This window comes from Balaenoptera borealis (assembly GCF_965194805.1).
Source record: "Balaenoptera borealis genome assembly, chromosome: 13".
Lineage (NCBI taxonomy): Eukaryota > Metazoa > Chordata > Mammalia > Artiodactyla > Balaenopteridae > Balaenoptera > Balaenoptera borealis.
In genome coordinates this window covers 61878119-61950207 of record NC_138870.1, presented here as the reverse complement: position 1 = coordinate 61950207, position 72089 = coordinate 61878119, and positions in this window count along the sequence as shown.

Sequence of the window (72089 nt, the reverse complement as noted above, 5' to 3'; positions counted from 1 at the left end):
CAACCTTCCAGGTTATATTTCTACAAAGTCAGTAGCTTCTTTTCATGTTGGAGTTTTCTGAGGGGTAACTGATAGATTCAGGGGAACGTTGCATTAGCTAGCAAGGTGTAAAATAGGGTCTATCAGAGGCCAAGTCAAAACAAAATGTCATAGATAACGGCTTCAATGGATACACCTTTAATTCTTTATTGAGATTAGAAAGTCCAGCATTTACATCTTTAAACCATGGTTCAAGTGATCGCAATCGTTGCTTCTCCAGTGGGCTTCACTTCAACCCTCTAGAATGTGTAAGTCATGAAATGGTATGGATTAGACAGTGAGATCCTCATTAACAGGGTGTAATTGAACGTGAATTAATTACAATAATCATCTCTTCTCCTCAGGTTTTAAAAACAAATATTTAATTCCTAAGCAATAGTCATTTAGCAATCAGTAATTCACTTAGCCAATTTACTATGATACGGCTATTTTAAGGTAGGCTTTAAAGAGTTGGAAATTCCCTTGCCAAAAATTTTATTAGCCCAAAATTATGGTTGTAGGTTCATATGTACTAATTTCAATGTCTTAGATAATGATCTGGAATTTCAGTGGTTTGAAATGCTGTTAAACTGGTGATAGTTGAATTATGTTGATTTACTCATTTCTGATACCTAGTCTTAAAAAAAAAAAAACTTTCTAATCTTTTATCTCCTTCCATGGGCATTCAAGTTTCTGAAAAAAGAAAACCATTAGACTATTAGACAGGCCAATCTCCATATCAAACAGAGGGATTCACTTTCCCCAAAACAGATCCAGATGAGCTAATACCTGTGGGCTCCCATCACAGGGAGGTCTTGGATAGAGAAAGTGTCTCATGGAATTATTAAGGAATAACATATGAGGAAAGAAGTCAGAATATTTAATAAAAAGCAGGTACTTCTTTGTGGATTGAATTAAGTGAGTGGACCCTGTTATGGCTTGAATCACAATCCTCAAAAGATATGTTGTTTTAACCCCTAATACCTCAGGATGTGATGTTATTTGGAAATAGGGTCATTGCAGATGTAATTAGTTAAGATGAGGTTATACTGAGCTAGGGTGGCTCCTTAATTCAACATGACTGGTGTATGAAGAGGGAAGATGATGTGAAGACAGACGCACTGGAAGAATGCCCTGTGAATGTGGAGGCAGAAATTGAGTGATGCACCTACAAGCCAAAAAACACTGGGGCAACCAGAAGCTGGAGAGGCAAGGAAAGATCTCTGATGGCCTTAGAGGGAGCATAGGCCTATCAACAGCTTAATTTTGGACTTCTGGCCTCCCGAAGTGTGTGATAATAAATTTCCATGGTTTTAAATCACCCAGTTAGTACTGCTTTATTACAACAGCCCTAGGAAACTAATACAGGCCCTGCGTAGATTCTATTTCAGAGATACTTCTTTGCCCCAGTATGGTGTTGGAGTCATTAGTACTTTTAGTTTTTATCCATGGAATTGTTTGCCTCAGGCATTCTATCTACTTCTCCAGCAGAAGTCTTCCTTTAATGAGCCAGTGGGGTGCAGCATTGTTCACTGCCCTGACTTCTGAATTTCCACCTATACTACCCCTGTATACGTAAAATGTTTTCACTGTCAATCATGCCATATCCTGATCCTTATTTCTTCTTTCTCTTATGCTTCATGGGCATCCCAGTCATGCAACCTCATCACACTAACCTTACTATAGACTCAGACATTTCATGTTCCTCCTGCAACAGAACAGCGCGCTTTTCTTCACAGCTTAAAAAATGTGTTCTTACACACAATTTACCAGAAAATAAACTCAATCAAAATTGATGATTAGTAGACCTTCGACTCATTCCTCACATCCCAAGTTGCACATGTCCTTAGCATATAAGAAACTCAATTTAAATTCAAAATAAGCATTAATTAGTCCTGCTATAGTCACCTAGAAAATAGAATAAAACCATTTAGGTTTTAGTAGTGCCCACTTCAAGATCTCATAAAGAACCTCTTTTGGATCCTATTAGATTAGTAGCCTCATGATGTAAGTGAATGGTATTCTAATCTCTCACGAGGCCTTTAAAATTAATTGAATATATTTATGATCCTAATCATGCTGCCTTCCATTACAAGCAAAACATGACTTCTTCATTCAAGAAAATGTCAGATAGATGAGGGCAAATAAAAACGTAATTAAATACAAAGCAGAATGCAATGATAACTCAGGAACAAGGAAAACATAAAGCAACAGGCTCTTGGGTAACAGAGGGAGAAGGTACACATGAAAATGGATCCTGGCCTTGGAGGAAAGATCAGATTTTGACAAAGACAGGTACATATAATTTTACATACAGAGCAGAGCATGAGCGAAGTCATAGAAACATGGAATAGAAATAATAATGTAAATTGCTAAATTTCTTTCATCCTTTCCAAAACAGAATTCTATGTTAAATAAGTGATTGTCTAATTTAATATTCATGAAAGTCCTATAAGTAGGTCTGTTACTTTCTCTATAAACATGAGGCAACTGAAGCCAAATAATTTGCTGAATTTTATGTGAACACATTTTTGGAGTACAGAAAGAGGACTGGTTTGACTAGATTTCTGATTGTGGAAGAAAGAAACAAAAGAAGCAAAAATAAAATACTGTAAAAAAGGTAGGGTGTAAGTCTTGTTATGAAGACAAAGATTTAACCTGATAAGTAATTGAACAAGTAATTGAATTGAATTCAATTAAAACCATTGAATGGGGCTTCCCTGGTGGTGCAGTGGTTGAGAATCCGCCTGCCAATGCAGGGGACACGGGTTCGAGCCCTGGTCTGGGAAGATCCCACATGCCGCGGAGCAACTAGGCCCGTGAGCCACAACTACTGAGCCTGCGCGTCTGGAGCCTGTGCTCCGCAACAAGAGAGGCCGCGATAGTGAGAGGCCCGCGCACCGCGATGAAGAATGGCCCCCACTTGCCACAACTAGAGAAAGCCCTCGCACAGAAACGAAGACCCAACACAGCCATAAATAAATAAATAATTAAAAAACAAAAAACAAAAAACCATTGAATGTTTTGTACATGGCTATGACAAGATTCAAGTTCTGCTTGGAAAATATTAATCTGGTATCTGCAGTTTAGGTTAAAGAAAGTAAAAATTTGAGATTAGATGATCAGTTAGAACACTGTATATTCTTTTTTTCTTTTTCCACTGTCACTGCCTTAGGACAGACCCTTATCTTTATCTCTGTGGACTACAGAAATAATCTCAGAACTAGTTTCTGTAGCTCCAGGTTCCTTTCTTCAACGTATAATCCTCATTGTCACCCATGAACTTTGTCAAACATGCATACCATTATTTAACTCTTGTGTTTTAATTTTTTTTAATGGCTTCTCATTACATTCAGAAAAAAAGAGATTATCCTTAGTATGACTTTAAGGCTCTTTATAATTTAAATAGTTTTACAGCCCTTCTCCTCACCTGTCTCCAATCTTTACCCTCCACACCATCTATTTAAGCACACCAAATGACTGTTTCCACATTTAGAACTTCCTGAGTCACAACACTTATGTGCTCCATAAATCTATAATGTTCTCTCCCAAATTCTTTATCTGATAAAAGTTATCCATTCCTAGAGACCACCTTAGTTTCATTGTAGCCCGAGTTCAGGGAGACATTCCATTCTCTAAGCTTTCATTTAGCATGTATAACTTCCACTATTATGACATTTGTCACATTTTATTTGAGTCATATGTTTATATGCCTGTCTTCCACAGTTGGTAAAAACCCAGAAACAAGGCACCCACTCTATGCTGATAATTAAATTTTGGAAAAATTTCCCTATCAATAAAAATGCTCTGCTCAGCTTGTATTATATGTTAGCCAGGAACAAAGGAAGCAAAACTTCCACTCCCCTGTGCGTTTCCAAGAGAGGATGACACTTCAGGTCATGTATACTGATCAGCCAGATACTCATTGATAGTCCATTTAGGCAAAGTCCACATAGCATCAAAGCAATTAGTCACCGATTTAAAGAAAATAATTGAGAATAATGACGTTTTTATTATAGAATTAATTCAACCATGATGACATTCATAGTATAAAATCCTTCTGATTTCTTTAACAATATTTAGGGCAGATCCTGCAGGAACTTAGTTCAAGAAGGGATGAAGGTAATTTGCTAAGAAGAAAGCAAGAGTAACAATTAATTTTACTTACAGAGTGCTCTTGTAGAATGAAGGTGCATGTTGGAGTTTTATTAAACAAACATTTCTTTGAAGTTGGCATCCTGAGGTGCCACACTGAAATTCTTCCTTATTTTTAAACAGATGGAGAAACCATGCCACACACACACACACACACCTCAGTTATTTAAAATTATATAAACTATATTAAAATTTAAGAATCATGAAAGAGATGCTACCAAATGATAACAAAACCCAGGATTTGTTTATTAAATGATGGATTTGACAATTGAGGTTATTATATATGCACAAAATTATCTAAGACATTTATTCTAAGCTTATTTGTTATAGATGGACAATTGATTTTTATCAGGTTCAGCCTGATAATACTTTTAAATAAGAAAGCTCCTGTAATTTTTATTAAAAATGGTAGTATTCACAGCTTCTACTCACCAAATACACAATTTTTTAAGAAAAATATATATTGGTCACAGTATACAATGAATAATACATATTTTAGCAAATTTCCAGCGTTTGGGCATATTAAGAAAAAAACTACCACAGGATGGTGAAAGTGGAATGGAAGATATCCTTTACTTAAGCTATAACCATTCCTAGCCTATAAATAGGAACAGCTCTTTTTTTTTTTTTTCCTTTTTGTGGTAGTGTTCTACTTCTACACACCTCTCCATCCTCACCTCATTCCCATGGTTCTTCATATCTCATCCTCTGTGAAACCAATGGTTAGGAAAAGATATACATTTTGTGGCACCTGAAGCTTAAACAGCTGTGGGGCAAAGGAAGGGGGAGGCTTTTTGAGAAAAGAATACAAGATTTCCAGCAGGTATTAAAATGCATATTTACTTAGAGTGCATAGTTGAAGCACATAAAATTTTTAAAGGTTTTAAAAATCTTACAAATAAAAGAATCATCACAAAATCCAGAAGGTAACCTAACACCTGTGTCTTATTTTCATATTACAACTCAAGGTGTGTCTATACATTGGGCAGTAAGGACCCTTGGAAGCTATGCCTACACCAAAATGACTGGCAATAACAACATATGCAGAAGTGATTTTAAATCTCATAAACATACAAACAGCATAAACTCTTACTCTAATTCCCATTAGTCAAATAACAATGGCAATAGCCCCCTCCAATGCCACCTGGCATGAGAAAAACTGTCACAGAGGAGAAATCATAGTCAAGAGAGACAGTGGTCATAACTAGTTATATTCAAAGTATATCAATTTCATAATTTTTTAAAAATATATGACTACATGAATATGTTGTGGTATTTCCCAGGTTCTTAGAAGGAGCCTGTGCCAGTGAGGATCCCTGAATTACAAGGTTTTTTAGCTCAAGGAAAATACATCTCTACCTCTTGTCTAGCCATTCCAAAATTGTTGTCATTCCATAAACATGTCATGTGTTTCCTTCCATGGTGTCTATGCTTTTGCTTCTCTTTCTGCTTTCAATTTGTATCTTATTCAAAACTTTTAGACTTTAAGACTGAGTTCAACTAATTCATCCTGTACAAATTTTAGGAATTATTCTTGTTTTAGAAATGATTCTGATGGTATCATCACGTGTCTCTGTTTCCTTACTCTACTACTCCATTTGTATATAGTTTTCATGGTTCCTGGAACATAACATCTACTCAGTGAAAGTTCAGTTTATGTATTGTTGAGCATTAAGCAAAGCACAGAGAAAAAGGAATTGAAAAATAATTGAACTGCTTACAAAGGGTCCTATTCAACATCTGAATAGCATTGTTACCAGTGCCTCTCTGAATTTTGATAGGAATAATTTAGTGTTCTGTTAAATTTTAGAAAACATAATGTTTTCTTTAAAAATAAGAGTATGCAAATATTCTATTAAGATGTAAAGAATATATATTTTCTAGTGAGGATTTTTACAGGAAAATGTTTTTCAGATTGGCAAGTTGAATTGTCTTAAATCTAATTTACAATGCAGCTTACAACCTACTAACATAATGAATCCAATGTTATATTTTAAATAGTTCTCTGATGTTTTTCCTAATCAAGTTGAGAGACTCTCTGCAATTTTATAAAAGTGATTTGGCAATTGGAGAAAATACTTAATCAAAACTGTTTCCAAAATATGTAAGTTCATTAAAGCTGTAAAAATGACTATTTCTACATAAAGACATGCAAAAGAAAGAATTGTGTTTCTTACAAGTCTTTGTCACTTACTTTTTTCTGGTTATAACTTAAATTTCCCTTTTACTAACTAAACTGAGACAAAAAGTGAAGCTATTTAAACTTCTTCAAATTATAAATGACTTTTCAGTATATAATTTTACTAATGGCTAGAATTTATTGATTACTAAATATAAAATGGTGAAGAAATATTATTCATATTTCTCAGAACAATCTTATCTTGATTATCTCCATTTCAAAGATCTGAAACTGAGATTTAGAAATATTAGATAATTTGCTCAATTTACACAAATCATACGTAGAATAACAAGGATTTTAAAAATCCAAGTTTTATATTTGTATTTATTAAAATTTACAGCCCGCTTCAAACTGACTTCCCATATATGTATTTTGTGTGTTTTGTGTGTGTGTGTGTGTGTGTGTGTGTGTATGTATTATATGTGTGGGCATAGATAAAAAAAATATTGATATATGAGAAACATTATAATTAATATATGAGAAGCAGTTACTAAAAAGAGTAAATACTTGCTTTTTCCTCAGGTTCAAAGGCCAGGAACATGCAAGAATCAAGAGCAAATGTATTTCCATGTAAGTTTATTCATGAGAATGTATTTCTTAATCTCATTGTATCCTTGTAATTATAATTGGTTAGAAGAAGTCAGGACCATTAGACTCCAGACAAACAGATTTGCCTAAGTTAGGTTGGCCTACTTTTTACTTAGAACAAGAAACTTTAACCACTTAGATTCTCAAATTTTTTTATTGTATGATAGATAACAATACCTTTTTACAATATAGTTTTTAAACTAATAACATAACGCATAAAACATCAAGATGATCGCCTGGAATAATTCAGACTAACTTCAAACTGGATGAAAGTTGACTGGTTCTTCACATATCAAAAATAAGATGCTAATTCTCTCTAATAAAATGAAAGACTTTATCTGTTTATACTTAGATTGCATTTTCCCTAACTAGGCAAAATCAATTACTGGTTTCAAGAAACACTATAAAAATATGATTTATGAATATAGTCTACAGAGATATTCTTGATAGTAAATTTATTTCTTATTTTACTCTATGCCATAAAAAAGAATATCTAAGAGCTGAGATTCCACTAACTTCAAAGGAAGTGCATTACATTAGCTCAGCAATGTGCCGGACAAGATAAGCAGTGACCCCTTTGATTCTATAAATAGAGACCTACAGGCAGCCACACATCTGAAATTCATCCATCTATCTTTTAAAAAATGTCATAGATGGAGATTCAAGAGTGTTGATATAAAAGATGTAAATATTAATGTCATGAAAAAATATCAATATGTTTAAATATGCCCTCAAGTGAACAAAATTAAGAAGTTTAAATAAATAAGTTCAAATAACCTTCTCTATTATACGTGAATTGCAGATGTCATGGAATTGTTGGTATCATAAAGAAAGTACTATTGCTGATAAAATCTTATGTGGATGAACTGAAATTATTAAGGTTTCTTTTCAAAAGCCATATGCATAGAACTCTTTGACTTGGTTGACTTTTTGCATATTTGAAAAATGTATAATGAGGAATCATAAGCCTGATCTGATCATTACTGTAGGACAAGGGTGAGTCCTTTTGAAAAAACTATCCAACTCACTCCTAAGGAATATTGGAAGAATACTAATGTTGAGGTTAATAGTGGTTTATTTTTTCCTCCTTAATTACAATTCTGAAGGAATATGAGAAAAATAGATAGAGAGATAGAGATTATATTTATATCATTTATACACACATATATATAGTAAGTTTCAATTTAATGATTATGCTTTCATCTTGATTTTCTTCTACATTTTTTATGTTAAAATGCTTTTCTTTTTTGCAACTATTTTTAAACAGCCTATACTTGTTGAGTGAGTATTTGTGTGTCTCTTAACATTCTTACTTGGTTCAAGAAAACATTTGCAAACTTATGCTCTATATTTAAAAATATATGAATCTATGAAATATAACAGTTTGGCACATGTAGTAGATTCTCTGGCACAACACTTAAATCCCCCATTCAGAACCCAGGCACTAATTCCTCCAGCTACCAGGTATGTTGACTACTGACAGCTCACAGCTGAGTCCCTCTCCAGAAACTGATCTGAAGGGAGCTGCCTCGCCCAACACCATGTTCCCTCCCTGAGCATAGCTTGCACCCAATGACTGATCTGTATTGGGCTACAAATGCCTGGCTCCCTTTTCATGACTGAGAACAATTCTGAAGGTCCATCCCTGCTCCACAGTCCCTCACAGGATCAGCCAAGGACTCTGTGAAAACTATGTCTTGCAAATTCATCACAATTTACCATTTCTCTCCACCAGTGCAGCTTCTCACATGATTATAGGTACTGCCCCAGAGAAAACTCCCCATGAATTGACCTGCACGCAAATCTCATTCTCAAGAGATTTGTGTTTCTGGGGCAAACTAACTTCAGATATAAGCACTATTTTGGAGGTTACTCCAATCATGGCGTTAATGTCAATCAATATTTTCTCCAGACAATGTCAAGAAATATTCAATTATAAAGGCAAGAGTTATACTCTTGATAAATAATATTTTATGAGCATTTGTACCTTAACCACTACTGAGGTGATAATGAGTGTGAACTTGCAAATAAGGTCATAATAAATAATGAGATAACATTTATCAGCTACTTCCTGTATGCCACATGATTATACATTATCTTTATTCGTTGCTCATTACAAACATGTAGTGATGAGAAAACATAGCTCTGGGTTAAGTTATTTGCTCAACATAATTTAACAGGACCAACATTCAAGCCAAGATCTGTCTTATCCTGAAATCTTCTCATACTGTGAATTTTCTACCCTAAGGGCTGCAAAACTGAGACCAAGTCAGTGGGGACCTATTGATAACACTTTTAGAGTGTGTGAGAAAAAATAATGGATAAGAAAAATGGATACAGCTGTACTGGAGGAGTGGTATCTATGAGGAAAGCCTTTCTAAAGAGTTCTAGAAGAAAATTTTACATCATTAGAGTGATCCACATCAGAGGAAGGCAGTGCAGATCATGATAGCTCCCAACATAGAACCATTGTTAATTTTAGGGGTTAGCTATGAGTTAAAGTAAATCATGAACAATTTTCATAATTAACATTAATTAATGCTATTTGTCTGTAATTGATTTAATATCATCTTAGTTATTTTATTGTTAAAGAGTTTCCAGCAGGAAAAGAACCACATTGTTTAATAGAAAATGTTTCCCAGATTTGGGGGATGGTGTCTGAAAGAAAAGAATAGTGATATTCTCCTAACCCAGACATACCACAAATATTTTTAAAGTGTCCTTAATGACTGTCAACCTTGATATGAGTCATGTGTGTGTGTTTTACAATTTAGGTGTCACTTTGGCATCCTCAAAAAGTGAGAATTTGCTTATCTGTGGCATTATTATATTTAAAACAGTAGTAAGAAAAAATAAATAACTTTTTCTTATGTAATTAATCAAAACTCAACTTCTCCGTAAGCTGTTTTTGGAAGGGATTTCATGTAAACAGAATGAGGGAAATGCTCAACAGGGTTGTAGGGGAAGGTATCCTTTGAGGTTTCTCTGCACTTGTGTTAACTAATCAAGCATGAACAAAATGTCCTACTATTATGTTGTTTGTTATAAAAGTGCCTCAGATTTAATTTTGCTGAAAGTACTTTAAAAGAAATCCGTGTTACAAGCATGAACACTTATAACACCAGTTAAACATGAGTGTCTATAATAGTCAAAATTGAAATGCACAAAAATATAAATCCCAGACACTGAGAAAATATTTTTATAAATGATATCTTACTTTTATAAAATTATAGCAAAATCTGTAAGATTTTTAGTCTGTCTTTGAAATATAGGCCATACTTGCTCTAGGACACATTCAAGTACAAACTTGAGGATGAAGGTATTTGCAGAGTGTGAAGTCTGTAGTGAATTTATCAAAGTGCAATTCTGTATGTTAATGAGCTAAATTTATGCTTTGGAGGCTTTCCCAAAGTGACTAAATGAGGAATAGTTCAACAAGAAAATTAGTTCATAGAAAAGTGAAAAAAAAAAAAACAACTGATCCAAAAGGAAGGTACCTTGGAATAGCACTTGGTCATTTTTTAAATTACATTCATGATATACTAAAGTATGAGGCTCTATAAATTTGCAGGTGTTTCAGAGGGAGGATATAGTTTCATTAGGTTGTGGTATAGAAAGGTTTTAGATACCTGGGAGAAGGGGGAGTCTGAGAAATAATTTTATAGAATGAATGTATCTTTAGATAATGGAGTAGACTTTTTGTATAGGTGAGGGAATCATTTACAGTTAGATTGTAAAGGACCTGATACTCCCAGCAGGATCAGAGGGAATCTTTAACACAAGAGGAAGAGTTCCAGACAAGTGGACAGTAGCTGTGATATCTAGCATCAGATAAATGAGTGAGAGAGACTTAGCTAGCAAAGAACTAGGAATGAAGGAAAGTAGGCAGAGACTTTTCAGAAAACTACTGACAAGTGTAATTTAGGATGAGAGATTAGATGCAGCTCTTATATTTATTCATTCATCCACACATTTAATCATTCAACAAATATTTATTGGGTATCTCCTATTTGTCAGGCACTATTATGAAGTGGGGCACAAAGAAAATTCTCTACCTCGATGGAGATTACATTTTAGTGGGAGATGCAGACAATAAAAGTGAATATATAATTTCATATACATACAAATTGTAATAGATGCTAAAAAGTAAAGTTTGGAAAGTACATAACAAGTATCCTGGGGGAAAAAGCATTTTTAGATTGGATGGCCAGAGAGGGTCTCACAGAGAAGGTACCATTTGAGCAAAAGTCCTGAAGGAGTTGGGATAGAGAATCATACAAATATCTATGGTAGCAGCATACCAAACTTCATTAGGTGGGGCACACCTGGACAGTGTGACCATAAAGGAATGAGCAAAGCGTAGAAGAGTAGATGTGGTTGAGGATACAGGTAGATTTATTTAGGTTCTTACAGGTCACGATGGAGATTTTGAATTTTAATCATCCTAGAAAATTAAGTAAAATACCAATGAATTTTGCAATTCGGTACAAGCAGGACTAGATCCTATGCATCTAGTCTTTTAGGCATCTATGTCTTAAAATTATTTTCTATGAAGAGACTCCTATTATGCCCTAGGCATAATCAACATTCTGTCAGCTACAAATATCCACTGCCTGTCACTCAATAAATATCCAAGTAACAGGATACAGAAAGTCTTTAACTCCTTAACATGGAGTCTTCATTCTCCTGTAATTCATTGCTAGACTTTCAAGAGATACAGTATTAGTTGTTTATCTAGATTTTGACAGCAGCTCTGCCTCTGTGTGCCAACTATGTGATCTTTGGTAAGTGCCTCAGATCCTCCATCTGTAAAGAAACTAATAATACATGTATAGTTTTGAGGATTAAAATGATGAGTATGGGAAGCAACTTCATTTCTTTCACATATAAATTTCAATTAATGTTATCATTCACATATTATCATTATTAAAGCATTAAAGAATCGAAATGTCAGAAATGTACATATATGCAAATAATATGTACCACCTTTTAATTACCTCTCCTGCTGCCAGCACATTTTCTTGATATCCTGACATGTTTCTGAAAAATAAAAACAAACTTCGGCTGACAGTGAACTTTTGTTGCACTTGAAAACAGACTTGCCTGTATCTGTTAAAGATATATTTCTTGCAAGCTCCTCTTCCACGTATTTATTAATTCAGATAGACTTCCTCTGGTTTTTGGCCTGCATGTATCTTCATGTAAACAGAGCTACAGATGGTTATGACAAGTTCTTGTTTGTGCATATCAGAGGGCATGCTGTGTGGCAAATTGCACTCTTGTTTTTCTCAAGTAGATTCAGGGAATTTTCTTTCTGTTTCATTTTTCCCCATGATAGGGCATCATATGGCCCATAGTGAACAAATGTAAATCTAAAGGAGCTTGGACACAAAATAAGGTGCTAATAAAATAACATTTCTATTGTTCAGGCTTTAATAAGGCTTGTAATTGGTTTTGGTTGCCAAACATGTGGGTCAGTGAGAATAACACTGAAAGTAGATTAGATGCAATTCAGGCAGCTATATTAAAAACTCAGTGTGGTGAATTTGCTGTTATTGCAGAAGCAGAAGTAAGGATGGTATGTCACTGACATCAATGTGCTCTCATTTGATCTAAAAACCTTAATGTGTGTTGAGAGCCAAAACTGAGGAACTACTCACAAGTTTATAAAATTAACATAATTTTATTGTATAAATGAGATAGTAGAGAAAAATTTATTCTCAACCCTGTGTTTATGATACTATAGTTACTAAATTAACTATACTAATAGCAAAATTGAAAAATAGGTAAACTCAGAAGTCTCCACAGAGTCATAAAAGGGCTAAGTTCTAGTGTTGGGTCACCAGGTAGATACTAACTAAAAGGGCTTGACTTTGGTTTTCACTACCAAAGAAAGGTTTAAAAATTTCAGTGACAGAAACTCCTTCCCTTTACTTGTCCCCTTTCCAATGCTAATAATATTCAAGTAAATTATGACGAAGAGGACTTAAATTAGATTGGACCCAGAAAGTATTGTAGTCAACTTCATGGAAAAACAGAATGAACATTTTATTCCCAGGAGACCATGCAGAGTGCATGTAATAGGGTATCTGAATTGAAGGTGATCTCCTTTTGTGATTCCAGTTGATTTCCATAATGTGCTTTAAATAAAACTTCTAATTAAAGCTCAATAAATTTCATATACATATCAATTCTTAGAAAATTATCAATTAAATAGCTACTCACATTTCACAGCAGTGCAAGGTACCAAACTGATTACTATTTTTTTTTTCTCCTCTCTTTTAAAGACTAGAGATTGAGAAAGCAAAGCTAAGAGAAATTGACAGCAAAGATGAAAATTAGAATTGAGAATGTCTAACTTTAATTCTGTATTCAGTCTACTAACCTGCAGTGCTATTCACTAGAGAAATTGAACAAAAGCCCATAATACATCCCATAAAATTACATATATATGTAAACCATCATATCTTCCAAAAAACTTGAATAATTTTTATACATTTATCTTAATCTTTTTCTTCCACAATAAGAGCTCCACCCCTATCAAGTTTCAGGTTTATAAATTTAGCTGTTCTTGAGTAATGTGAGTGCCAATAGATGCTGGAGGCATTTCTGGCATTTTTATCAGAATGAGAAATTTAACTTTTTCATTCTCATGTAAGTACAAGAAAAAAAAAAAAAAAAAAAAAACTACTAAATTGATTTTGGCTAAACTTCCCAAATTATTCGCCTTTAGGTTGAGAAGAAAAGAAAAAAAATCAGCTCAGAAAGTTTTTTGGATGACGTTATAAGCTATTGTGATAGATATTCAAGCTCTAAATCACTTTCAACTTTAAATTCAATGTTCACAATCGCAGAGGTTGATATCTTAGAATATACTTTTTGTTGATCTCAGAAATGATAAAAAGAAAAAATTAGCTAATCCCAGTAAAAGCAACAGAAAATAGGAGCGAACATGAAGCTTTTACAAAATATAATATACAATGTATAACCTATTTTTGAAAAAGATCATGGAATTGGGGGGGAAGTATACAGTTTTGGAATGAAGTATTTTTTTCTAGTAGGAATATATGGTAAATAATTAGCTTGCTAGTCAATTTTCATTCAGTAACTCAAAAATCTCATATATGAGTCACTGATTGAAAATGCTGGAAAAGACACAAAAAAAATCTCTAAAGTATAGATCATTTACTCTGGTAGGAGTTTTGCTGAGCAGGGGATGTTAGAGAAAATGAATTAAAAATGTAACAACCATTGTTTTAAAAATTAAATAACTATAAAGTTCACAGATCTATGAATAATAAAATTGAAAAGGACTTCAAAGACACTCAAGTTAGGTGTGTCTTAATACAATATTTTTGACATTTTTTCCAATATGTGATTATATATTCTTTTTCATGGATTAGAAAACTAAAGCATTATAAAGCTAAAAGAAATTAACACTAAATATGGAATCATTCATAGGGCAGAACCATCTTGAACATAGCAAAAGTTTAGTACAATAGTTCCAGTTCTCTTATTAAATGCCAGTAGTATCCCACAAGTCATGGAGAAGACAATAAACAACAAAACAAACAAAATGCTCTCCCCATGTCCAGATGACCCTATGCAACATACCTCTCCCAAGCTGAAAACTATTGAAGCTGGTCCAAATGCCTCCTACCACAGATGAGAAAACTGAAGTCCAGAAAACTAGACTTTTCTAAGCTATTTTAATCTCCCAGACAAAGATTTTATTATACTGTTTTGTTTAGCTACTACAGAGGTTAACTATACTTTAGATATTTTTTTTTAAGCTGTGAGTTATCAGGATTAAGGTTAATCACCCTTCATTCTATTTTTTTTTTCAAATTTGCCAGAGTATAAGAAATAAATAATAAACTATAAATAGTGACAAATTAAGTGAACCAAGAAAGATAATTTACTATTATTATTATATTAAGATTTTGTGTCTTAAGCAAAACAGAAAAAAATTAAATTGTTACTTGAATATGCTTTCTCTAAGGTGCAAAGCATCATACAATTATTAGATATGATAAAAAATAGAGACTGACTTAACTATTTATTAAAACCAATTGGCATGATTTTGAATCATCAGTGGGTTTCAAGTCACATGTGAGAATAAAGTCATGTGTGAATTAAAGACAGTTTAGAAAAATCTAGTATTGGTCTATACACAGAATCAGAGTATTTTAATTATCTTTCTTTTCCATGTCTCATTCCCTGGATTCCAGACTCAAGACTTCCAAATGTGAGAACACTTGACCCTGACCAGCAGACTCAAACCCATTGAATTTTCAGGACCTAGATTTTGGTGTCAGGGCCAAAGATTAAAATTCAAAATGTTTCATTGGATTCTCAACATATTATCATTATCCTTTTGCTTATTTCTCCAGTTTGGTTATTTCAGGGATCAAAATATGATTTTTTTTCCTTTTTCTTGATACCTAATCCCCACATATTGTCCTTTTCATTTCCCCTCCACATATACTTACATAAAGATAGCCTAAATTCCCTGAAGCTAGTAGATAGGACCCTGCCTACTAAGAGAACTCCCTCCCCATGTCATCTGCTTGACTCATAGATTTCTGAATATTACATTTTTCTCCTTCTCCTTGGATCTAAGCAATTGTCAAGATATACACCTTATTCCATGTTAAATCACTCAGTTTCTTCCTCAGAAGATCATCTGTTGTTTGTTGCCATAATGTTCAGATGTCACTTTCTGCTGCCTTCAGCTAGCAATCCCTGACTTTCCCCTAGTAGCAATAGCCGAATCCATTTTCTCTAGTATCAGTTTAATCCCTTCTGAGCCTATTGTTATTCTATTGTGACAAGCTTGCCTCTCCAAGTGTGTATTTCTTTGTGTATTCTCCTTAGAGCTCATTGACCCTCTTGAATATGTGACAATGTTTTTAATCAAATTTAGGATGTATCCATGCCTTGTTTCTTCAAATATTATATCTGCTCTTTCTCATCTTCTTGTTATGTCACTCCCATTATGTATATATTGGTATGCTTGTTGATGTTCCACAGGTCTCTGAGGCTCTATTCAATCTTCATTCTTTTTACTTCCTATCCCTGAGACTGAATAATCTCAATTAACATACCTTCAAATTCACTGATTTTTTTCTTTCACCTGCTCAAATCCACTGTTGAAACACTCTAGTGAATTTTTCATTTAATTTATTGAACTTTTCAACTGCAGAGTTTCTATTTGGTTCTTTTTCCTTTTAAATAATTTCTACTTCTGTATTGACATTTTCTATTTGGTGAGACATCATTCTCATACTTTCCTTGAAGTTTTTATACATGGTTTCCTTTAGTTCTTTGAAAATATTATAATAGTTAATCTAAAATATTTATCTAATAAATACAATATCTTGGCTTCTTCAGGGACAGTTTCTATGGATTGCTTTTTTTCCTGCATATGCATATACTGTGCATATTTATACTTTCCTGTTTCTTTCTGATCTCATAATTTTTTTGGAAAAAAATGTATTTTATAATATTATGTGGCATCTCTGGAAGTCAGAACCCATCCCTGCTACCCAGAGATTGTTGTTATTGCTGTTTATTTCTGTTATTTTTGTTGTTCCTATTTGTTTATCAAATGACCTTACTGAACTATGTTAAGTCTGTATTCTTTGCAATGTGCAGCCATTGAAGTTGCATAGTTACCTTAGTGGTCAGCTAAAGAGTGGATAAATATTTTATTAGATGCCTTAAACCAATAAGTCTTCTGTTCTCTCTATATGTGAATTGGGGCATGCCTTCAATGATGTGGCAGTTAGTTTACAAATCTGTTTAAAAGCCTTCATTTCACACTTGTGTGGATTCTCAAGATTAGCTGGAGATGAGGAAGTAATGCTTTTTTGGGTGTTTCCTAAGCATGTGTACAGCTCTGAACATGTGGGCAGCTTTATAGATTCCAGGAATATGGTACAACATTTCTAAGTCCCCTACCGATAGCTCATTCTCAGATTTTCTTTTTAAGGTTTTTTGGCCAGATTCTTATTTGCCCCAATTGCTGTCACTGTCACAGGCAACTGCAGTGTTGTACAGTTGCTACTGATTATTGTCAACAAACACGTTGCGGGTAGAATTTTTCTCACTGAGTGATCTCTGAGTCAGGTCAAATGAAGACTTGCTCTGTGAATGGAGATTTCCAGGGAAATTCTAGACAGGTTATATAGAGTGACAATTCTCTGGTAATGAGACATTTGTGGAGCTTCAAATCCATTCTGCCACCTGCAGTGGTCATTAAGCTACTGGTTTTATAGCTACTATGATTACCAGGAGAATAAGAATAAGGTAGGTTAAAATGTGATAAAGCTCATTGTTACTGAGATACAGCTGTTTGTACTGTTTTGAATAAATACTCTTTGGATTTTTGCAAGCCTTTGGTTAACTTCCAGAATTAGAAAAAAGTTTATATTTACATTTTTTTTTTTTACCAGTGTTCTTTTTGTATTTCTGGGGGAACATATTTGGGGATGTCATTATTCCACCATTCCTGGAGTTTTTCTCCCAGACATATTTTAATCTGAAATATAAATGAACTGAACTCTTCTTTAAGAAAAGCAAATGTACATATATGTCTTAAAATTAAACACCAGTTGTCTTACAAGAGACATATGTAAAATATAATTAAATACAAAGTTTAAAACAAAAGCAAGGACATAGATTGATTCTTTTCAAATTAAAACATGACTGAATAACACTATTTATATCAAAGAAATTAAATTGTTAGAGTTAAAACAATATACCTAACAAACAGAATCACTTTATTGTAACATAATGTGTATCCATAAATATATCTGTTAAATAACATAATAAAATTTATGAAAACAAAGTACTTTTAGAAAGTTTGACAAAAACACTATAATAGGAGAGAGAAAAATACATGCCCATGTATACAAAACAGCTAAATATATGAAAGAGTTTAAATCTTGCCTCTCACTTGCATTCTCTAAAAAAAGAATTTTGGACCTGGGGATTGATGAGTAAAATATTTAAAAATTGTCACAACAAATAATTTCAATGTTAAGTAAAATATTAAAAGCATGTAAAAATATGAAAAGGTATTCAAATTTATTTAATGCAGGTGGCAGCTCTTGACCCAAAACTTGAAAAATATGGACCACAAAAAAGAATATTTATAAACATAGACACCAAGAACTGAAATAGAATACAAAGAAATACAATAAAACAGTGAAATTAAAAGTGATGACTATGAGTGGTTTACTATGGAATGTGTTAGTGCCCACAAGTCAGGAATAAATTATATATGAAAAAAATACACAAACTACTTAATGTATTCTGAAAAAGCATTTGAAAACACACTTGTATCTAATTAGTTATTTTTTTAATTAAAAAAATTGTTTTATTTTAATTAAAATTTTGATCATGGTAAAATACAAATAATATAAAATTTACCATCTTAATCATTTTTTTGCTTTTGAATTTTATTTATTTTTTTATACAGCAGGTTCTTATTAGTCATCCATTTTATACATATTAGTATATACATGTCAATCCCAATCTCCCAATTCATCACAGCGCCACCACCACCACCACCACCCCCACCGCTTTCCCCCCTTGGTGTCCATATGTTTGTTCTCTACATCTGTGTCTCAATTTCAACCCTGCAAACTGGTTCATCTGTACCATTTTTCTAGGTTCTACATATATGCGTTAATATATGATATTTGTTTTTCTCTTTCTGACTTACTTCACTCTGTATGACAGTCTCTAGATTCATCCATGTCTCTAGTTATTTAAAGTCAAGAATATAGTGCTGTTTGATTAATACAAATATATATCCACTTCCTTTGACAGTGTAATTTCAATTATCAGAGTTGATATATAAAATTCAGGGATATTTAGGCAGGTTATAGATATAATTATAATAATTTAAAACTATAATGTATAATTACAATAATATATAGTTTTTATAATTTATAATAATTTATAATTATAAATACCTCCATATAATGATATGCAGTTAGACATTTATGCTAGATTTAAGTATGTTTATACACAGATTTACTTAAAAATGAAAATGCTAAGTAATGGCTTAAAAAACAAGATACAAAATTCTATGATTGGTGTGATTTTAATCTTGGAAGAAAATAGTGTTTGGAAAAAGAATTTCTAAGCATAAGTTATAATTGAATGAATAATAGTGCTGTTCACTATATTCTGATTTTTTTCCGTATTTTTCAAAAAAATCTCTCTTCATTTCACTATAATTAGAAAATAAAAGTACTTTTAAAAGACTGGATAGCAAAAACTGTGTCCAGTATTCTAGATTCAGTTGTCTTGAAACTTGTTTTTACCTAAGTAAAAGTAATTTCTTTATATTGGTATGTATATTAGATACAAATTAGAGGAACAGAGGAACAGATTTGCCTTCACTCTCTTGGTCTTTTTTCTTTTTATATGTGCAACCTTTTAGATACATAAGCACACTCATGATGGTTTTCTACCATTAAAATATCTATTTTCAGAACATCTCTGACTGTTTTCGGTTACAGATTTTGGTTCACCCTATGAGCAGAAGTGTCTCTTGGAACAGCTGGGCACAGATGCCTTTTGCATCTGGCCTCTGAAAAAGTAATCCACTGAGCTTAGATTTCAAAAGCAGCTTGCATGTTTATCAAAGTTTTAAAACTAGAAGATTTCTCAAAGAAGAAACAGTTTTTTAAATTCTACATGGCAATTTTAAAGTTATTTACCCATGTTAAATAACTCCAGAGATCACTTAAACCATCATAAAATATTTTCTAATATTTAATATCTCTTACTGTCAAGGAATCAATCTTCCTATTGAACTTAAATCATTCATGTAGTAGTTAGGATGGATTCATAGTGTTTTATCCTCCATAGTGAGGATACTCTGTGTAAGAACCTTTTAAATGCAGAAATTTGGTAAGGTATTGCACTAAAACACAGGAGGGTCATGGAGATACTTTGCTTTTATTTTAGCCAATGAACACCATAATTATATTGTAAAATTGTCCCTACTCCAAAAAATAACATTGAATAATGAGGTCATTGAGAGAAAGACCAACCTGGATGTGAAAACATGTATACTTAGAATTACTTTTAAAATGTACATTATTGGGGAACCTTCAAGGTGGCGGAGGAGTAAGACGTGGAGATCACCTTCCTCCCCACAAATACATCAAAAATACATTAACATGTGGAACAACTCCTACAGAACACCTACTGAATGCTGGCAGAAGACCTCGAACTTCCCAAAAGGCAAGAAAATCCCCACGTACCTGGGTAGGGAAAAAGAAAAAACAGAGACAAAAGAATAGGGATGGGACCTGCACCTCTGGGAGGGAGCTGTGAAGGAGGAAAAGTTTCCACACACTAGGAAGCCCCTTCACTGGTGGGGCCAGGGGGTGGGCTAGGGGGAAGCTTTGGAGCCACAGAGGAGAGCACAGCAACAGGAGTTCAGAGGGCAAAGTGGAGAGATTCCTGCACAGGGGATCCGTGCCGACCAGCACTCACCAGCCTGAGAGGCTTGTCTGCTCACCCGCTGGGGTGGGTGGGGGCTGGGAGCTGAGGCTCAGGCTTCAGAGGTCAGATCCCAGGGAGAGGACAGGGGTTGGCTGTGTGAACACAGCCTGAATGGGGCTAGTGCACCACACCTAGCCGGGAGGGAGTCCGTGAAAAACTCTGGACCTGCCTAAGAGGCAAGAGACCATTGTTTTGGGGCACGCAAGGAGAGGGGATTCCTTCCCTGTCTGTCCTCTGAAGGCAGAGCACTGCCTAAATGACCTCCAGAGATGGGTGTGAGCCACAGCTATCTGCTTGGACCCCAAAGACGGGAATGAAATGCTAAGGCTGATGCTGCAGCCAACAAGAATCTTCTGTGCAAGCACAGGTCACTATCCACACCCCCCGGGAGCCTGTGCAGCCCACCACTGCCAGAGTCCCGTGATCCATTGACAACTTCCCTGGGAGAACACATGGCGTGCCTCAGGCTGTTGAAATGTCACACTGGACTCTGCCACTGCAGGCTTGTCCTGCATTCCAATTGTAACTACCATACCCCTCCCTCCCCCTGGCCTGAATAGGCCAGAGCCACCTAATCAGCCACTGCTTTAACCCTGTCCTGTATGGGCAGGAACAGATGCCTGAGGGTGACCTACACACAGAGGTGGGGCCAAAACCAAAGCTGAACCCCAGGAGCTGTGCGAACAAAGAAGAGAAAGGGAAATTTCTCCCAGCAGCCTCAGGGGCAGCGGATTAAATCTCCACAATCAACTTGATGTACCCTGCATCTGCGGAATACCTGAATAGACAACGAGTCATCCCAAACGTGAGGCAATGAACTTTGGGAGCAACTGTGGACTTGGGGTTTGCTGTCTGTGACTGATTTGGTTTTGATTTTTATGTTTATCTTAGTGTAGTTTTTAGTGCTTGCTATCATTGGTGGATTTGTTTATTGGTTTGGGTGCTCTCTTCTTTTCTTTTATTATTATTATTAATTTTTTAATTTTAATAATTATTTGTTTTATTTTTATTTCTTTTTTCTTTTTTTTTTTCTCCCTTTTCTTCTGAGCTGTGTGGCTGACAGAGTTTTGGTGCTCCAGCCTGGTGTCAGGCCTGAAGCTCTGAGGTGGGAGAGGCGAGTTCGGGACATTGGACCACCAGAGACCTCCCAGCCCCACATAATATCAATAGGTGAGAGCTCCCCCAGAGATCTCTCTTTCAACAATAAGACCTAGCTCCACCCAACGGCCAGCAGACTCCAGCGCTGGACGCCGCATGCCAAACAACTAGCAAGACAGGAACACAACCCCACCCATTAGCACAGAGGCTGCCTAAAATCATACTACATTCACAGACACCCCAAAACACACCACCGGAGACAGCCCTTCTCACCAGAAAGACAAGATCCAGCCCCACCCACCAGAACACAGGCACCAGTCCCCTCCGCCAGGAAGCCTACACAAGCCACTGAACCAACCTCACCCACTGGGGGCAGACACCAAAAACAATGGGAACTACGAACCTGCAGCCTGTGAAAAGGAGACCACAAACACAGTAAGTTAAACAAAATGAGAAGACAGAGAAATATGCAGCAGATGAAGGAGCAAGGTAAAAACCCACCAGACCAAACAAATGAAGAGAAAATAGGCAGTCTGCCTGAAATGATGTAAAGAGGATCCAAAATCTTGGAAATAGAATGGAGAAAATACAAGAAACGTTTTACAAGGACCTGGAAGAACTAAAGAGCAAACAAACAATGATGAACAACACAATAAATGAAATTAAAAATTCTCTAGAAGGAATCAATAGCAGAATAACTGAGGCAAAAGAACAGATAAGCGACCTGGAAAATAAAACAGTGGAAATAACTATCACAGAGCAGAATAAAGAAAAAAGAATGAAAAAAATTGAGGACAGTCTCAGAGACTTCTGGGACAACATTAAACACAAAAACGTTCGAATTATAGGGGTCCTAGAAGAAGAGAAAAAGAAAAGGTCTTCCCTAACAGACTTCATTTGAAACTATTTCACATACCTCTGAACTACTCTTCCAAATATTACCTGAACAGTTTGCTCAGAGATTAATCCTATACTTTGTCTTTTCTCATCTAATTTTTGTCATGATTTTAAAAATTTAATTGTTTTTTAGTTTTCTACATTATTTACTTTCATCCAAACTGTACTATAATCTTGAAATAATAATTACATGTTGATATTTTGAATTCCCACAATACCTTGTGTGTAGTAAAACCCTTTCAAAATACTATTTATTCAATTAGTAGAAACGTAGATATTCTATAAATTTTTAAAACTATAAATATTTCCATATATAAGAAACCACAAAGGTTACCTTCTGTATAATCTGGACTTGATTTTTGCTGTTGAATATTAAGATCGCCAGTTTATGCATCAATACAATGGAAAAAAATAACACCAAACTATTGACAGTAGATTATCACTACCATCTTCTTATGCTAAACATGATACTGTCAAATCTTTCTAGTTACTGGATGGGTTAATATTTTTTTCCAGTGACAGCTGATGATGCCATTCTCTGTTAGGATTGCAAACTGGAAAGGAGAATGATCCTTTACATTTTTTAACTTATAAATATCAACCACTTCTCTAAACACAGTGCACACCATTCTTAATACTTAAAAGCATAAGTATTCCTCCACAAACTAAAGAATTCTTGGAATAAATATATTTTTTCCTTGAAATTACATAATTTTTTTAGTCTAGAGTCACTTTCTTTCATTTATGCATGCAGTAGTTATAGAGTCTGTCCTAGAATATTTTTGCAATTTTAAAATACGTCAAAACTAGTGATAATCTGACTTCGAAAGATAAAGCCTAATAAAATGATCCACGCCCTTTATAACGCTAGCGTTATGAGTCCTTTAACTTTTTTCACAGTGTAAAACTTACTCTCTAAGATTTTCATTATCTTTATGATTCAATAATGACACCTCTCTAACTTTTCTACATTTCACTTTGGAAAGCATAGATTATAACACTATTCTGGGAAGGATCTGATGGCTATTGAGAGAATTTGATCCATAAAATAGCATTGCTGCTAATGATTGTAGGAAAAAAACAAAAAAACAAAACTTGTGTTTGTGTTCATGTTTTTGAATTGGCAAATTTAATAAATAATGCTAATGTGAACTCTGGCTCTCTTGAACCACAGTGTCATGACAGTATCTGAAGTTACATAAGTAAGCAAATGGCCTAAAGAGACATTTGGAAAGTATTAATATAGTAGCTAACTAAATGTACGTGGCTTAAGGGGCACAAATACATATTCAGAATAAGTAAAATGTCAACTCTCAGAGAGTATATTAATCAACCATTAAAAAGTCTACTAGGAAACTAAAAATTTTTGAATACCTAACTGAATGTCCTGAATTCCTAATTTTGTACAGGGGTAAACGTATTTATACATAAAGAGAAAAGACTGTTGCACTCAAACCTCAGAAAATAGGTTGGTATTTATGCTTTAAGTACATCATTATGCTAATAAAAAATAAATAGCTAACAGAATAAAATAGCTACAATAAGCTATTAAATTCACACATTGTCTATAAATATAGTCGATAGTTACACCTGATTATGAAAGTAATTATCTACATGAAACAAAATTAACAAAGTTTTGTAATTTTATAGATAATTTCAAAGTCTATATTCACCTAAGTCATCCAATATGTTCAATGTATTCTATATTTTATATAAATAGATAAAATTAAAATATAAACGTGAAAATTTAACACAATGCCAAAACAAGGAAACAAAGTCATAACTCTGTAGATCTTCACTGATAGAAAACAACATTTTCATTGACCTTTTGTTGCTTTCAAGTCAATAATCCATCTGTTACCAAAAGTCTTAAGATTGTACTGAAACACAAGATCCTTCTAGGTCCCACCATAGTAGACAAAGCTGTCAACATCTGAAGCAGCAATTTCTTTTGTTGTCATTCTACGAAGTTGTATCTATTCCTAAGTCTCAAATATTTGCCTCATTAACATTATATGATAATAGTGGCATTACTTACGTACAGATTATCTGCTACAATTCAGACAGTAGGCACACAGGAGTATGTTGTGGGTCACCTATTCTTGTTTGAGAGAAGAAAGATATGACAACAAAAAGTGTCTTTAGTCATTACAACTTCATGTTTCTGAAACTTTAGATCGCAACTCACAACATTTGAAAAAATAATGAGTACTGGACAGAGTTATAAATATATCATGATAGCCTTCAAAAGTCTACATCTCTGCCCCTTTTTCTCCACTTGTTAACACTGAGATCCTAAACATCCTCCTTTTTCATCAATCCAGATCTCATATCCTGCTCTTCATCTAAGTGTATCTATTTCATGCTTAATCCTAAGTACATGCTTCTTTTCCTTAATTCTTCTCTTGCTCTCTATTGGCCTAAAACCATTTTAAAATGATATCATTAATAAAGTATCCAAGAGGAGCTGATCTTACATTGTTTCTACTATTATAACATCATTAACTTACTTATGAAACCATTCTCTACCATATCCCACCTTCATCGCTATAGACTTTGAATTCTCAACATGTGATCAGCATACATCTTTCTCAGATAACCCTCATTTTTGAAAATGACTAACCTGATACCCAGAGAAATAAAATCACTTTCCAAAAGTTACATCAGAAATTATGGTCCCAGATTAGTTTGTGTGGCCTCCCCAATCCTAATCCTGCTTTTTCCACTACTAAATTGGCTTTGTCTTGGTCTGTGCTTTTCTCACGATTCATTCTTTAAAATGATAGCTTAAGATAATAAGCATGACTTCTGGGGTAATTTCTCTTACGGTTCAATTATCAGAATTGATTATTGTGAGAATGTGGAGAATTGCTGAAGGAACATGATGGAGTATGTACAGAAAATTAGAGTTAAAGGTAAAAGTTAGTAGTTTTATGTAAAACATAATACTTGCAAGACAGAGTTATCACTGTTCCAGAGGCTGCTTAGTTGGAATAAAATAGTTTGTATATTCTGTGGAGCAGTTTGAGCTTTACTTCTCCACCCTATAACTTGTCTGTACTAGCCTTATCATTATACCTTTTGATGTCTACCTTGTGATTGTTTCAGGTATGACTTTTTTCCTCTAGATCAGCTACCTGATATTTTTAATTTGCTTAGAGAAAAACAAAATAATTTTTATATTACTTTTTATTAAAACATTTATTGATTGATTGTTTTAAAATTCCACATGGCTCAACTCATTTATAAGAATTGGAGAAAAGGAAAACAAACTATAGACTTCCCAGGTCTCTCTTTAGCCATGAAAAAAATTAATAAAGAATTTCCTGTGTCTTCTGACAAAGTCTTGGATAAAACATCTGGAATTTAATGAAATGGTATTGAACTGCAATGCTGAAACAGTTACCTCAGTTTTGAAAGAATTCAAAGGAACAAGGTCCAGAGCCACTATGCAGTGTTTTTCTATACTAAATATTCCAAAACTTGGCAAAATATATTTTCTACAGATGCCTTTCACCTTCTTTATATTAGAATACATAACTGGATATATGGCATCTCTGAAACAATATTAAGACAAATTTAGTCACATCATTGATCCACATGGATAAAGGAGATATTGTCAGAGATACTACACAAAATAGATGATAGATAGATACAAAGAGGACATAAAAAGGAAAAATAGTAATTATTTTCTAGCATAATGTTTTAAAGAAAACATGAATTAGAATCTCTTGAATGGGAAGCAATAAAGAAATTATTATATTTTGTTGGTGGTTCCTTTTTAAACTTCAAACGTGTTATAACATTTTCTGTGCAGACCTTGGGCTTCAGGCCATTACTGTTGCCAATATGCAACTCTGTTCAATACAAATTGGAATTGAGCTTTAGCAATGGTGATGGAAAAAAAAAGAAATTATTATATTTTGCTCTAAGAAGATTATAAAAGAATACAAGGGAAAAAAATAGTAGAGCCAAGAAAAATAAATAGAGCCTAGACAAAAGACAAAAGTTTAAAAATAATTTTTAGGGTTTTACTTTGGTTTCTCAAAGATGAACACCTGAGCCAATAAACTAAATGATTCAATTCAATAACACATGTATAAACAAGCAGGACATCACAGTGTCGAAAGTGAAACTCAACTACTCACATTGTGACTGAAAGAGCTAAGATCACCTAATGGGATGAACTGACTATATCTAATTCTGATTGTCCAACTAAAAATTTATTCTGTTGATATAAGCAAAGCTTGAGTGAGATACTAGGAAAATAGCTGCATTAGACAGAATGAAATATTAGACTTTTTTGTTTAGATGAGTAGAGATTAGATTATGCCAAGATGGTGTGTTTTTAGGAAAGTCAACTACTCCAAGTCAGAGTCTCCAAAATCATAAAGTAACAACAATATATTCAAGAAGTTATTATATCAAGTAACATATTATATGTGAAACTTTTGTATAATTTATGAAAAACTGCAAATGTAAAGCATCTACTTGTTTATTAGGAAAAAGAGAGTCCTCTGATAGACGAGTACAGGTACCATTCTTGGTCATTATCCATGCTTTGTGGGATGGAGACAATGAACTCAGATTCGTTACCTGATATTCTAGTATGGAGGAATTGGATTAGACTATGAATAAAGTATCAGTTGTACTTTTTCTCTTCTGGCCTGAAGCCTAGACAACTTGGAAGGGCAGCTGTAGGGTCCTCTGTGTGTTAATACTTTAATGACAAGAAAACCTCAAAAGCTTAATCCAAGGGAAAGAGTTTCTCTCTCACGCTGAGAACATCCCAGCCCCAAACATCCCATCACCCACCTCCTTTCCTCTAGGCTTCATGCTAATTTCCAACTAGCCTTTTAAAACTAGAGAATGGGAAAGGGACATCTTCTTGAGAAGGAAAAAATTTTCTTTCTGTTGTATTTTTCCATTTCTAAGGAAAGTATGAGAGATAAGAACAGAGCCGTAAGCTAAGAGTAAGTGTCAAATAGTCAGAAGAACATTTTTCTGTAATCCAATTTTATTTCTAATTTCTGAACCTTTCTCCTTAGAACCTCCACCCATAGCACTGTCGTCTAATTATGAGTTTAGATTACATTTTGTCCTTCTGAACACTGTAACTACTGCTTCCCATGCATAAGATGAGTTATGAGATGGTAATTGAAGGGAGAAGAGAACTTTGAGGTATCTCTAGTTTTTAATATGCTACTGACATTCAAAAATATCATTTACACAGAAGCAAGATAAATATAGTAAAGTTTGGGGCTTCCCTGGTGGCGCAGTGGTTGAGAGTCTGCCTGCCAACGCAGGGGACACGGGTTCGAGCCCTGGTCTGGGAAGATCCCACATGCCGCGGAGCGACTAGGCCCGTGAGCCACAATTGCTGAGCCTGCGCGTCTGGAGCCTGTGCTCCGCAACGGGAGAGGCTGCAATAGTAAGAGGCCCGCGCACCGCGATGAGGAGTGGCCCCCGCTCGCTGCAACTAGAGAAAGCCCTCGCACAGAAACAAAGACCCAACACAGCCATAAATAAATAAATAAATAAATAAATAAATAAAAGCATTTCAGGTCGATTAAAAAAAAAAAATAGTAAAGTTTGACTTTTTGCTTCTCAGATCCTCTTTAGCCACCTAAAGATTATTGACTTGTTCTTAAGCCAGAATTATATACCCAAGAGTTGGGTGGTTCATAGAAACCTAAAAAAGCAAGTAGGATGCACAATATAGAGAAATTTTAGTTAAAACAAATTATCCCAATTTTAAGAGGGCCTTTTTCTAATCCACTCTCTAAAAGGCATTGGAATAGGGTGCTTGAATAATAAAACCAGTGACAGCAAAGACTTCCTCCCCGCCCCCAACTCTGAGAATTCATGGGAAGTCCTTTTGAATTCTTTTCAGGCAGGATGATGTTGGAAAAGTCAAATAACCTTCTTGTTATTCAGTTAAACTCTCCATAATCTTGAAAATAATAGCAATTGCTAACTTACTCTGACTTCACTAAATTTTAAGGATCAAAAGAAATTTAATTAAATTGAACAAATACACATTAAAAAGTCACAGTTAGTGTTAGATTCTGAGAATAAAATAGTGAATAGACCTATTTTCCCTACCCTTCTGGAGCTTACAGTCTAATGCAGCAGTCCCCAACCTTTTAGGCACCAGGGGCCGGTTTCGTGGAAGACAATTTTTCCACAGATTGGCGTGGGGGAGTGTTTCAGGTGGTAATGCAAGTGATGGTTCAGGCGGTAATGCGAGCAATGAGGAGCGATGGGGAGCGACAGATGAAGCTTCGCTCAGTCGCCCACCGCTCACCTCCTGCTGTGCGGCCTGGTTCCTAAGTGGCCACAGACCAGTACCGGGGCGTTGGGGACCCCTGGTCTAATGGGAAAGATAAATAATCACACTATATCTGTTGTCTATTGGCTGATAATTCTGCATTACAAATGATAAAACCATAGTGGTACACAAAAATAAGAGATTGTTAATCACCTAGTGTGCAGTTAGGTGGCTTTGCTGGACTTTATTTGACTCACTCACATGCTATGGGGGTGGCTAGGCTGTAAGATGAACCAGGATGGCTTTGTTTGAGACAACTGGGGCAACTTGACACTGCCCACATGTCTCTCAACCCATAGCAGTAAAGCCTGGGCATATTCTCTTGGCAATGTCACAGATTACAAGACAGATCAAAGGAAAAGTAAGCCTCTCTATGAGGCTTAGACTCAAAACTGGCTCACCACATCATCCCTTCTAAACCTCATTGGGATAGCCAAATAAATCACATGGCTGATCCCAGAATCAATGGGTACGGAAATTAACTCGATCATTTTAGTGACAGGAAATTCATGTTCACATGGCAAAGGGTTTGAATAGAGAAAAGGGTGAAAAACTGGGGTCACTACTGTCATCAGTCTCTCATACACACACATGTATATGCATAATCACAAAGCTTGCTCCAGTGGAGACAGATACCATTGTAACAGTAAACACTGACATAGATTGAGAGAAGATTTGACATCTTCATCATTACATTTGAATCACAGGCTATATTATTTTTTCATTGCTGCTCTTCCAAATTACCACAAATTTAGCAGCTAAAAATAACACAAATGTATTATTTCAAAGTTCTGTATGTCAGAAGTATTGTCAAGGTTTTGCCCAGTCTGGGATCTTATCTGGAGTCTCTGGGAGAAAAATCTGTTTCCAGGTTCACTCAGGTTGTTCACAGAATTTAGTTACATGCAGCAGTGGGACTGAGGTCCTTGTTTCTTTGCAGACTGTCAGTCTGGAACTTCTCTCAGATCCTTAATGTCTCCTGCATCTTTTGTCATTTTGGTCCCTCCATCTTCAAAGAGAACAATGGCAGGTTAAATCACTCTCTGACTTTTATTTCTGCCCTATATTTTTTATTCCAATTGGAGAAAGTTCTCTGCTTTTAAAGACTCATATGATTAGGTTGAGCCCACCAAGATAATCCAGGATAATCTCCCTATTTTAAGGTCCATCAATTTAATTACATTCATTTTCCCTGTAATACTGCATATTCAAGGGATCTAGGCATTAGGACGTGAATATCTTTAGTAGGTCATTCTGCCTATCACCACCTGCCTTCTGACTCCCAAAGGTTCATGTCCCTCCCAAATGCAAAATACGTTCATCCCATTCTAAATCCGTAAAGGTCTCCTTCCATTACAGCATCAACTCAAATCCCAAATCACATCTAAATCTCATCAACTCAGAAACTCAAAATCTCATCATCTAAATAATCTGATAAAATCATCTACATCATGAGGCTGAAGTTCTTGGTACAATCTATTAAACACAACAGCTGGGGCACAATTCCTCTCCATCTGTGAACCTATGAAACTAAAGTCATAAATTATCAGCTCCCAACATACAGTAGTAGGGCATGCATAGACAACAGTCACAGATATCCTTATTTAAAAAGTGGGAAAATGGAGAACAAAATGGAGTCAGCAGTCCAAAGCATTTTTAAACTGAAAGCAAGCAAACTACATTAGGTTTCAAGGTTTGGGAATAATTTTCCTTGGTTCTCTGCTCAGGCCTCTGGTCTCTAGGCTTCACCTTTGGAGTCATTTTTCCTTCTTTATGAAAGGTAGCACATATTTAATGTTGAATATTTTTATCAGCCTGTTTCCTGCTGGTAGAATTTTGGAGGCTACAGGAGATTCACTTGGAAGCCTTGTCCATTTTTGAGATAATCCTATGTCTCTTTGGTTTCTGTTCAGATGACTGAAAGACAAAGATCTTCAACTTTCCATGGGATCCTGGTTTGATTGAGGGAATATGTGAGTCACACCTTTGATCTCTTCAAAGAGCCTTTTGTGTAACTGAACACTTGGACTTATTGTCCTCTGGGTAGGCTGAGAATTTTCCAAGTCTTCATGTTCTGGTTTCTTTTAGTTGAATAATTCTTCCCTTAATTTATATAATTCCTCTTGCATTTTATTATAAACAGCAAGGAGAAATTAGGAGAAACTTAAACACTTTGTTTGGTAATCTCTCCAACTAAATATCCAAGTTCATTATTCACAAGTTCTGATTTCCACATAATCTCAGGACACCATTACACTCAGCTTTCTGACACTAAATAACAAGGGTCCTCTTTCTCAAGTTTCTAATAACATATTCCTCAATTATTTCTGAGTGCTCACCAGAAGTGTCCTTGAAGTCCAGATTTCTATGGACAGTCAGTTAACAGAGATTTAGGCTTTCTCTAAGGTAATTTGAAATTTCTCATAATTCTCATTACTTCCTTCTGAATCAGTTGGTGTAGCATGATGAATTCTAGGAACTTCTTGACCTCATTTCAATTGCAGCAAATAACCCCAGTAAGCTGAAATATTTCTGCAGCGCTATGGAGTTGCTCAGTTCATGAACTCTGTCTTCCAGACTTCTGTATAATGACTTGCTAAGGAAGAACTTACTAAGAATTTATCTTCTGTGTATGTTTTTGGACATAAATCTCCTGACATCCTAAACCATGGGGAAGGTAGGAAATAGCCACTCAACAAATGTTGAAACAGAACTAAAACTGCCAATCTGCTCCTCAAGTATGTGAGAAAAACCATCTGGTTGTATCTTCAAAGAGTGTTTTCTCAAGAGTAATTTAGGTGAAAACCACTAAGCAAAGTGGAAAGGATCTGTCACCTATTCTGTGAACAAGATGACATGTTGTTCATTAGATAACAAGCACATGCCTCTTCAAATGCAAAATTGGGCATATCAGGAAATGTAAAATTGGTATTGGGCATGGGGGAGAGAGAATGCAGATGGGTTTTATTTTTTTAACTCAAAATGAATAACTAATGAGTAGAGAGATGAAGATGGTATTTAAAAATTGTCAATTAAACAGCTGTTGCATCAAACACCTCTATCATAGAAAACTTCATCATTTCAATAAAACTTTCAGGAAGACTGTTACAAAAATATAGTCTGTGATAAAAATAAGCCACTGTATTTGTCATGTTAATGAACCATTTTGAAGGTAATACTTTTTGTTTATAAGTATTCTCATGAAAAACTCTAGAATATAGAGGCCATTTAATAGAAAAATCTCGACTAAAATACTTGATCTTTGATGTATGAATTTATTTAATCATCCAACCAATTTATTACTATATTATTGATACTTTTCTTTTAAGAAATGCCTATTGGTTCCCTTTTGCCTGTAATACAAACTTCAAGGTTCTAGTCTTTATTATATGCCCCCAATCTTGTGTTTACTTATACCTTCTGACATACCCTAACAACCAGCTGTATGGAGTATCTCATGATTCCACAAACAAGCCATTTCTCTGCCTTTGTATGCACTCTATTCTGTCTGGAATGACGTTCTCAGTCCAATTGGTTTGACCTACGTTAAATATTAACACCCTACCTCCAAGACTACTTCAGTAATCTCAAACTCCATTAATAATTTCTGTTTCTCTGTACCCTTAGCATATTTTTATTCCCCCTCTTATGGATTTAATGCATATTTTGAATGAAACACCAAACTAATAGGAATGAGCATTGTCTTTGGGGTTAGATAACTCATGGTTCAAATACTGGCCCCATCATATATTAGCTTTATGACCTGAAAAAATCTTACTTCTATGTAAAATAAAAAGAGTAATGCCTATATTATAGGAACATTGAGAATATTAAATGGATACATATATAAAAGCCACTGCACCCAGCTGTTAGTATACACTCAATACATGTGCTTTTCTTCAAACTTCCACAGCACTATAAATATGTAATGTATATAACTCTAGTCTCACCTGTGACTACAAAATAAACTTACACTTCATTTTTCTAAGCCCATATTTTTATGACATAAGCTCCCGCTAGCCTATTTTGTAGAAATAAGTCCCACTCAGTGCCTTATTCTGTTATTTCCTTTAGTTCCTAAGGGGGAAATGAATGAATGAATGAAGCATTTATTTCATATAGATGGTAGGTGTTTTAGATATATAATTTGTGTGTATTTAAAAACTAATGTTCTGGAGACCAAGGGGGAGTAAAATTTAATCAGCACAAGAGAGACTAGTGTGTTTGTCGTTTATCTTAAAAGGATAATTGGGCATCACTTGTGCACCAGAAATGGTCACAGGCAAAGCATTTCTAAGTAAGCACTTGGGAATCTCCAGGAATCACACTTTCCTTCCCTTCCCTTCATATCGGCTTCATACACTGAAAGAGACAGGGGGAATATTTTCTTAAGCATACAAAATATTTTTGAAACTACCTGGCAGTTTAATAGAGAGAATAGTATATTTTATAAAATACAGATCAAGAGACTCTTTTGTTTTTCTGTGTCATAACTTCATATTTCTTTCTTTTTGCTATATCTTCATGTGATCAAGTCAAACAAAATCCAACAAGAAATTTCAAGATAGCTAAAAGATGGTTTCAGAATTAAGTTGTTACCAAAAGAAAAAAAAAATGGAGACAGGATTTGGAAGGGGAAAGTAAAATAACAGAAAATTTTACTTTAACATATGTCTACCTACTCATTCCTACCTATTCTTTTCATTTCTAAGGGTCTATAGCCATAATCAAACATAATTGAACCATTCATTATCTGTCATTTTACCAATTTCTTACTCTCTTTCATCTCGAACTTATTTTGATTATAAGTTACTAGACTTTTAACATACTGCTTAGCTAAAAAAAAATTTTTTTTTAATAACATTGGTCACTCTGGGAATATCTTTCAGCCCAATTATATCCTTTCATTCTCATATTTTATTTTCTTTGACTCAAAACTGTGACAGACAAGTTATCTGTCATTTCTCTTTTCACGGCACACATTATACCAGTTTACTCTGTTTTCTTAACGTTTTAATAAAACTGACATTCCTAAAGCAAAAATAATTGTCTCAGTTACCAAATAGTCTCACTACTACTGCAAATAATCCCTTACCACCTCTAGTTAAGTTTAATTGTATATTTGTTCTTGTTCTCTAGATCTTCCTTGATATCTAGGCTTCTAACTTACATCTTTCCCCCCCTCCTTTTTCCATAACATCAAACCCCGAGGAGAATTGAATTAGAGTTTTCCTGGGATGAGATGCAAATACACCGTCAAGCTCAAACTTCTGGCCTGCAGCCGTTATTGACATTATTCCCATTCATTGTCTATGAAGCACTAACCTAGAAGTTTTAGGAATTTGCAAAAGAAGCAGGAATCTCCATAACTAACCCAGGTGACCTAATATATAAGGGAAAAGCAAGAAAAAAAGCAACTTTAAAAGATACATATTTAGCTGTTGTAATTTAATAAACAGATATGATTGAGGGGAAAAAAGCATAATGCATAGAGACCTTTCCTAAATGAAGATAATTAAATAAGGTTGAATTTAACCTTTGTTAGATAGTGATTTAGTATGAAGGAAAAAAAGATATTTCAGGTAAGTGGATGAAGAAGAGAGGTATAATCATGGAAACTCACGTGTGGTAGAGAGAATATTTATTTTCACTTTCATGAAATACAGGAAGAAGAGATCAATGATAAAGAGTACTGATAGAAATTTTTGCTTACGGTTTGCTGACTGGTGCTGACTTAGTTAAGTACTCAAAATGTGCTTGCTGGTTTTGTTAGATAACAGGGAAGGAGGAATTTTCAGATCTCCTCTATAGAGGAAATGAGCAAATGAATCTGGTTAATTGCAAAACATGCTTTCCCTCCCTAAATCTGTGCCACTGGCAATGTGTTTTTTCTACCCCTTAAGTCTGGGCTTAACTTGAGACTTCCTTTAACTAGTAGAATGCACAGAAATAACATCATGCTAGGTTTGAACACTTTCATCCTTATTTTTGGAATTTTATGGCGCTATCATGTGGGCAAGCTCCTGCTGGAAGAAAAGAGTCACAGAATTCATTGTCCCTGTTGCCCCAGTCAACAAGCAGCCAATCCCCAGAAGAAAAACTTTCTGGCTGGCTGACAGCTGACTAGACTCACTAGTTAGCCTGGCTGAGATTAGAACTGGCCACCTGAGTCCAGACACACTGCTGACCCACAGAAAACCAAGTTAAATAAATAGTCACAGTTTTAAGTCTCTTAATCAGATGATAATTTAATTCAAAATAAAATTATGCTGCATCAGCTGACAAACTATAAATATAAAATTTAAATGCCTTATTTGAACAAATATTTATTTGTATATATATGTTTATATAATACTCCTGTTTTATATAGTGAAATCAGAGTAATAAAACAAATATAAATCTTTGCTCTTGTGGAGTTTATATTCTAGAAGGAGTGATGCATAGTAAACAAAGGAAGTAATACTTATGTCAAACGTTGATAAATTTATGACAAAAATTAAACTAGGGAATGTCACTAGGAATCATTGTGGGGACCCAAAAAGTGGTACAGATATTAAGACTGTTGACACTCCATACCCCAAGATAGTTTGAAGAAAGTTTATCAGTCACAAACTGACTCTCAGAGGAAAGAAGAGTGGGAAGAAGAAGGCTTGGGCTGCCTTTATGAAGGCAGAGGAATTAGGTTAGGACTTTTAAAGTGCTAGGGGGTAGAACTGGGGAAAGATTCCCATGTGCAAGCTGGAGATTTGTAAGGTTTAAATTTCCCATAGGGATCAGAAAAGGAGGCATGCATGGGCTTTCTTATTAGCCTGTCCAAATGTAGGGCCAAAGAGGAACAAAAGTGAAAGTTTCAAAAGAAGTCAGTAGTCAAACATGAAAAAATGAAGTCAGACTCTTTATTACTGATGATCAGGAAGGGCATTTCTAAGAATGTGACAAAAGACTTAGAGGATTTGAAGTGTAGTATTAGAAAAGTTTCTGTTCTTTGTCTCAGGTTTCTGATACAGAACTTCTAAAACCCTTGGAATTTCCTTTGTGATTGAAGTGTCTCTGTTATGCTTATGAGATGGCTTATGGTGGGCCACTGGATAGCTTTGGGATGGGACTGGTCTCACCAGAAAGACCAACCATGTGATTAATGGGTTCAGACTTTGGGTCATTCCAGACTACACAGAGCGGGGGGAGGCCTGAGATTGAGTTCAACCACATGGCCATTGATTTCATCAATAATGTCTACATAATGAAGCTCTAATAAAAACTCTGGACACTGAGGTTCAGTAGAGCTTCCTGATTGTGAACAAATTGAGGTACTAGAAAGGTGATGCAGCACCCTGAGGCTATGGGGAAAAGGCATTGGAAGCTGTGCATTTGGGACCCTCCCAGACCTCACCCTATATATAGTGCTTTTCTATGTTCTGTGAGTCATTCTAATTATTGAATCTCAGGGAGTTGGGGAAAGCCTTGAATTTATAGCCAGAAGTGCACATGGCCTAGGGACCCCTAAAGCATAGCTGGCATCTGAAGTAAGAATGGTCTTATGGAGAAATTAACTCTTATTGTGGGTTCTGATGTTAACTCCAGGTGGATAGCATCAGAATTGTACTGTGATACCCCCAGATGCTGTTACACCAGTTGGATTTTTACCAGATTATGAGGGGATAATGCTGTACAGGAGAAAGAAGAAAGAGCTTCCCAAACAAAAGGAACAAGAGGATCAAAAACCTTGAGGTTGGAGTGTGCCTGATGTGCTCCAGTAAAAGCAACTATCTCATTGTGGCTGAAGAGGTATAAGGAAACTAGATGAGTAGTTCCTGAGATCAGAGAGGTAGAAGGGGATCAGAACGTGTGGGACCTCGTGGGCCATTGTAAGGGCTTTGCCTTTTACTTTGAATTATACCATAAAGTTATGACTAGAGAAGAAGCATAACTTGACCTAAAAAATAAAGGAATGACTACTTTTGTGTGTTTGTTTGGGTAGTTGGAAAGAAGCAGAGGTATCTGTTAGGAGTGATATTGCAATAATAAGACAAAGGATAATAATGACTTGGCCAGGATTTAACTGATGTGATGAGAAGAGTTCAAATTCCAGATATATTTTAAAGGGAGAAGGGGGTAAAAAAAAAAGATTTTCTGATGAATTGAATATAGAGTATAAGGAAAGAGTGAAGTTAAGCTCCAAGAACCTGTTTTTGCATCTTCTAATTAAGGTTCATTTCTTGCTGAGTGGTGGCTTCATCTTTCAGAAAGGGCCTGGAAGATACAGAGTACCACCCCACATCACTTGTATCCAGCCTGGGCTATGCTGCCATTTTAGTGTCAATTCTCTTATTTATTTATTTATTTTTATTTTTATTTTCTCTTTTTTTAAAAAATTTATTTATTTTTTATTTATTTATTTTTGGCTGTGTTGGGTCTTCATTGCTGTGTACGGGCTTTCTCTAGTTGTGGCAAGTGGGGGCTACTCTTCATTGCGGTGTGCGGGCTTCTCATTGTGGTGGCTTCTCTTGTTGCAAAGCATGGGCTCTAGACGCGTGGGCTTCAGTAGTTGTGGCACACGTGCTCAGTAGTTGTGGCTCATGAGCTCTAGAGCACAGGCTCAGTAGTTGTGGCTCACGGGCTTAGTTGCTCCGTGGCATGTGGGATCTTCTCAGACCAAGGCTCGAACCCGTGTCCCCTGCATTGGCAGGCGGATTCTTAACCACTGTGCCACCAGGGAAGCCCCGATTCTCTTATTTAAACTCATGAAATAAATCTGTCTTATTTATTCACATGATCCAGATTTAGCAATGCAATTAAGTGATAGTCCCCTGTCCTAAAAATATGTGTACACATAAGGGATTATTTAAGCACACTCAGCTTTTTTTTCCCCAGGGGATATATTATCAAATAAATTTTACTTCAAAATTATTGATTAGAAAAATGTATTATTTTACTACTCTAATTAGTCTTGTATCTCAATAAAAGTATCACTATAAAAGCAAATGCATAGTTAAAAAAATTATTTCCCCATAGATAAGATTTCTTACAATTATTTAGTGACATTGTTACTCTGCCTATATTTTGGGAAAATTATTTTCCCTGAAATTGCACACTCATATTCTACAATAGCTCAGTAACATATGCAAAATATTTAAGTAAATTTTAGAGAAAAAATATGAAGAATTTCTAGATCACAGAGTACTATTTTAATGTTTTGTTCAGTTTTTGATCATAACAAGCTACTTAACACTCTCAGTTCTTTTATTATTTCTGTTGTAAAATACAAAAATGTATTTTGTAAATTACCCTGGATATTTTCTAATCCAGAGGTAATACATGATTAATTTGGTGTTACCAAACAAAGTACTCTAATCAATATCATGTCTCATTTTCGACTTTTGATTGTGATTCAAAATAATTGGCTGTGTTGGTAAATACTGCTACATACTCAAAAATTCTCCTTTTTACCTTCTGACCCCATCCAAATACACATACACACACACACACACATACACACACACACACAAACATTCATGCATGTACAATCAATAAACAGAGGAGGTATTCATTTTCAACCAAATAATCTAATGCACTGGGATATTTCCGTGAAACATGTTAATTCATCATGTCTACTGTAATAGTTAAAAGAGCAAGAACCAGCATAATATGTTCTAGACCCTATTATTTCTTGTTAATTGTACTCATGTCTATTCTCCTTTGGGAATTGTGTAGTGATTATGAAGAGCATTATCAAGTGGGGATTAAAAGAATAATAATAATTACAGTAGAAAATTTACATGATTTACAACATGACATGTTTTAACATAAAATCCTCATTTCTGACTTTTAATCTGCTCTAATGTTGTGTTAGCATTACTCTTTATTATCATAATTTTAATCTTTTTCTTCACTTTTGCACACAAAAATAACTGCCTGTTTCTTCGTAGACAGATCATAACATACAGATCCAGACCTTTTTAGTATCTTTCTTTTGTAACATTTCTTAAATTGAATAATGGCTTTGGACTTTTCTAGAAGAAAGCCTAGAGGCACATGAGAGAGAAAACAAATTTTTAAAAATGCCAACTTTATTTACTATCTGTTTACAAAGTTTGAAATGAAACAAACAACTAGGTAGTTTTCACAGTAATGAAAATTCCAAAGCTAGAAATCAGAAGACTTGGGTCCATGCAGTCCATTTTCTCCTTATATATAAAACTCCTATTACACAGGAAGGTTAGAATAAAATTAATTACATTAGGTAATATATGAGAGTCCTTTGAAAATGCTAAAGTGTTACATAATGTATTGTTTAATCAAATCAAAATTAAGGAATTTATTTTAATAATAAAATTATCTTTGATAATTCAAAAGTATATGTTATACTATATTTATTTCATTTTAATTTAATTTTTACATCTTTATTGGAGTATAATTGCTTTACAATGTTGTATTTCTGCTGTACAACAAAGTGAATCAGGTGTATGTATACACATATCCCCATATCCCCTCCCTCTTGAGCCTCCCTCCCACCCTCCCTATCCCACCCCTCTAGGTGGTCACAAAGCACCGAGCTGATCTCCCTGTGCTATGCAGCACCTTCCCACTAGCCATCCATTTTACATTTGGTAGTGTGTATATGTCAATGCTACTCTCTCACGTCATCCCAGCTTCCCCTCCCACCCTGTGTCCTCAAGTCTGTTCTCAACGTCTGCATCTTTATTCTTGCCCTGCCACTAGGTTCCTCAGTACTGTTTTTTTACATTCCATATATATGCGTTAGCATACGGTATTTGTTTTTCTCTTTCTGACTTACTTCACTCTGTATGACAGTCTCTAGGTCCATCCACCTCATTACAAATAAATTAATTTCATTCCTTTATATGGCTGAGTAATATTCCATTGTATATATGTGCCACATCTTCTTTATCCATTTGTCTGTCGATGGACACTTAGGTTGCTTCCATATCCTGGCTATTGTAAATAGTGCTGCAATGAACATTGTGGTACATGACTCTTTGAATTATGGTTTTCTCCAGGTATATGCCCAGTAGTGGGATTGCTGGGTCGTATGGTAGTTCTGTTTTTAGTTTTTTAAGGAACCTCCATACTGTTCTCCATAGTGGCTGTATCAATTTACATTCCCACCAACAGTGCAAACTCTTCCCTTTTCTCCAGACCCTCTCCAGCGTTTATTGTTTCTAGATTTTTTTGATGATGGCCATTCTGACCGGTGTGGGGTGATACCACATTGTGGTTTTGATTTGCATTTCTCTAATGATTAAGGATGTTGAGCATCTTTTCATGTGTTTGTTGGTAATCTGTACATCTTCTTTGGAGAAATATCTATTTATGTCTTCTGCCCATTTCTGGATTCAGTTGTTTGTTTTTTTGATATTGAGCTGCATGAGCTGCTTGTATATTTTGGAGACTAGTCCTTTGTCAGTTTCTTCATTTGTAAATATTTTCTCCCTTTCCAAGGGTTGTATTTTCATCTTGTTTATGGTTTCCTTTGCTGTGCAAAAGCTTTTAAATTTCATTAGGTTCCATTTGTTTATTTTTGTTTTATTTCCATTTCTGTAGGAGGTGGGTCAAAGAGGATCTTGCTGTGATTTATGTCAGAGAGTGTTCTGCCTATGGAGAGTTTTTATCATAAGTGGGTGTTGAATTTCGTCAAAAGCTTTTTCTGCATCTATTGAGATGATCATATGGTTTTTATCCTTCAATTTGTTAATATGGTGTATCACATTGATTGATTTGCATATATTAAAGAATCCTTGCATTCCTGGGATAAACCCCACTTGTCATGGTGTATGATCCTTTTAAGGTGATGTTGGATTCTGTTTGCTAGTATTTTTTTCAGGATTTTTTGCATCTATGTTCATCAGTGATACTGGCCTGTAATTTTCTTTTTTTGTGACATCTTTGTCTGGTCTTGGTAGCAGGGTGGTGGTGGCCCCATAAAATGAGTTTGGGAGTGTTCCTCCCTCTGTTATATTTTGGAAGAGTTTGAGAAGGATAGGTGTTAGCTCTTCTCTAAACGTTTGATAGAATTCGCCTGTGAAGCCATGTAGTCCTGGTCTTTTGTTTGTTGGAAGATTTTTAATCACAGTTTCAATTTCAGTGCTTGTGATTGGTCTGTTTATATTTTCTATTTCTTCCTGGTTCAGTCTCAGAAGGTTGTGCTTTTCTAAGAATTTGTCCATTTCTTCCAGGTTGTCCATTTTATTGGCATATAGTTGCATATGGTAATCTCTCATGATCCTTTGTACTTCTGCAGTGTCAGTGGTTACTTCTCCTTTTTCATTTCTAATTCTGTTGATTTGAGTCTTCTCCCTTTTTTTCTTGATGAGTCTGGCTAATGGTTTATCAATTTTGTTTACTTTCTCAAAGAACCAGCTTTTAGTTTTATTGATCTTTGCAATCATTTCCTTCTTTCTTTTTCATTTATTTCTGTTTGATCTTTATGATTTCTTTCCTTCTGCTAACTTTGGTTTTTTTGTTGTTGTTTTTTTCTCTAATTGCTTTAGGTGTAAGGTTAAGTTGTTTATTTGAGACTTTTCTTGTTTCTTGTGGTAGGATTTTATTGCTATAAACTTCCCTCTTAGAAGTGCTTTTGCTGCATCCCATAGGTTTTGGGTCGTCGTGTTTTCATTGCCATTTGTTTCTAGGTATTTTTTGATTTCCTCTTTGATTTCTTCAGTGATCTCTTGGTTATATAGTAGCATATTGTTTAGCCTCCATGTATTTGTGTTTTTTTACAATTTTTTTCCTGTAATTGATATCTAGTCTCATAACATTGTGGTCAGAAAAGATACTTGATACGATTTCAATTTTCTTAAGTTTACCAAGGCTTGATTTGTGAGCCAAGATATGATCTATCCTGGAGAATGTTCCATGAGCACTTCAGAAGAAAGTGTATTCTGTTTTTTTTTGGATGGAATGTCCTATAAATATCAATTAAGTCCATCTTGTTTAATGTGTCATTTAAAGCTTGTGTTTCCTTATTTATTTTCATTTTGGATAATCTGTCCATTGGTGAAAGTGGGGTGTTAAAGTCCCCTACTATTATTGTGTTACTGTCGATTTCCCCTTTTATGGCTGTTAGCATTTGACTTATGTACTGAGGTGCTGCTATGTTGGGTGCATAGATATTTACAATTGTTACATCTTCCTCTTGGATTGATCCCTTGATCATTATGTAGTGTCCTTCCTTGTCTCTTGTAATAGTCTTTAGTTTGAAGTCTATTTTTTCTGATACAAGTATTGCTACTCCAGCTTTCTTTTGATTTCCATTTGCATGGAATATCTTTTTCCATGCCTTCACTTTCCGTCTGTATATGTCCCTAAGTCTGAGGTGGGGCTCTTGTAGACAGCATAAATAAGGGTCTTGTTTTTGTATCCATTCAGGCAGTCTGTGTCTTTTGGTTGGAACATTTAATGCATTTACATTTAAGGTAATTATTGAAATGCATGTTCCTATTACCATTTTCTTAATTGTTTTTGGTTTATTGTTGTAGGTCTTTTCCTTCTTTTGTGTTTCCTGTCCAGAGAAGTTCCTTTAGCATTTGTTGTAAAGCTGGTTTGGTGGTGCTGAATTCTCTTAACTTTTGCTTGTCTGTAAAGCTTTTGAGTTCTCTGTCAAGTCTGAATGAGATCCTTGATGGGTAGAGGAATCTTGGTTGTAGGTTTTTCCCTTTCATCACTTTAAATATATCTTGCCACTCCCTCTGGCTGTAGAGTTTCTGCTGAAAGATCAACTGTTAACTTATTGGACATTCCTTTGTATGTTATTTGTTGCTTTTCTCTTGCTGCTTTTAATATTTTTTCTTTGTGTTTAATTTTTGTTTGATAAATATGTTTCTCAGCATGCTTCTCCTTGGGTTTATCCCATATGGGACTCTCTGTGCTTCCTGGGCTTGATTGACTATTTACTTTCCCATGTTGGGGAAGTTTTTGTCTATAATCTCTTCAAATATTTTCTCAGACCCTTTCTTCTTCTTCTCAGATGCCTATATTCGAATGTTGGTGCACTTAATGTTGTCCCAGAGGTCTCTGAGGCTGTCTTCTGTTCTTTTCATTATTTTTTCTTTTTTCTCCTCTGTGGCCATTATTCCCACCATTCTGCCTTCCAGCTCACTTATCCATTCTCCTGCCTTAGTTATTCTGCTATTGATTCCTTCTAGAGTATTTTTAATTTCAGTTATTGTGTTGTTCATTACTGTTTGTTTGCTCTTTAGTTTTTCTAGGTCCTTGTTAAACATTTCTTGTGTTTTCTCTATTCTATTTCTGAGATTTTGGATCATCTTTACTATCATTACTCTGAATTCTTTTTCAGGTAGACTGCCTATTTTCTCTTCATTTATTTGGTCTTGTGAGTTTTTATTTTGCTCCTTTGCCCGCAAGATATTTCTCTGTCTTCTTATTTTGTCTAATTTACAGTATTTGAGGTTTCCTTTCCCTAGGCTCTAGGGTCGAAGTTCCTCTTGCTTCTGTTCTCTTCCCCTGGTGGTGAAGTTGGTCCAGTGGCTTGCATAACCTTCCTGATGGGAGGTAGTGCTCCCTGCGTTCTGGTTGTTGGAGCTTAGTCTTTTCCCTCTGATGAGCAGGGATTTGTTCAGGTGGTGTGTTTTGGGGTGTCTGTGAGCTTACTGTGACTTTAGGTAGTCTGTGTGCTGCTGGGTAGTTTTGTGTTACTGTCTTGTTTTTTGTTTGGTGTGAGGCATCCAGTGCTGGATTCTTCAGTGCCAACTGAAGAATAAAGCAAGGAAACTGAACAAACCAATAAAAATGATTTTTAAAAAAATTAATAAAATAAAATAAAAAGGAAAAAATCACAGGACAACAGAAAAGCAAAGTAGAAATGGAAATATAAAAAAATTTAAAATATGTTAAAGAAAAAGAAGAACAAAAACATAAGGGAAAAGAACACAATAATAGAAAAGCAAAGTAAAAATATAAATATATTTAAAAAATAAAAATAAAAAAGTTATAAAACAAAAAATCCCCAAAGACTAAATAAAAAAATATGAAAACAACAACAAACATAAAAAAAGAAAAAACCAAACAAACAAAAAAGCCAGAACCAACAACAGAATGAATCAAAACATTGTAAAATGAATAGTAATAATTATGTTTCCCTGGGGTCTCAGCTGGAAGTGTTCTTGCACGTGCCATGAGCCACAGCCCACCCCTGCCTCCCCAAGAGGCCCTCCTCTGTTTCTGGGCTGGTCTCTGGACCTGCTGTGGGCCCTTTGGGGACCACTCAGACTCTGATCTGGCCCAGTTCCTGCATGTGCTTGCCCTCAAAGTCCACAGCTGCCAGAGCTAGACCATTTTCATTTGTGGGAACACTTTTTGTCTACTCAGATATTCCATAGACACAGGGTCTACCTAGCTGATTGTGGGTATTTATTCTGCAGCTTGTTCAGCTAATGGAAAGATTTTTGATCTTCTTCCTTAGTCACCCCATCCCTGGGGTTCAGCTTTGGTTTTTATCCCCACCTCTGTGTGTGGTCCACCCACAGGAGTCTGGTCCTGAGGCTGCCTTGGAGCTCTTGGGTCTGTCCCAGTGAGGAAAGGGTGCAGAGGTGGTATGACTGCTTGGATTGTGGGAGCCCCAGTGGCACCAAATGCGTAGGGAAGCCGGCGGCCATGGGCGCAAGAGATATGGCCCTACTGAGGGCCTTTTCTGGTGCCCAGCATAAAACACATGAAGGCCAACCCTGGCCGGGCCTTTTCTGACGCCCCACAGCAGGCATGCGAGGGCCAGCCCTGAGGGGGCTTATTTTATTGCTCGGCAGCCAGCGCACGAGAGCCATCCCTGAGAGGGCTTCTTTTATTGTCCATCAGCAGGTGCCGGTGTGTGGGGAGAGAGAGGTTACAATAGTGGCTCCTCCCCCTGTATGTGACTCAGCAGTAGTGCCCTGCTTCCATGGCAGTCCGGTCTTCCTCCGTAGGCATTCGCTGTGGCGGATTTCCTCCTTCCCATCCCCTCAGTCCATCTCCCCACAGCCAACAGCAGTTCTTGCTCTGGGCCTGTTCTCCAATCCCCACAGTCCAGCTCCCGGCCTCCTTGCACACCTGTGAACGCATGTCCCCGTACGGGGCATGTGGGGCCATGGTATGGACCATCTGTGTATTTCTCACTCTGTCCCGTCTGCCACAGGTCAGCTGCTTCACCCTCTTCTGACAGCCTCAAATGTTTCCCTTCTGTCCCAATCGATTTCCCCATTGGAGAGGGCGTTTCCCCGTCAGAGAGGGGGTTTCCCCGAATACGGGAATTTCTCTTATGCTTCTGCTCCCCTGCCCCAGGGTGCAGGTCCCATCCCGCTTCCTCTCCTCCTCCTTCTCCCTTCTTTTTTTCATCCTACCCAGTTATGCAGTGATCTTTATAGTCCTTTCCAGTGTCCAAGGTCTTCTGCTAGTGCTCATCCGGTGTTCTGTGAGAGTTGTTTCCTCTATAGATGTATTCCTGATGCATCTGTGGAGAGAGATGAACTCCACATCCTTCTACTCCTCTGCCATCTTAACTCCATCCTATACTATATTTGGACGAAGCACTGGGCAAGGTGCTTTGGCAAATCATCTATGAAGAAAATGCCACTCTTCCCCACAAGTTATTCACAATCGAATGGAAAGACATCATACACAAAATTAATGTTAAAAAGAGTAGGATTAATTAAATGATGTATTAACTGCAAAGTTCTAAAGAGAGAAAGAATAGCAGTAATTATTTCAGAACGTAGCACTAGTGAAGGTTTCATGGGAAAGGTAATTTATAGGGTATGGCATTATAAATTCCTCTATTACAATATCAAAAGTTTTAAGATGCAAATGTGGGAAGTATTTTTTTAGGCAATATTTGACTGCTGAGGTGAGGATGTTAAATAACACCATCAATATGCCAAGGACTGTGAAGGATTTAGATTTTAAACCACTTGCAAGCTAACAGGTTAGCTTACTATGGTTTCAAGGATCCTGGCAGAAGCTAACAGGTTAGCTTACTATGGTTTCAAGGATCCTGGCAGAAGACACAAGACTCCTGGCTCAGGTACAGAATACTTTATTACTCATGGCACAGCAAGCAGCATGTGCTTCATGTTCTTTTGGTTCCTTTTACCCACTGTGTCTCATGGGAATAATGTAGAGTAGAATATGTATTCAGACATGTTTAAAAGAATGCTCTAGGAGGCTCTGTAGGCTGTAAAAAGATCCTCCACATTCCCCATGACAACAAATTAGTATACATTTTTCTAGCATATATATTTTAATCCAGATATCTGGCCTATTTTTTTCAATTATTTTCCAGGCCTGACCTCTTTCCACTTTTCCCCAAAATCTAATTTTAAGTATAAGCACAGCCTAGCATAACTCTGGTGGGTTAATGTGGGCCTAACCTGGAATTGCTTTGGTGTCTCATTTACTGGCTATGGAGTAGATAGTGGCAGATAGAATCCTTTGTTTATAAATCAACCCAAATATACAGCTTTAATATCTGTCCCCTACTAGGTGGCCATTAATTTTGAATGGCTGAATTCAGGTCTTTGACCTCAGTTTCCAACTTGTTCTAGAACTGAGCCATAAACTTGCTCTAGAACTGAGCTTGGAGAGCTGGGTAATTTTTACACAAAAATTTGATTTCTGCCAGTTTCTTTTACTGTAAGAAGACTCTGTTTATAACAATCCTTATATTAACTATAATGTATCGCCAAGAAATATCTGCAGTGTTCTCAACTCTAAGCCCTCAGAATAGAACATAGATATTGATTCTGAGGAAAATATTATTAGAATGTTATATGTTTCCTTTAATGAAGGTATTTGTACAACTATTCCAATGGACCCATTCTTCTCTTTCCCTTAGATTTCCTTTGTCCCATTTGATTGGAAATAGTTTTCTCCTGCCCATTTGAAGTTCACTCATGATCACAGCCAAATAGGATTTGCTTTTGTTCTTCACCTTAAGATCTGGTACATATATAATGGGTAAATATTAAATCACTCTTGCTTATAAAACCCTGAATCAAAGACACAGTATTTTTTAAAAATCCTCTCAAAAAGAAAAATAAAATAGCCAAAATGATATATATCAATCATCCTGAAATCCCAGGAATTATGCCAGGACTCATTTTTCCTACTTTAGCTAGATTAATTATTAGTACATTAAAAAATTTTAGAGACAAAATAGTGAATAATTTCCATTGTATTCACGGCATCCTTCTCCCATCCCCATTTCTGTTATGCCAGACTTTAGTTTGGGGATCCATATGGTTTTGTGGAGACTGACTCCCCTTCTGGCTTCACTGGTGGGATTTATATATCACAGCTAAGCCAGTGTTATGGGCTGAATTTTGCAAGTCCAGAGTACATCTCAGGATTTTTGTGGGGGACTATGGTGAACTAAATATCCCCTCTTTCTAACTGAGAAGAATGAGGAAGGATGTAGTCCTAAAGGCTGGTGGCATTTATCTTAGTATCACAAAGGGAGCCTTAGGATGAAACCAACCTCATAAGGGCAGAATATTGAAAACATGCCAGGTCTACCTGTAGATTTTTAAGTTGTGTGAGCCAGTAAATTATCTACACTTGAGCCTTATGAAATTACTAATTTGATCATTTTTTTAATCATAAAAAAGACAAGCTCATGTTGATCAACCCAATGTACTGCTTAATCCAGAACTTCTGTTACAAGCTAATAAAACTGTCTAAACTGAAGAGATGGACACATAAATTTTATGCCTTTGAGAATTTTTAACTTGTTAAACTGCTGCCAAAACATAAATTTTTAAATTAAAAATTAAATTATAAATTTAATTAAATTATACATTGAAGTAAAAAATATTAATTATTCAAGAAGTATATTGATACCAGTACAGTCTCTGATGAAAGATTTCAAACAGAGTTTTTTAGATATAGAGATACAAAGAAAATTATAGGAATATGTATAGGTAAATGTGTTACTCTTCATATAAATTTCAATTTCTTCCTTCATATCAGGTGGCTCTCTGCTTTTCACTCATTCTTTAATTCATTAAACGAATATTTATTAAACCTTTCCCATGTATCAGGCACAGTGAAACCCATAGGTGTGGAGAGGTAAACAGAATGCACAAAGTCCCTGGCCAAAGTTATTGCCTAGAGGAGTGAGACATTAAGGAAACCATTACAAACATACATAAATACACACATAAAACTCCTTGTAGTAATTAACCCTTTTCCACTTGAAGAAGTTCTCTTTAACCTAAATCTGATTCAACAGTCTGAGGATGTGCATAGTACTCAGGCTGGGCAATCAGAGAACACATGCCCTTGCCTACAGTAATGGCTCATGGATGGACATGTGATCCAAACTAAGGTGATAGTAAGTCCTCTCCAAGTCTTTGCCAAAGCCAATCATGAGATAATGCTGTCTTTTCTTAATACCTTTAGCTGTAATGAATATTTATCCCTAGAACTGCTGGTAGCCATTTACAGACCACACAGGGAAATATTAATGGAGAATAAAATCAGTACAAAAGAAAGCAGCAGAGATAGACAACCCTGATGATATTTTTGAATTTCTATCCCAATGGTGACTAAAAGAAGTTTATCCCTGGAACATTCAATTATGTAACACTATATGTTTTCTACTTTTTTTTTTTTTTTTAGTTAGATGTATTTAGGTTCAAGTCACTTGATCAAAGCTATTGATAACTAACACACCTCTTTCTTCATTTCGGGATCTGCACAACATCTGTCAAGAAGTCAAAATGCCTTTTTTCTCCTGGAAATCTTTATGTTCCAAGAGCATCCTAAATTTAACTCTGTCATTGAATATCACAACTTGCATTGCCATTAACTATTTCTTTTTTAATTTATGCTGTATTGGAATTTAATAATTTAATAATATTTAATTATTGAATACAACAATCTCTCATTTAACTTACTATACTTCATACATAGTACATGCTAGTGTTTATTAAAGGACTGAATAATTACTCAAAACATAAAATATATGATTAGCTTATTGGCTTAATATACTATAAAGCACTTAAACTGGAACTTAATAAGATAAAAAGTAACTTACCATTTTAAAATTACAAAAGGCAAGAAGTTTTGATGCTATAATAAATCCCCAAATATGTAGGCTTTTTTTTTCACAATTCACAAATTCCTCTCATAAATATTTTTTCCTATTTTATCTTCACAATAAGCCTACAGAATAAGCGAGGCTCATGTCTTTATTTTGTAGAATCAGAAACTGAAGTTTAGAGAGTTTAGATGACTTATGCAAAGAAATATGTGTATTAAGTAGCAGACCCAGAATTTATATTATGTATTTATAAGATATCTTCAATAGTAAAGCCAACTTGGTGATTTTTATTTCTTTTTCTGTTGCCTATACTCTCATTGGCATTCTGTGATAAATAATAATTTCTCCAAATAAATATGGGTAGCAGGGTCTTCTCAGCCAGGGTATTTCAGAGACTCATGTATAACTGATATGTAAATAGTAAATACCCTCCTATTTGTGGTATTTAGCCATATTTCCTGACTTTGAGGGACTAAAAATTTCTATAGGAAATACCTCAAAATTGTTCACAGGTTTAGATATAGAGATATCACTTAGAAAGAGTTAGAATGTGTCCCAATGGAAATTATAATAAATAACAGAGAGGACCAGGGACCTGAGAGAGGGAGAATATATATGAAAATAAAAAGTGTGGCATTATGTACTTGAACTAGTAACAGGGACTAAGGAGAAGTGAGCAGTTTCTCAAAGTACAAAAATGGACTTTGCACTTGACTCCCCCTGGTCCAGACCCTAAGTTTCTTATGGGCCCTTGGAGAGAAACCAGTGTTTAGCAAAATTAAAAGAAACCCTGTCTCTAGTGCTCCATGGGATTTTTTTTTTCTAGGGATCTCTCTGCTCTCTACCTCCTTCTAGCAGATGGAGAGCAAGAGGGGCAGTGGAAGTCACAATCAGCTCCTAATTACCATGTGGATGTCCTGAAGAGGGTTGCAGTATCCATGTGAATCACATTAGAGAACTCGGAATCCAGAGCTAGAAATTGAAGCACAAAGAAAGCAGCAAAAGGAACATCAGCAGCCCCAAGATGTGGGAGACCAATGTGGATTACTGCCTGTATTAAATGTTTGGTCCATCACCCAAGCAGGAGCCAAAATAACAATGTTTTAAATATGGTAATAGTTTATTTTCTACCCATGTAATGGCATAAGCAGTTTAAGGCTTGGATAGTGACTTCACAGCAGAATTTTAAAATCCCATAATTTTGTTCTGCTGTCCTTAGGAGGTAACACTTGTCCATGTGATCCAGATGGCTTTTTAGGTCTTCCACAGTTTAACTAGGTCATGGGGCAAGGAGGAAAGAGGATAGGAAAGGTATAAAGTATGTCTTGAAATGTGCATATATTCCTTAGATTCATATATCATTAGCCAAAACTTAGTCACACAGTCATACACACTTTGAAGAAAAACCAGGCAATGCTGTCTTTATTATGGACAGCCATATGATTCTGCTAATAATTGAAGATTTTATTACATTGAGAGCGAAGAGAAACAGTTATTTGGGGATTTACTAGGAGTCTCTGCCACATTGCTGTTGTATAGGAAGTTAAGAAGAAAGCTGACAGGAGCAGATTGGTGCAGGTGACATCAATGTGGGCAAACAAAACAAGAGAAGACAAAGGCTAAGAGGGAGGGCAGAAGTAACAGCTAGAATAGATGTCTGACAAAGGTTAGGTTCGATGCACATAAAGTGTGAAACAACTTTGCCCTTAGAAGGATCCCAGAAAGATATTAAAGGGAAATGTCTTTCTCTTTGACAGATGAGAAAAAGTAAGCCATTTTTCATAGATGGCTTAGACTTTTAAAGTGGCACACTAGGTTCCATAAAACAACAGAACCAAGGAGTCATTTTAGATATATGTGTATTAGAATTGTAATAGCATTTATATACAAAGGTAAGTGATATTCATATGTAAATGTCCTCACTTTTTAATTATAGCTTTATATTTTTGAACTGTCCTGTTGCTAATATGTGATGAGTAGACAGAATAATATAAAATATATATTAAACCCAGGATAAATATAGGTTTGGGGATGATAGAAAGAAGGGAGTCATCTAAAACACCTAAAAGTGAATGAATCTCAGGAGAAATAAAACTGATTCAAGACAAAACTTGAAGAGCAATTTTGAGAAAGGACTTAAACTGGTCCCTTTAAAAAACTGTGACCTTAAGAAAACTCAGGGTGTGCAATCCGTGGAAGGTTCAGTAATTGACTAATATCTTACATGTATCCAGGAGAGAAACTTTGACTTGACCTTTGGGTTATATGCAAGTCTCAGCTAGAACAAGGTTCAATATTTTTCTCAATTTCCAGAAGTCAGGAACCATGCAAGAAACAATAACAACTGTGTTCAGAAGTCAAAGAGTTTAAAATAAGCAAAAGAATGTATTAAGTTCAACAAACTGGATTTTGTATCTATACTGCCACATTCTTCTGACACTAGCAAGATTCTTCACACTGTAACCAAAAGTGTTTACTATAATTTGTTAGGTGGGTGATGCATTAAATAATTCTCCAAGACGAGATGTAGAGGAAAAGACAGTACAGGTCCCCAACTCACATTGAAATGGTGCAAATCTACTCAACATTCCTTAGTTCATACATGTATCAGTGGGCAATATCAGTTAAAAAGACTTCCCCTCTTTAAGAGTGACTGTGGAATATTTCAAAAGTTTCCAGAATTTTGAAGGCCAGATCAGTCTTATTCCAATAACAAAAGCATGTTGTAAACTTTCTATTGTCAGGTGTTTTCCATACAACATAGTAGTTAAGAAAATGTATTATGGAATCTTAACTATTAGATGTGAATTGTGGTTTCACCACTTGACTGGTGTGTGATTTGAGGCAAGTTACTTAAATGTTTTAGGTCTATTTATCTTTTCACTTTCAAAACATTTTAAAAGTAAATTTACTTCACAGGGTTGTTGAGAATATTTCATGTGATGGAAAATTAATTAACCATTTGCTAGCTGTTATAAGCAATGAGTACATGCTTACATTATTATTACTCTCACAAAGAGCCAGTGGAGCTCTGTGCAGTAGGGCAGGATGAGAATTCTGTAGCAAATTAAATCTTCAGTGAAAGACTTCCACATTCTCGTGGCTGTTAATTAGAAGATTGTGTTGCCTTTACATGAGGTCCTTTTACCATAAGTTGTCCATATCAACTTTTACTCTGATTTGGCAATGAGTCCAAAAAGTTTGCCATTTCAAATTTTGTCTCAGTTTCCTACAACTATTCTTGCCCTCTACTCCTTGAAATTCTGAGGCGGTAGATGATATTTGAGAGTTGGAATTAACATCTTTTAAAAAAACTAGTATACTTCTGATGCAGTTATTACTATCTAATTCTCTGACTTGAATATTTTCCACTAACTTACTTTTTTTGGAGGGGGGGGAGACATTTTTATAGAAGGTTTATTTCTAAAAATGAACCATGTATTAATTTCCTGAGACTGCTATGATAAATCTTCACAAATTGGTGGCATAAAACAATACAAATTTATTCTCTCACATTTCTGGAAGCTAGAAGTCTGAAATTTAGTTGGGCTGTGCCCCCTCTATTGCTCTAAGGGAAAATCCATCCTTTGCCTCTTCCAGCTTCTGGTAGCTGCCCTGGCATTCCTGGGCTTGTGGTCACATCACTTCTGTCTCTACCTGTATCTTCACATTTCTTTCTCCTCTGTATCTGTGTTATTTCCCTTTGGCTCTCTCTTATAAATTACGTGTGATGGCATTTAGAGCTCACCCTGATAACCCAGGGCAATCTCCTCATCTCAAAATCCTTAATTTACTTACATCTGCAAAGTTCCTTTTTCCAAATAAAAGAACATTTACAAATTCCAGATATTAGGACCTGATGTCTTTGAGTGGCTATTATTCAAACTACTACAAACTGTTTAACTGATATACTTACCTTGGAGGCACTTCTTCAGGGTAAGATACCCCATTCTGTCCTCATAGTGCACTTAGTGTGAATCACATTTTTTATTTCTTTTGTTGGTTTAAATTGTCTGATTTTTTGAAGTACACATACTTTTGGGAGTAAGTGTTATAAAAGTGAAATTGCTTTGTAGCAACTTCATTCACCATCCATATGCCTGATCTTTGCCTTTAATATCAAAGTGTCCCAGGAATTACTTGAAATACTGAATAAGACATCCCATGATGTATATCAGGTAAATGAACAAAAATGAATGTCAATCTTCAGTCCAGTTCACACAAGTTGAAAAAGTTACTGGTAGAAAATTGTGGAAGGTACAGAGAAACCACTTTCTATATATTTTAACTTAGAGGAGATTCATATTCTTGAAAAAATAGAACTATTGCTCTAGAAGTCACTTTAAGAGTACCTTCCTCCTGGAGCTCCTGACTTTATGAAAGAGAAAAGAGTCTTACAGTGATTAAGTGGTTCAAAAAGGTAGTGCACCCAATCAGAGGAAGCAATGGGGCTAGAACCCAGGTTTGTGTGGTTCCAAGGTCAGTGCTCCCTCCAACCCCTGCTGGGAAAAGCTTGCTACTTCATTAGATCAACTTCTCAATTTCTAAAATTGCCTGACACATCAAGGAATAATTCTGATTATTTTTCACAAGGTAGGCTAAGTATTACATTATTTTAATAAAGAAAAATGTAAAAATAAACACAAGAAAATTCACCAGAAATCTTCATCTAAAAGCTGCAAAAACACAAGAAAAAAATCACTGTACTAAAACAGAAAAAGAAGTTCTTAATATTTTCCATTGTCATGGTAACAATGCACCAGTTTATCTATTCTTATCAAAATGTATGAATGCAGGACTCCCTTACCAATAGATAGGGGGGAACACAGGTGCTCAGCAAAGGTTAAGGAGCTGTACAAAATACATTTTTATCTGCTAACTAATTTGAATATTTTTTTTCAATTGAGTTAAAAATTGCCAAGAAATAGAGCACTCCTTGTCATTGTTTAACCCAATTAGGAAAAAAAATCACATTGCTTGCAATAAAAGAGGCCAGTTGCTCTTCTGCTCTCATGAATACATTATTCCTGATTGATACACAGTATTGCTGTCAGTTCTTAGATTAACTATTTGCAATCTCATAAATCTGAAGCCAAGAGTCTGTGGAATTGGAAAAAGTCTGATGGGGATGAATCAACAAGAGACAAGCAATGCCTGGCAGTGCTTCTCAAACCTTAAGGTGCACAGGATTCACCTGAGGATCTTGTTCAAATGCAGATCCCAGATCATGTTTCATGAATCAGGGGTGGAGTCTTAGATTCTGTAGTTCCAACAAGTTTTCAGGTGATACTAAGGTTGTTAGACCATGACTCAAGCTTCAGCTGTTAAGGTGGGAGATTCCACAAAAGGGTAAGAAAGTACACAGAAGAGTGGGTGAGCATAAAACAGAAATCTTTCCAGAGTTAATATACTGTGTGTCACAATTCTGATGACCAGAACTGTCCGATGTATTTACATTTGTGCAAGTCCAATACCTCAGGTCTGAGCAAGATGCCCTGAAATTCCCTTCGACTTGACTGAATTTTAGACAGGCTTCTTTCATGATTCTGGGCCTCAGACCTCTATTATTTTTTAGAGCATTTACTTTAGAAAACTTGTAATTGTAAATTCTTTTTCAGCCCCTTTGATATGTATGTAAATCTCCTCCCAGCCTCTTGCCAGTTTTACAACCCAGGAAATGTCTTTTCCAAGGACCTGGGGACCATCTCTTTGAAATGTAAAATGTAGAAGGAGATCGTAACACTACCTCCCAGTCTCTGTGGGAAGGTAAGAGGCTAACTTTGATTGACACCAATTAGCAAACACAGATGGCCTAAACACAGAGCAAAAATCTGCAAACTTTCTTGCCAAAGATAATAAGTTCCACTGCCTCAAACTGAAAAATCTCAAGGTCCCCCATAGTTAACCATGCTGCACATCTCTTTCTCTAACACTGGACATTATCATTTTGCTGTTCTCAAACAAAACAAACAAACAAACCCCAGTATTCTTTTCATGTGCCCCAAACCTGTCGCTTTGGTCTAATAGAGGAGAGCCACCTGGAAATTATTCTCCCCAATTACTAATTCATCACTGTTCACTTTCCTCTTCAAATGAAAACCCAAGCTCTCTAAGTATCAATTTATGTTGGCCTGAGAGATGTCTGAGGCCCCATATTCCAAATTTCCACTTATACATAGCCCTGGTATCCTCCCATGTTTGTTTTATTTATCATCACAGCTGATGTAATAAAATCATTTACTTTATATGCACACAAGGATTACCTATCTATCTCTCTATAGGTCTACCTATAAATTCTTGCTGATGTATTCATCTCAATATATGTCAAGGAAGTAAAATTCACAGTTGGAAAAAAATACCACTTAAACAAATAAACTGAGACTTTTAAGTCTTTTACTTCCAAACACATGTGATAGTTTTGAGTTATAAAGTATTTTCTCCCTATCATGGTTTTCAGTATATTCTTGTATTTTATAGTACATTAAATACAACTAAATATTTGACAACTACCTATATAAGGTGACTAGCACTGAGTGCATATTATGAACACTTTTCTAAACACTTTACTGCAATCCTTACTATAATCTATAAATCAGGCAGATCATTATTATTATTTTACCCATGAAGGATCTTGAAGCACAGAGAGGTTAAGTAACTTGTCTAAGGTCATACACTGTCAGGGAGGAAGAAATTTGCCACTGCCCTTCTAAGTTCTTCTAGCTGGTCTAAGAATTAATTGGCCATGAGGTAGGTTAACAGGAGAAAATCAAACAAAAGATTCATAACATGTACACATGGGAGAGACCTGGGAAAACTGAGTAACTTGTCAAAATGGCCAAAATCCTCATTTTAAATACCATCTTCAGCTAAAGACAAAAGAGGATGTAGAGGTAGTGGTTTGGGACTTCAGAGGGGAGAAAGGCAATTCACAAGGAGATGAAAAAGCAAATGTTTAGTAGGCAAATGTTTGCTGGGCCATGCAGAGACAATGAGACAGAGTAGACTATGATCTCCACACACCTGGCTCATATTCTTTGCAGATATCTCTGGTTTTATCTCTATTCTAGGAATAGGCCCTTTATCTAAATTCTTTTAGGCAGTTAAGGGGTAGATATCAAAAAACTTCCCAGGTCTTCTGTTTCTTAAAAAAAGCAGTCTAAATTAATCCTTATACCAGAGAGACAAATTTTGGGGTGGCAAGGTTTGCTTCCCTACCCAGCTGCTAAGTGAAGAAACTTGAACCCAAGAATTTAACTCTGTGGCTTAAGAGTTTAACCATCAAATATTTTGTGAGGTGCAATGACCTCACATCTCTCAATTCACTGAAATTATTTGAAAATTGGAAAATGTAGGGATTGCCGGTAGACTTACCCCTGGATACCTGAATTTTAACAAATGGTAGAGGACTAATTTGAATTGAGACAGCTTAAATTGTAGTAGTTCTTTGACTGCTGCCCTTGGTTCTCAAACAAGTGATGAGAAAACACTGTACTGTTATAACACACATTTAATGTAATATCAATGTGTAATATATAACAGAAAATTTGTACTAACCTCTTTATATATGTATATATGTAGATTTTATATATATATGTAGATTTTATATCTATACACACACACACACACACACACACACACACACACACACACATGTCCAATGCAGATATATATTCTTTCTGAGATCATAAATATTTTGTCATAAATCTTTAGGAAAAAAAAGTTACATTACAGGCAGTAATTTTATAAAAACTGTGATTTGGAGCTCTATTTTAATTATTTTCATCAATGATTAATTTAAGTGACATCTAAAAGATAATAGTGGTGTCATTTTTACTGAGATATGTGAAGCATCTAATAATGCTTTTATTAGAAATTATATTATCTTAAAAGAATAAAAAGACAAGCCACAGACTGGAAGAAAATATTTACAAAACACATATCTGATAAAGGACTTGTATCCAAAATATATGAAGAACTCTTAAAATATATGAATGATGAGAAAAAAACCAATTTTAAAAATGGGCAACAAATCTGAACAGACATCTCACCAATCAAGATGCACAGATGACAAATAAACGTATGAAAAGATGCTCAGAATCATGTCATTAGTGAATTGCAAATTAAAAACAACGAGATTCCACTACACACCTATTGAATAGCTAAAATTAAAAATAAAAACAAAACAAAAATCTGACAATACCAAATGCTAGCGTGGATGTGGAGCAACAGGAACTCTCATTCATTGCTCATGTGAATGCCAGATGGTATATCCACTTTGGAAGACAGTTTGGCAGTTTCATATAAAGCTAAACATAGTCTAACCATATGTTCCAGTCATCATATACTTAGGTATTTACCCATTTGAATTAAAAACTTAAGTCTACACAAAAACCTAGACACCAATATTTATAACAGTCATGAAAAAAGGCAAAAAGGAAAGGTTGCAAAGAAGATGTCCTTCAATAGGTGAATGGATGAGCAAACTGTGGTACATCTATACTGTGGGATATTCCACTATATAAATAAATTAGCTACCATATGATGCAGCAATTCTGCTCCTGGGTATATATGTGGAAAAGATGAAAACACTAACTCAAAAAGATACATGCACCCCAGTGTTCATAGCAGCAGTATTTACAATAACCAAGACATGGCTGCACTATCTTCTCAATTATTCTGTAAATCTAAAACTGTTTAAAAAAGTCAAGTCTATTGACAAAAAAAATTGTACTATAAGATTAGTAATGATAATGTTCTCACTATACGTTCATTGCAAGCTTCATAGAATCTTTTTGAAGTCCAGTTATAAACTAATTCTGTATGAACAAGGTCAAATTCCCAATGCAAATGTAAATAGTAACCATTCTACTATTTAAAAATCTGCCCTGACAGAAATTAAAATAATTTAAGGCCACATTGATGCCACAGATAAATAACAGAAAATTAAAATGAACATTCTGAAATATTTTACTTCTTATATTTTTATTTTAAATGGATAAAACATTAAAATAGATCTGCCTGCCAAATCAACTGATAATTTCTTTTACAAAATTAAGTAGCATTAGAATAGAATTTTAAGGCTGCAATCATAAAAAGGAAAACACAGATATTTAATTTACAAGCAAGATCTTCCGAGTAAGAAAAAAAAAACTTATTTCAAATTCTGGCTTCACGTGACCTGCAGCTGAGTAATCTGTGTTCGGTTACCTAAACTCATAGTCTTATTTTCTTCACACATAATGTGACCTCATTTATGAATCTGTAATAGCTAAATGAATGCATAGGCTTTAGCATGCTGCCTGGCATGTACTAAGCACTCAATGACCAGTCATTAAGTATTGTTGATATTATTGACAAAATATCTGATTTTCCAGATGAAAGTAATACCTGAGACTCAATTAGCTCTGCTTTTGATCCATAGAATTTCACATGAGGTAGGATTGTTGCAACAATACTTCAATTTTATAGGTAAGAAAATTGAAGATCTTATGTTTGAGCATTTGCTCAATGCCAGATAACTAGTTAATAATTGCTTACACTTAGTAATTTGTTTATTACACAGCCTTTTCATTTGTGCAAGTCCAATATCTCAGGTTTGACCAAGATGCCCTGAAATTCCCTTCAGCTTGACTGAAGTTACAGAAACATTTTTTCCAATGTCATCCCCTTCCAGAAGGCTTACTAAAAAAAGAGATTTTTTTTTTTCCTCTCTTTTAAGTAAGGGCAGTTTAGTGGAATAATATTAGGATAAGTTGCAACAAGAGAACCTGGCTATAATTCTTATTTTGCCACTTGCCAAAAAAGTTTCCTTTCATGGAGGGCATCATGTACTCTCACTGCATCATCAGTTTCTTCAAATGTTTATTGGGTGATACTGCAGAAATTATTAGCAAGTGCATTTTGTGTGATTATTGAAAGGCTACAATAAAGTGTGTTTAATAGTGGCATGAAAACCACAATGTGCTATATAAAGTATTATTATCATATCTACAACCCTATGAGAAGGAGTTGAAGGCAGATTACTGTAAAAGGAATTCATTGGACTAATAATCATAGCCAACATAAGAGCGCACATTTATTTGAGGAATTGGAGGTGTTTCGGCTTGTTTTCATTTTTCCCTAGTGTTAGGAGCAATGAATAAGACTTAATTGTCATTTTAGTTAAACAACATAGCAAATTACAAGGATATTGTTAGGATTAGTGTTTGACAGCCAGAGTTGAAAAAAGTGTGCCTTAAGCTCCTGGGTGTGATGCAATATACACTGATAAAAATAGAAGTATGCATTTTAAACATCTTTCTATTCTGTAGCTCAATGTTGAAAAGATGGGTTTTAGCTCCAACATTTATAGTAACAATATACCTTTAACCTGAAATGAAGCTGTTAATACAAAAAGACATCTTTAATATTCAAAATCAAAACAAATATATTTTCTGAAAGTTTTAGGGTAAGTATGAACTCTATACTATCTAATAGAATTCTATTATCATTACTCTTCATTAACAAAACTATTAGGTAATGTATTTAGGGAGTCACTAATATGGCCCTTTTATAAATCTTGCTGTAAGTTCTATAAATAAAATGAACAGTCTATATTTTAAGTAGATGTCCCTTAAAATACTCTGCCAACTTTATTTTATGTGTATTATATTTAAACTATATTTAAACTGTGATTCTTGTTCATTTACTGTAATAAGAAGATCTTACATCATTTACTTAAAGAATGGTGGAAAGAAGAGAGAAAACTAACTGGTCTCAACTATTCGTACACAGGACAAAAGAAGACTTTTATTTATAAAAATTGTTGAGCAGATGGTGATTTTGACAAAGGCATAACACATTGTTTTCAAAGACCCTGGAAAATGCATTGATATATTTAAAAATAATTTGCTGGGTCCCTATAAGGAGTGAGTATATTCCAAAAGATCTCAATTAATGGAATTGAACCTGATGATTTGTAAGTCAAAATGACTAGGTCCCAGATTTGGGAGAGGGGGTTAACAGTTAGCAAACTAACAACTATTTCCACTTCCTAAGTATAAAGGTTAATAGGTGTGTCATGTTTATATCTGCTTAAAAGTACTTCCATATGAACAACTTGACTGGGACATGTCTTTCTAATGTCAAGTGAAAGACTTGAGAGATAAAAATGTAATGTAAAAGTAAACACAACTTGGCTTATTTTTGCTCCTGAAGGATGGTAGCTTAAGAATGTAGGTGATAAGCCTAATAAATAGTTAACTGTAAGTAGAGAAGAACTTTGCCTTTGGTGGCTATTCTTTCACACTGGATTAATTTCTGGTTACAGACCCAGAGTACTATTATCTAATCTCTTTTATAATGTCTCACTCAGTGAAAAGTTAACAACCTCACAACCTTTTCAAATACATACTCTAAACTAATTATCTACATATCCATAAAGGTAAAATAATGGTGGGGCACAGTTAGGCTTAGAGTAAATTTACAGTTCAGTACCATACAGTTCATACTGGGAAATGGTTTCCTTCATACATTTCCTTGCTATTGAGTCATTTTCTTTTCCTTTCTAAAATTCTCCCTTTATATAATTAAAGATTAGTTTTCAGTTTGCAGTTGTAGATAATTTCCAGATTAATATTTCATCCCAGTGTAACTGATTCTTACCAGCATTCATTAATGATTATTTAAAGGAAATGTGTGCTCAGTGGAGTAAATGAATTTTTGTGAATTTTTGGAAGAATCACTTCAGCTAACTTTGAAAAAGGAGTGGGAAGGATGTGTTTTAAGCACACATTGCTTTAATCCTAGTAGATTTATTTCATATATACATATGAAATTATATATATATATATATATATATATACACACACATACTTACATACATCTTAGCAAGTTCATTTATTGAGCAACCATTGGGACCACAGTATCCCATTGCACTTGCCAACAATATATGCAAGTCAACCACCAAATGTCAGCTTTCTCTGAGGGTGATAATGTATCCTCACACAAGCTTAACATTAATACCCAAAGACCTTTCAACCTGTTTCTCTCATTCAGATAAACTTAGCAATAAACATTCCTAAACTAGCTGATCGATAGAGATTTGGTGATAAATAATACAGAGTCTTGTATAACTTATGGCCAAAGAAAAATACTCTTGGAAATTAATAGATGTAGTAAGAGGTACTATATAGCCCGCTGCAGCATGCTGCAAAATTTACTATTGAAAGCATGTTATAAATTTGTCACTGAACAGGGAGAAATATGGAATCAAGCCTGTGGAACTATAGGCTCCAGGATTCGTTGTGAAAATGAAAATTTTCAAAAACTTTTTTACAGTAGTCTAAATAAAGTAAAAAAAAATTCTAAACACCTATATGAAATATATATTTCCCTACACACAAATCAAATTCTGAGAGAAAAATTTACAACATAGGAAAGAGGTCATAGTACCAAAGGGCTTATAAAAAGGGCCCATGTTTTGTAAGGCAAAACTTCAATATAATCGGTTAACTAAAATTTCAAAGAGTTATAAAAACATTTTAAGTAAATTACCCCCTGAAGTTTAATTTAGTGGCAATACATTTATTAAACAAAGATATGATGCTAGTTTTATACCACTGCTGTAACAAATCACCAAAAACTTAGTGTCTTAACATAACACAAATTGATAATTTTGAAGTTCTGCAGGGCAGAAGTCAACAAGGGTCTTAGCAGGCTAAGATCAAGGTGTCCTGCAGGGCTGCACTCTTTCCAGAGACCTGAGGGAAGAATCTGTTTCCTTGAATTTTCTAGCTACTAGAGCCCTCTTGTGTTTCTTGACTCATGGCCCCTTTTTCCATCTTCAAATTTAGCAATCTCCGGTCAAGTTCTCACACGACATCACTCTGACTTAACTTCTGCTTCAGTCTTCCATTTTAGGAACTCTTGTGGTTACAGGATAATCTTCCTATTTTATAATCAGTTGATTAGCAAACTTAATTCCATCTCCAATCTAGATTCCTCTTTGCCATTCAACATAGCATAAGTTTATGTTCTGGAATTGGGATTTGAATATGTTTGAGAGGCCATTATTCTGCCTATCACAGATATATACAGAGTTTCACAATTTGCACAGAGTTCCATTTACGGATACAACATTCTTCAAAAATATTTAAATTTGCAAGTCCATTCTCACCATCAATAAGGAGTAAAAGGACGTACAATGCTTTATTTTTATTCCATTTACAATTTTTTTTGGGATACTTACTTTACTTTCCTATTCATTGGAGGTTTAATTAGAAAAACAAAAATGGGAGTGGTAGAATGCTATCATATAATCATATGTGTATATATATGTATATACAGTATAGGTACATATATATATATGATAGAAGTAGATGTGGCTAACAATTATGGAGCATGAAGGAAAAAGTGGCATTCTGCAATCTTCTTGAACTGCACATTGTTTTTACAAATCCAAAGCACTTGAGGATTTATGCTTTCTCTTCTGCCCTGGTTCTACTCCAAAATGCTCTCAGTACTATCTGCATATCATTTTTAGTTGCTGTTTCTCTTCTGTATGTGTGCCAGGTTGGGAGATTAGACATCTAGGACTTAAATAAATACAGAATAAATTAGCTGCTGTTCTCAGAGTGCCCTAGAGTCAAGTAAGTTTTAAAAAAATACAATTATGAAATAGTATGCTAAATTAATGTTTCATATATAATACCTCTTACTTCCCTTTCCAGTAATATTGTCCTGTCTAAATATGTCAAGAGAACATCTAATCACTTCCTTTCTCAAGTACATTCTCCATAATATTTTAATATTTAAGGCTATAACTGCCTATTTAAGAAGGTAAGGTCTAGTGTTTGAGTTGTGAATGTTGACATACACCATACATTGCTTAACACTTTTCTATTTGCAAATATCATTTTGAAAATACCATAAAACATCATCTCCATCCTCTGATGCTTAGGCAGAATTAAATATGATAATTTAATCTAAGTAGATGAGTACCTATTTTACTAAAATAGGGAAGAGTTTCATTTTTTTTTTTCCCTTGATGGTTTGTGATATGGTGCAGAGTAAGGCAGCATGAACTAGGATATCAAGATAGGAGTTTTGAATGGGAATCTGGAAAACAGAAGTCATACTCAAGGACGCAGTAACTGTATTTACAAAGACAAGTAAATAAAACACTGGTTCTTTCAAAAGTATCTCTATCTATCTATCTATCTATCTATCTATCTATCTATCATCTCTCTCTCTCTCTCTTTCTCTCTCTCTCTCTACTATAAAGTTTGGCTATGTGCCCCAAAACAATTTCTATAAGATTTAGTAAATCTATAATCTCTAATCTGACTTGTTAACATATTTTGGCCATTTTGTCATCACAAAAGTTAATTTTAAGTATTCCTTCTTGAGTTCATTATACTAATTTTGCTTATTTAGTTGCCCAACTTGACTAATACTATTACTTTACTTATTAGTACCAGAAATAGTACCATGTGAGACAAAATATGTAGGAGGAAACTCTATGTTTTTACAAGTTGCACTGATGATCCATGAGTTATAATACTGTGGATAACATACAGCTCCATTATAATTTGCAGCCAAAGTTTAAGTACTGATAGGGTCAGAGAAATAACTATAAAAAAAGCAGGACCTGGAGAGTCAGCCTGTGGGGTACGACTCAGCATCCAGCCAGTGCTTGGTGGTTGTGCAGGCAGTGTTGCTGCACAAAACAGATGAAATGTGGATCCTCTAACAAAAGGAGCCTTGTGGCTGACAGGGTCTTGTTGCTCCAGCTGGGTGTCAGGCCTAAGCCTCTGAGGTGGGAGAGCTGAGTTCAGGACATTGGTCCACCAGAGACCTCCCGGCCCCACGTAATATCAGTCAGCAAGAGCTCTCCCACAGATCTCCATCTCAAAGCTAAGACCCAGCTCCTCTCAACGACCAGCAAGCTGGACAACCTATGTCAAACAACTAACAAGACAGGAACACAACCCCACCCATTAACACAGAGGCTGCCTAAAATCATAATAAGTTCACAGACACCCCAAAACATACCACCGGATGCAGTCCTGCCCACCAGAAAGACAAGATCCAGCCTCTCCACCAGAACACAGAAACGAGTGCCCTCTACCAGGAAGCCTACACAACCCACTGAACCAACATTACCTACTGGGGGCAGACACCAAAACAACTGGAACTACGAACCTGCAGCTTGCAAAAAGGAGACCCCAAACATAGTAAGTTAAGCAAAATGAGAAGACAAAGAAGTGTGCAGCAGATGAAGGAGCAAGGTAAAACCCCACCAGACCAAACAAATGAAGAGGAAATAGGCAGCCTAACTGAAAAAGAATTTAGAGTAATGATAGTAAAGATGATCCAAAATCTTGGAAATAGAATAGAGAACATACAAGAAACATTTAACAAGGACCTAGAAGAACTAAAGAGCAAACAAACAATGATGAACAACACAATCAATGAAATTAAAATTCTCTAGAAGGAATCAATAGCAGAATAACTCAGGCAGAAGAACAGATATGTGACCTGGAAGATAAAATAGTGGAAATAACTACCACAGAGGAGAATAAAGAAAAAAGAATGAAAAGAATTGAGGACAGTCTCAGAGAACTTTGGGACAGCATTAAACACACCAACATTCGAATTATAGGGGTACTAGAAGAAGAAGAGAAAAAGAAAGGGACGGAGAAAATATTTGAAGACATTATGGTTGAAAACTTCCCTAATATGGGAAAGGCAATGTTCAGTCAAATCTGGGAAGCACAGAGAGTCCATACAGGATAAATCCAAGGAGAAAAATGCCAAGACACATATTAATCAAACTATCAAAAATTAAATACAAAGAAAAAATATTAAAAGCAACAAGGGAAAAGCAACAAATAACATAGAAGGGTTGCCCATAAGGTGAACAGCTGATCTTTCAGCAGAAGCTCTGCAAGCTGGAAGGAGTGGCAGAACATATTTAAAATGATGAAAGGGAAAAACCTACAACCAAGATTCCTCTACCCAACAAGGATCTCATTCAGATTCGATGGAAAAATTAAAACCTTTAGAGACAAGCAAAAGTTAAGAGAATTCAGCACCACTAAACCAGCTTTACAACAAAAGCTAAAGGAACTTATCTAAGCAGGAAACACAAGAGCAGGAAAAGACCTACAAAAATAAACCCAAAACAATTAAGAAAATGGTAATAGGAACATACATATCAATAATTACCTTAAATGTAAATGGATTAAATGCTCCAACCAGAAGACATACACTGGCTGATTGGATACAAAAACAAGACCCATATATGTATGCTGTCTACAAGGGACCCACTTCAGACCTATTGACAATACAGACTGAAAGTGAGGGGATGGAAAAAGATATTCCGTGCAAATGGAAATCAAAAGAAAGCTGGAGTAGCAATTCTCATTATCAGACAAAATAGACTTTAAAATAAAGAAGATTACAAGAGACAAAAAAGGCTACTACATAATGATCAAGGGATCAATCCAAGAAGAAGATATAATGATTGTAAATATTTATGCACCCAACATAGGAGCACCTCAATATACAAGGCAAATGCTAACAGCCATAAAAGGGGAAATCGACAGTAACACAATAATAGTAGGGAACTTTAACACCCCACTTTCACCAATGGACAGATCATCGAAAATGAAAATAAATAAGGAAACACAAGCTTTAAATGACCCATTAAACAAGATGGACTTAATTGATATTTATAGGACATTCCATCCAAAAAAACCAGGATACACTTTCTTCTCAACTGCTCATGGAACATTCTCCAGGACACATCATATCTTGGGTCACAAATCAAGCCTTGGTAAACTTAAGAAAATTGAAATCATATCAAGTACTTTTCTGACCACAATGCTATGAGACTAGATATCAGTTACAGAAAAAAAACTGTAAAAAGTACAAATACATGGAGGCTAAACAGTATGCTACTAAATAACCAAGAGGTCACTGAAGAAATCAAAGAGGAAATCAAAAAACACCTAGCAGAAAAGGGCAATGAAAACACGATGACCCCAAACCTATAGGATGCAGCAAAAGCACTGCTAAGAGGAAAATTTATAGCAATACAATCCTACCTCAAGAAACAAGAAAAATCTCAAATAAACAACCTAACCTTACACCTAAAGCAAGGAGAGAAAGTAAAACAAAACAAAAAAAACCCCAAAGTTAGCAGAAGGAAAGGAATCATAAAGATCAGATCAGAAATACATGAAAAAGAAATGAAGGAAACAAACGCAAAGACCAATAAAACTAAAGGCTGGATCTTTGAGAAGATAAACAAAATTGATAAACCACTAGCCAGACTCCTCAAGAAAAAAAGGGAGAAGACTCAAATCAACAGAATTAGAAATGAAAAAAGAGAAGTCATAACTGGCCCTGCAGAAATACAAAGAATCATGGGGGATTACTACAAGTAAGTATATGCCAATAAAATGGACAACCTGAAAGAAGTGGACAAATTCTTAGAAAACTACAACCTTCTGAGACTGAACCAGGAAGAAATAGAAAATATAAACAGACCAATCACAAGCACTGAAATTGAAACTGTGATTTAAAATCTTCCAACAAACAAAAGCCCCGGACCAGATGGCTTCACAGGCGAACTCTGTCAAACATTTAGAGAAGAGCTAACACCTATCCTTCTCAAACTCTTCCAAAACATAGCAGAGGGAGGAACACTCCCAAACTCATTCTACGAGGCCACCATCACCCTGATACCAAAACCAGATGAAGATGTCACAAAAAACTACAGACCAATATCCCTGATGAACATAGATGCAAAAATCCTCACCAAAATACTAGCAAGCAGAATCCAACAGCACCTTAAAAGTATCATACACCATGAACAAGTGGGGTTTATGCCAGGATTGCAAGGATTCTTCAATAACACAAATCAATCAATGTGATACACCATATTAATAAACTGAAGGAGAAAAACCATATGATCATCTCAATAGATGCAGAGAAAGCTTTCGACAAAATTCAACACCCATTTATGATAAAAGCCCTGCAGAAAGTACGCATAGAGGGAACTTTCCTCAACATAATAAAGGCCATATATGACAAACCCAGAGCCAACATCGTTCTCAATGGTGAAAAACTGAAACCATCTCCACTAAGATCAGGAACAAGGCAAGGGTGCCCACTCTCACTGCTATTATTCAACATAGTTTTGGAAGTTTTAACCACAGCAATCAGAGAAGAAAAAGAAATAAAAGGAATCCAAATTGGAAATGAAGAATTAAAGCTGTCGCTGTTTGCAGATGACATGATACTATACCTAGAGAATCCTAAAGATGCTACCAGAAAACTACTAGAGCTAATCAATGAATTTGGTAAAGTAGCAGGATACAAAGTTAATGCACAGAAATCTCTTGCATTCCTATACACTAATGATGAAAAATCAGAAAGAGAAATTAAGGAAACACTCCCATTTACCATTGCAACAAAAAGAACAAAATACCTAGGAATAAACCTACCTAAGGAGGCAAAAGACCTGTATGCAGAAAACTATAAGACACTGATGAAAGAAATTAAAGATGATACAAACAGATGGAGAGATATACCATGTTCTTGGATTGGAAGAATCAACATTGTGAAAATGACTATACTACCCAAAGCAATCTACAGATTCAATGTAATCCCTATCAAATTACTAATGGCATTTTCAGAGAACTAGAACAAAACATTTCATAATTTGTATGGAAACATAAGAGACCCCCTATAGCCAAAGCAATCTTAAGAAAGAAAAATAGAGCTGGAGGAATCAGGCTCCCTGTTTTCAGACTATACTACAAAGCTACAGTAATCAAGACAGTATGGTACTGACACAAAAACAGAAATACAGATCAATGGAGCAGTATAGAAAGCCCAGAGATAAACCCCCACACATAGGGTCACCTTATCTTTGATGAAGGAGGCAAGAATATGCATTGGAGAAAATACAGCCTCTTCAATACATGGTGCTGGGAAAACTGGATAGCTACATGTAAAAGAATGAAAGAAGAACACTTCCTAACACCATACACAAAGATAAAGTCAAAATGGATTAAGGACCTAAATGTAAGGCCAGACACTATCAAACTCTTAGAGGAAAACATAGGCAGAACACTCTCTGACATAAATCACAGCAAGATCCTTTTTGACCCACCTCCTAAAGGAGTGGAAATAAAAATAAAAGTAAACAAATGGGACCTAATTAAACTTAAGAGCTTTTGCACAGCAAAGGAAACCATAAGCAAGATGAAATGACAACCCTCAGAATGGGAGAAAATATTTGCAAATGAAGCAACTGACAAAGGATTAATCTCCAAAATATACAAGTAGCTCATGCAGCTCAATATCAAAAAAACAAACAACCCAATCCAAAAGTGGGCAGAAGACCTAAATAGACATTTCTCCAAAGAAGATATACAGATTGCCAACAAACACATGAAAGGATTCTCAACATCCCTAATCATTGAGAAATGCAAATCAAAACTCACACCAGTCAGAATGGCCATCATCAAAACATTTACAAACAATAAATTCTGGAGAGGGTGTGGAGAGAAGGGAACCCTCTTGCACTGTTGGTAGGAATGTAAATTGATACAGCCACTATGGAGAACAGTATGGAGGTTCCTTTAAAAACTAAAAATAGAACTACCGTACGACCCAGCAATCCCACTACTGGGCATATACCCTGGGAAAACCATAATTCAGAAGAGAAGTGCACCACCATGTTCATTGCAACAGAATTTACAATAGCCAGGACATGGAAGCAACCTATGTGTCCATCAACAGATGAATGGATAAAGAAGATGTGGCACATATATACAATGGAATATTACTCAGCCATAAAGAGAAATGAAATTGAGTTATTTGTAGTGAGGTAGATGGACCTAGAGTTTGTCATACAGAGTGAAGTAAGTCAGAAAGAGAAAAACAAATACCGTCTGCTAACACATATATATGGAAACTAAAAAAAAAAAAAAAAAGTTCTGAAGAACCTTGGGGCAGGACAGGAATAAAGACGCAGATGTAGATAATGGACTTGAGGACATGGGGAGGGGGAAATGTAAACTGGGATGAAGTGAGAGAGTGGCATTGATATGTATACACTACCAAATGTAAAAAAGATAGCTAGTGGGAAGCAGCTGCATAGCACAGGGAGATCAGCTCGTTGCTTTGTGACCACCTAGAGGGGTGGGATAGGGAAGGTGGGAGGGAGACGCAAGAAGGGGGAATATGGGGATATATGTGTACGTTTAGCTGATTCACTTTGTTATACAGCAGAAACTAACACAACATCGTAAAGCAATTATATTCCATAAAGATGTTAAAAAAAATAGCAAGTAAGGCATCTTATCCTCTCTTCTTGAGTTGTTGAGTCATATCTGCTTATGACAAAAACAAATTTTACTAATTTTAAGAAAAACTGAACTGTAATCTCTTCTATCCATGAAATATCATCGGATCACGTAGCTTTATGCCTGTTAAAAGATAAATCCTTCTTATTCCAGGACAAAAGATAGACAGTTTAACTAATAAAACAAGAAAGCTCAATAGATCTTCTGGCTAGAACAATTTTTTGTTTTCTGTTAAAAAGTATTATTGTTTATCCATATACTACTCTCTAGGTCAGGAGTTTGTGATCCTGAAAAAGCAACATAATTACATATGGAATTTTCATTAGTAAAGTTTCTTGGTTTCCATCTGCACAAATTTTCATTCAATATATTTACTTATTGAGCATTTACTATGTGCCAGGCAGTGTTCCAGTCACTTGATATATCAGAGAATAGCAAAAAGAAAAAATATATAAGTATATATTTGTAGAATACATATTCTAATGGGATAGAGGGGTAATAAATATTGGGTTGGCCAAAAAGATCATTTGGCTTTTCTGTGACATGTTACGGAAAAACCCAAACAAACTTTTTGACTAACCCAATATAATAAATAAATACAATTTTGAAGATGATATAAGGGAAAAAAATAATACTATGAAAAAAATCGGATCAGAGGGAATGGGAGGTGTTTTAATTTAAATAGTTTACCAGGTAGGCCTCCTTGAGAAGAAAGTCTTACAGAATAATGCAAACAAAGTTACTAAATCAGAGGCTCGTGCAGCAGTTATGAGGAATAGCAAGGAGGTTAATATCATTGGAACAGAATATGTGAAGGAGAGATTAGTAAAAAAAAAAAAAAAAAAAAAATGAGGACAAAGGCATATTGCATTTTGGGGATGGGACCTATGCATATGTATTTTAAGCAATAAAGATGATTCTGAAACACAGCCAGGACTGAAGTAGTACCCTCTCTTATATGTTTTAATAACCTTTTCTAGTAACGAGTACTTATTTTCGTTTACAAAGGGATGGATTAATGTTACAAAAAGATGAAGGAAACATCAAATTGCACAGAAATATTATTTAGGAATTAAACATTTCTGAAGTTGCATAATTAATATAGTAAGAGGTAAATATGGACTATTTCTGAACTGTGAATCTAGACATTGGAATATGTCCAATGATATTGAAAAATTTGCTGAGTATTGGAAAATAGTCTGCTATGAAGGAAATAAGTATGAAGGAAAAATTTGGAAAGAGCATGATGCTATGCTTAAAAATCTAACATATGAAAAGTTCATTCAGTAACTACAGACATTTCCATATTTTTATTTAACCAAATGTTCACTTTGGGTTTTGTTACACTGTTTTAAACTCTAAGTAATTACTAAATACATGGTAGAGAAATGTGAATATAGAATATAGGTATCATAAAAAATGCTAATTTATTTTCAGATATCAAATAATTCAATATATTCTATTGACCTCTCTGTAAAGTCTTGGGGAAAATGTTAGTGATTATTAAGTTCATAAGTAGTAGTCACTCTACATTATCAGCATAATGCCATTCATTCTTCAAAACCAGCTCCAACTCTAATATTTTCCATCTTGCTTAATACTACCACCAAAAATATTTAGAATTAGCTGAGATAATCCCTAAATCTCTTTCCACCCACAACTTCCAAAAGACTATTAAATTCTATCAACACTGATTCAATACACTGGATCTGTGTACTCTCCATTGCACTGCTCTAGATCTGAGTGTTATCACCTCTCATCTGGACTATGAGAACAGATTTTAAGTGTATTCCTGCCCTCTAGTACCATCCACTACCAATTACTTATATACTAGAGTCTTCTCTTCTAAGTGACAAATATACCCATATTATTTCCCTCCCTAAATCCATTTGATTAGCTGCTATCAACTGCAGAATTCATACTTTTTTGTAGGGCACAAAATACTTCTACAGGTTCTAGAATCTGCTTGTCCTCTAGCTTTGTTCCTTGCAATGTCCATCCTCTTCTCACTATATCCTTCAGCCATGCCAAATTGGCCCTTTTCTCAATGTGTCATCTGATCTCACACTTGCATGCCTTTAAACAAGAAAACCTCTCTTCCTAGAATTCTTTTTGGTCCTTTATTTCCCTGGTAAACTAAAACAACATTCAAGATCCAACTTAGATGTTACATTTCCAAAGAGTCAATCCCTCCCTCCTTTAGAATTATATATATATATTTTATATATCTCCAATATAGGGCTTTATCACAAATTACTAACATTATGGTTTTCATGTCTGCATTATTAAGTAATAAAGTGTTTTTATTTTTGAAGCATACTTTCTTAGTATTCTTTCTATTCCTATGTCTAATTGAGTCCTGGAAAAGTTAATTTAATAAATATTTGAAGGGAAATGAATGACAAGAAAGAAAAAGAGGGAAGAAGTAAAGATGGCAGCGCATTGGTATTTATGGCTCTTTTTGAGGGCAACCACCATATTTCAAAATGGTTATCCCAAATGTAAAATAGAACTTACATACAGAGTGTGAAAATATGCACTAGCTTTATATTTTCAACTGACAATAAATTATCTAGGTTATAAAGAAAAAGCAAAGCTAGAGTGCCCCCGCACCCCCAATGTCAATGCAATCTGTTAAAGTGTTATTCAGAAGATGCATGGAAAGACAGAACCTTCTAGGTACTTATGAACTGTGATGCTACAAATCTCAATTACCTTATTTTACTCTTCAAATTTGAGTGTTTCTTCTATCTGAAGAAGAAAAGTTATTACAAAATAAAAATATTAAAAATCAACTACTTACCAAAAAATTTGAGTCATAAAAAGAGAGAGAAATTGTTTTTATAAATTCTTCAACATTTCTGACACAGTGGCCACCTG